This window comes from Antennarius striatus, chromosome 12, assembly GCF_040054535.1.
Source record: "Antennarius striatus isolate MH-2024 chromosome 12, ASM4005453v1, whole genome shotgun sequence".
NCBI lineage: Eukaryota > Metazoa > Chordata > Actinopteri > Lophiiformes > Antennariidae > Antennarius > Antennarius striatus.
In genome coordinates this window covers 11,000,541-11,072,629 of record NC_090787.1, presented here as the reverse complement: position 1 = coordinate 11,072,629, position 72,089 = coordinate 11,000,541, and the positions used below count along the sequence as shown (strand labels likewise).

The 72,089-nt window shown below is 39.6% G+C and overlaps 4 protein-coding genes across 5 annotated transcripts; 1 reads left to right on the top strand and 3 right to left on the bottom strand.

The window, feature by feature from the left end:
* Positions 1-25,818: 25,818 nt before the first annotated feature.
* c12h3orf38 (chromosome 12 C3orf38 homolog) lies at positions 25,819-28,339 on the bottom strand. Its single transcript, XM_068329818.1, has 4 exons — positions 28,192-28,339; positions 27,691-27,866; positions 27,379-27,599; positions 25,819-26,648 (listed from the first exon to the last, which is right to left on the bottom strand). The coding sequence occupies exons 1-4, from the start codon at positions 28,316-28,318 to the stop codon at positions 26,285-26,287; spliced, it is 888 nt and encodes a 295-aa protein (XP_068185919.1). The 5' UTR covers positions 28,319-28,339; the 3' UTR covers positions 25,819-26,284.
* A 590-nt stretch (positions 28,340-28,929) lies between these two features.
* zgc:152951 (uncharacterized protein LOC569013 homolog) lies at positions 28,930-37,863 on the top strand. Its single transcript, XM_068329094.1, has 11 exons — positions 28,930-29,124; positions 31,004-31,243; positions 31,335-31,452; positions 32,362-32,514; positions 32,685-32,879; positions 33,874-33,947; positions 34,128-34,325; positions 34,602-34,739; positions 34,844-34,933; positions 35,246-35,389; positions 35,576-37,863. The coding sequence occupies exons 2-11, from the start codon at positions 31,004-31,006 to the stop codon at positions 35,702-35,704; spliced, it is 1,479 nt and encodes a 492-aa protein (XP_068185195.1). The 5' UTR covers positions 28,930-29,124; the 3' UTR covers positions 35,705-37,863.
* Positions 37,864-37,919: 56 nt separating this feature from the next.
* LOC137604882 (zinc finger protein 654-like) lies at positions 37,920-48,948 on the bottom strand. 2 transcript variants are annotated; one of them, XM_068329092.1, is made up of 12 exons: positions 48,816-48,948; positions 46,415-46,560; positions 45,448-45,529; positions 45,081-45,216; positions 44,235-44,437; positions 43,954-44,090; positions 43,553-43,694; positions 42,944-43,228; positions 41,676-42,857; positions 40,791-41,575; positions 39,359-40,461; positions 37,920-39,272 (listed from the first exon to the last, which is right to left on the bottom strand). In XM_068329092.1, exons 1-12 carry the CDS (start codon positions 48,939-48,941, stop codon positions 39,268-39,270), a joined length of 4,332 nt encoding a protein of 1,443 aa, XP_068185193.1. In that variant the 5' UTR covers positions 48,942-48,948; the 3' UTR covers positions 37,920-39,267. The 2 variants fall into 2 exon arrangements, with proteins under 2 accessions (XP_068185193.1, XP_068185194.1); XM_068329093.1 differs by lacking the exons at positions 45,448-45,529; positions 48,816-48,948 and having other exon boundaries at positions 46,415-46,541.
* Positions 48,949-54,537: 5,589 nt separating this feature from the next.
* On the bottom strand, positions 54,538-55,734 carry htr1fa (5-hydroxytryptamine (serotonin) receptor 1Fa). Its single transcript, XM_068329784.1, has one exon. It carries the CDS (start codon positions 55,732-55,734, stop codon positions 54,538-54,540), a length of 1,197 nt encoding a protein of 398 aa, XP_068185885.1.
* Positions 55,735-72,089: the final 16,355 nt, after the last annotated feature.

The following is a 72,089-nucleotide window of genomic DNA, read 5'->3' as shown; positions in this document are numbered from 1 at the left end:
TGTCCCAGTGTCTCAACTGAAGGGAATCAGACACTATATGTGTGTGTGTATGCGTGCGTGCGTGCGTGCGTGTGTGCGTGTGTGTGTGTGTGATGACTATTTGTATGACAATACTCCTGTGTGACTGTGCAACTGTGTTCCAGTTAGGTGGCATGAGTTAGGCATTTGCATTTGTCAGTGTTCCTGTATATTGGAAGGCAACAGCTTGCGTGATCTGAATGAAGAAAGAGAGCATGACAGAAAATCCCTCAATACCCGGCCTTTAAAAAATGCAGGAGGCCAATGCACGCAGAAGCAAGTAAGGTAAATGTATAAATTATGGACCAAAAAAGTCTGCTTCAAAAAGAGGGAGAGATCCCCCACATGAGGAAGCAAACTTTATTGCATGTGAGGAGTGGCTGCAGCTGCAGAGTTTCTCCACTCCAGCTTGCTAAATAATGAGCTCGCACCATTCTAAGAAATGGACTGTGCCGAGCACTCCTGCTGCAATTTTTGGCAGTGAGCCAGTTTGGTTCACCCACAGGTTTGGCCGGCCAAAGATCAAGTTTCCAAAGCTATTTGTATGATATATTAAGAAATATCTCTTAGCAATTTAGAGGTTTCATATTTAGAATGTTCTGTCCATCAAGGTTTTATATTTTTGACATCCTTGAATTACACTACAGACACAAGATACAGTGTGTGAATGTTTTAGTTAACAGGTCATTTTTATAAATAAAGAAATATTTGTAGTAAAAATGTTTACAAAACAATTTAATACGCAAAAGGATTTTAAAATGCAAAATAAGTTTCATATCAAGCTGCAATTGTTGAGACTGTGATTATTAGTTTTTATAACCAAAGTATAATTCAATATTGCAAAATATATAATATTTCCATAGGTATTAAACAAACAAAATCCATATAATTAAACTGATTTGAAAAAGAGTTTTAAATTAGCTGATGAATGATGTGAGGATTAAAATGAGATCTTTGCATCCTTCCAAAGTAAACAGAACTGTAGACATATTCATTTTATGTTACTAATATTTTTGCATCAACTTTATTTACAATGTTGATTGATGATTCCTTGATTAAATAATACAAGTAAAGGTTATAGCTTGAAATCGTCAGAGTATTACCCCTTCGACCTACTATATTTTCAGTTGTTTTCAATGTCTCAATAAAACAATTATTAAAATTAGAAATAAAATTCAATTAATAAGGACGGTATATAGTTTCTTCCCAAACTGTCTTTAGAGAAAACAATAATTAGAATTCAATGAAGGTTAAGAGAAATACTTTTAAACAATCATATCCAGTCTTCCAGATTTGTAAAATACTGTATAATATTGAAATGCTTATAACCTAAAAGTGAAGAATTTCCAGAAGTGTTTTTAGGTGTATCATCTTGTCAATCATCATATTTTAGTTCACCATAATCACAAATGGAGCTGGAGTTAGAAATAATAAAATTTATCTATGCTATTTGCTATTTATCTTACAATTGAATTATTTGGGGCTATTTTTAAGGCTGTCATTTAACAGCGTTGATGAATCATGTAAGTGTGGAAGACAATTGCTCTGAAAACACCTCACACAAACATATGACCAAGGCTTCATGTCTGACTGCCAGATGATGCAGCAAGTTTCCTTTAAATGCAGTCAGTGACCATGTGTTCTTTTGTGTAAATGTGAAAAAAGTCTATTTTTAGTGTGTGTGTGTGTGTGTGTGTGTGTGTGTGTGTGTGTGTGTGTGTGTGTGTGTGTGTGTGTGTGTGTGTGTGTGTGTGTGTGTGTGTGTGTGTGTGTGTGTCTGTGTGTGAAACACACATGCGCATTAGGTTGGTTTCCTGGAGTCCTCTGTAAACTGCAACAAAGCGTGACTAACAAGTCAGCACACGAGTCAGTCTTTGACCGCCATGACATCGCAGCATCATCACAGGGATTTAGACGTCGCTCATCATCACTCAGTCTTGAAATCTTCACCATGCAGAGCTTGCACAGCACCATACTGTGAGGGTGCATTGAATGCAGCTCAGACATAGCGTTACTCTGTAAAGGGGGTGAGATGCTTCACAAGAACTACTACCACATTAGAAGTAATGAAAAGAGCCAATTGTACACTTAGACGGATGGAAACTGTTCACATCCTGTGTTGAGATTTTGTTCATATTTCAAAGACGTTAATGACATAGAGACAATAGACATGAGTAGTAAGCATAGAAACAAAGACAGTCACATGGGCACCATGGAGTTCCCAGGAGTCAACTTTAGAGAAATGTAGCATACCATCATGCCCAGTACAGATACTGTACTCTGTATTTAGGAAGTAAACATACTTCTTTGTGCGACTCATATCATACTCATATAGCAGCAAAGCTAGACTTCAAATTATAAACCAACAAACCCGTTGTACCATACCCGCTGTATGGAAAAGCGGGTCCACCCTCACCTATTTGTAGGTGCAAGTTGCAAAAAATATTCGTTTCATATGAAAGGCAGTGAATTATTCAAGGATTATTTAATAATGCAAAGAATCGAGGGGCAGTCTCAAAACCATGGCAGTGAAAACTGCTCCGACTGGCTGCCTGGAAGCACTTTCCACGGATACAGAACACGCCATATGTGCTGCTCTGTTTGTTTCTAATTGGCAATCATATCTATACTCTTTTCAGATTCACAACCTTCATCTGCACTTCATTTAGCACACATATAGTGCCTACAATATATCCTATTACTGGGCAAAAAATAGAGGAAATGCAAATTTGCTCATTTGCTTTTCCGATAAGCTGGAAGACCCCTGGATGCATCCGGAGTGGCACATAACTTGCACAGATTGTTTTTTGGTGTGTGTGTGTGTGTGTGTGTGTGTGTGTGTGTGTGTGTATGTGTGTGTGTGTGTGTGTGTGTGTGTGTGTGTGTGTGTGTGTGTGTGTGTGTGTGTGTGTGTGTGTGTGTGTGTGTGTGTGTGTGTGTGTGTGGCTATAGTCCTACTCTATGCAAGCCTTGTGTGTTCGGTGACAGCTGCTTTCTGACGATAGCACTTGTTAACTTGGTATCTGCAGGATTCCCATATTAATACAAACACACACAAACACACACACACACACACACACACACACACACACACACACACACACACACACAAAATGAGAGGTTGAAAAAGAGAGAGAGAGGGACAAGGAGAGTGTGTCCACTTGATTGTTCTGTTAAGGTGAGTCACTTTTTAAGGAGCAGCAGTTGGTTTAGGCATCATCTTTGAACAGACACAGGACAGAGCCAGTCCAAGGAATAACAGACTTGGTGAGAGAGAGAGCAAAAGAGATGGAAACTCAGACAGACAACGCAGGAAAATGAGGGAGAGATTGAGAGAGTGTTTTTGGGTGTATCGTGCTGAGCTGGAGGGCTAGGAATCATTTCACATCCGTCATGGAGGCTGGTTGCAGGGTCAAACTCAGTGCTGTGGCGAATGGCCCTGTTATCACACAGCTTTACATTCGCTGCGCTGCCTTTACTCAAAGGCAGCAAAACAGGGCTGGAAGACAACCAAAAATAGAGACGCCCAATTAGAACTGCTCCCAAAGCTTTGATGGAATTAGCAGTGAAAGAGGGCTTGCATAACCCACCCTCTCAAAAAGTGACAAAATGTTCAGACAGCATATGCAATGCTTGTCCTATTTACTGGAAATGAGTCCTGGGTCAATTTTCTGGTACCAGTGAGAAAAAAAATTATGTAAAGCCTTGAGAAGGTAACTTCCTCTTTCTTGTCTCTTTTTTGTCACTGCAAAGATGTTTTACTTTTAAATTAAATTTGGCCATGTGAAGACATGGTGAATAGCTTGCAGATATGCATCCCATTGTGTCCTCCACATCAGCATCCTGCCTGCCTGCCTCAGGCTATGCAGCCTCACACTGCAGATGGTGGAACCTTACAGTTACTTCATGAGGCTACTTTATATATAGCACAAGTCTCCACAGTACCCAGCACTGATCACTAACACAGCTGTGGAGACCACCAGCATTTTAACTAGATGGCACTTTGCAGAATCAGATTTATAAACACTGAAAATAAATATTCAAAGAGCTTATTTGAAGTATATCAATTTGAGGGATTATGCACCAAAACTATGAAATGATGATATTGGTATTTTCCAGAAATGGTATTCTCGGACTAGATTTGAATGGATATTAATGGGTTTCTGTTGTTATGTTTGTTAAAACTTTATTTGTTATTCTCATACATCTCTCATTTACATCTCTCTCTACATGTTTGACCTGGACTCTATGGAAGGAATATCTGTATGGGACATTCTTAGCTAAAGATAAATGAGACAAATATATAATACAAGAAAGTTAGATATATAATACAAGAAAGTCAGTAATGTTAAAATGCTATTTGAGTTCATAATAGCAGGTTTGAAAAGTTGTTTCATGTCATCTTCATCACATTACAGACTTGAAGTTGTAAGTTAGAAGAGAAGTATTGCATACCAACACATTCACATCTTGTATTCTTTGTCATGAATTATTTAGCTTTAAGTTAAAAATATAAAATGACATAGGCTTTCAGATAATAACTCAGAACACAGAGACACACAGAGAGCGAGACAGAAACACACACACCATTCTATCAGTAACAGGTTGACGGTTGATGACATTACAACACGATCATGAACAGTCAGATATCAGACTATCACGGTTCGGCCGTGCAGTGTTGCTGTGTGGCAGGGAGAGGCCAAGCTGGTGGGTGGAGCCACGGCTCCACACCTGAGACTCATCCACACACCGTGGTGATCATCTCACCTGAACTTGTTCTGAGCTAATGACTCTAAGACTTTTTAAGCCTGGCTCAATGAGAGCTCAGAGCTGGTTCATTGCTCATGTTTAGTTCCTGGTAGTCTGTCCTGATTCTTAGTTTCTTGTCTGTCTGGAAAATTTTTATGTTTGTTAATAAATCATGGAGGGAAGATTTGCTTTTGGTGTCCTGCACTTGGGTCCATATTCCGCCTCACGTTTTGGCCAGTAATTCCAAACTTTTGATGTTGTTTACAGGCTGAACTTGAACATGAGATGCCAAATAAGATCACTTTGAGTGGTTTTAAAAAGTCTTAAAAGGATTAGGAATGGCAGTCCAAAACCAACAACTACTCAGATTAACAAATATGAGTCAGATAGTTACACTGGGTGTCATGTCCCTACATTAAATGGTCTATGATGTATTTGAAGTCGACTTGAGTTCACTATACTGTAAAAGAGTCAACATAAGCAGAGTTCATTTTAGCTCAAGAAAATAGTGCATCCCCAGGATGTGCTTGAACAAAAAATTGATGATGTTTATGCATCCCAAAAGTAATAACAGAATATATGGTCACAGTGGCACTACCCACTTGTCTGATGATTGTGCATCCCTATCAAAAAACGTGTGTCAAAGACACAAGGACGCGAACGCGAACACTGCATAGGAGTGTTAATCCATGGTTGAAACAAGTCCAGATTGATAGTCGTACAAAATACCACAGGGCCACTAGTACCACTAGTTATAGGTTTACAGACTTACATATGCTAACATTTTATTATATATCATATACATAAAGTCAGCTCATGACAGGACTCAGTTATTTTCCCAGTCTGATAACATTGTGTTAGTTATCACAATACATTTCCATAAGTTGTTGCCGTAAGTTCCATATGTGGTGGAGAAAAAGTGAATAGAGGGACTTCCCCCATGCCCTCGCCAAGCAGATAGAAAGAAAAGGATGAAGAAAGCGGTTGCAAAATGAGCTTTGTCCGCCTCCTCCTCTCGCTAAGAATGGAGTCAGATGAGGGTGGAGCGAGCTAAGAGGGGACGGAGAGCCCCATAGAGCGTGCCTAATCAGACAGGACAGTTCCTGCTTATTATAGAACCAAGCACGGATAATAAAATCTGAATCAAACTGCCAGCTGAGAGCCATGAGAGAACCTCCTTCTCTTCAATTTTTAAAGTTATGGAAGCGCTTGACACTGATGGGGATCAAATAACACCAGTTTGCGTGCAAATGCTCACTTAGCGAGCAGCACAACCCAAATCTGTGTGCTGGTACTCTAGTGCCGCTCACCTGCGGCACTAGAGTACCAGCTACTCACACCACAACCCTTGTCACACCACCCAATACCCATTTTCCCCACCACTACCACGCCCAACAGTTCAACGGTCCAACATGACCTAAATTTCATTTTTGGTATTGTTGATACTTTGGATACTTACTTCTTTTGAACAAGACAGTCAGACAAGACTCCTCTGTCAGACTTTAAAGGGTAAAAGAACATTCATTCATTCATCTTCTGAACCGCTTTATCCGCCTTGGTGGGTCACAACCATGTGCGCTCACACTCACACAATATGGACAATTTAGAACGACCAATTAACCTGAAGCACATGTTTTTGGAGGTGGGAGGAAGCCGGAGAATCTGGAGAGAACCCACGCAGACACAGGGAAAACGGGGACTTGAACCCGGAACCCTGTTGCTCTACTGCGATGGCGCTACCCACTTCACCACCGTGCTGCCCTACACAAACCTCTTTATAAATGCATGTTTTATTACTATGGAGCAGTTTATCTTCTCTGTTTGCTGCAGTTCAACATACAACCTCCTAGGACCCTATCTGGGTTTGGTCAGGAATAAAATAGTCTTGGAACATATGATCAATGCAATCAATATACATGTCGTAATTATTCCCTTGAAACTTCTGACATATCCATCTTGATGCTTGATAAACAGAAATATCTGAAAACAAACCAAAGAGATGCCTCACATATATCATTGTTTCAGGTGATTAAACCAAACAAAATAGCTATTTGACATTTTTTCGTTCTTACACCAACAACTCTACAAATTCAGGTCATTAGATATTTAATTATTTCCACCCATCATAGCTGCAATCAAAATAAGATATGCACAATCAATAAGTGAATCAAGATGTGATGTTGAGAAATAAGTAAAACTCACTTGATCTTTAAAATTCTTCCAGTCATCAATCTACAAAAATCGACAAGCGGCGCCAACTGAAACAAGATCAGCACTGAGCCCCTGCCCTCACTTATAATGAGTGTGGGAATAATTATGCACCATCAGTGTTGTGAAATGTTTCCAAGTTGTCTCATGATCTGAATGAGATGTTTAGATCAGTGGTGTTAGGATTTAACCTCGCTAATAGAAAATGAGCAGGAGGTTGATAAAAATAAGCTCACTGATTTGCTCAGGGAGCCTCAATTTGCTTCTTGAGGCAACCTGAAAGGGAAAAGTATCATGCCAAACTCAACAAATATGAAATGGTGTAGTTAAATTAATCATAAAATGAAACATATTCAAATTGTACAGTAGTGGTATTGCAAAAAGATGTATGGACTCCAGATGGTATGAAGAAAGTGAGGCAAATTTGTTCTCTGGAACCGATACACCCTTGCTGATGTGAAGCAGACAGACATGCTCACATATGAGGTTTTGTATTTCAGTTCTATTTCTTGTGCTTTGTTTTGAAGTATCTTCCTCATTGTGCCTCTCTGAATGTAAAGTGGCAGGCAAGTAAAAATTAGGTAAATAAATAACATTGCAATTTAGCAATGCAGACGTTATTCACAGCATGAAACAGCTTCATTCACAAGGTGAGATGTCAGAGATAAGCTAATGAACCTACTTCAGATTTCAGCATAACCATAAAATACAAAAATATTCATAATATTTATTTTTATAGCAAAAATGAGTCACTAATGACCTCATAATATTAATTTTTGTGCACCAATTAGTTCAGGCTCTTTTTTACAACATATTCCAACACCCTACTTTAGATCAGCACTCTACTGGACAGTAGCTGAACCATCTGTGCATGCAGCCCCATCTGTAGTGCAAAATCAGACCCAGACCATATGGTTTGTCATTGTCCTTTTCCCTCCTCTGTGTTCTCTGACTCCATTGCTATGCCACCATTTGGGCAGTTTGGCACATAACCTTTGAGTTTCAAAAATAAACATACAAACAACATACATTTCTGGAAGAGAAATGAACAATGTATAAATAAATCATATAAAAGAGTAGCCCATGTGAGAAGTGATTTGGAGCATTAATTCCCTTGTCATTCATAGCATTGCACGGAACTTTAACAGAATGAGTGTTTAAATCTGAGCTCCTAGGGAGTTTTAATTAAATAAGACATATTCCTTTTAAATTAGGCTAATTGCTTATTTGGATCTTCAGGAAGTATTTCCTCTGCAACAATTACATTTACTAGTTAGGTGATCAGCAGAGAATTTTCAAATCAACTTGGCAAGCAGTTTGTTGTGGCTCTCTAAATTAGATTTGTCATGGGGAGGATGCAAATAGTGATGACTCAAAATATGACGTCATTAACTTTATGATGTCTATGGTCATAATTAATTCAGATTTTATTGCTTTGGTGGAAAGCTATTCTTTTGCCTTGTAAAGGTCAAGATATGATGCATGCCAGCATTCCACCAACTGGTGGAGATTTAATGTCACACCACTTCAGCAGGTTACAAGCTCCCCAATAAGTCTGACCTTTGGAATATGTTGTATCACTTAATTATGAGTCATTAAATCAAAGGCTAGTATATCAAGTCACTGCAGAGTCCATGATTTGTGATTAGTGTTTCCAACGGGTCCCAAAGTAGGAAACCTTAGTTTAAAGTTACAACAAGTGAAACACCAAAACTTTATATGTTGACGAGATGACACCTAAGTAGGTCATGGAATATGAGGATATTTGCACTTTACAATGGACAGACCTTTTTGACTTGTCACAGCTGCCATACTTCATCTTACTTAAGTGTTGATGATTCACATCGCTATATTTCAGTCATCATGTATGTGTTTCCTACTACGGCATGTCAAAATGTCTGCTTTCCATTCATCTCTGTTGAGAAACGACTGAAATTTCCCATTCAAACAACACTGACAGCAGACTATGCACAAAAGTGTGTGCGCGCGACACACACACACACACACACACACACACACACACACACACATACACACACACACACACACACACACACAGAGTAATTTAGCAGCCTGTGATGAGATCTTGCAGGCCGACATGACAGGATAATGACTAGGCTGGCAAGTGTGAACGGTACAAGAAACAGAAATGGGTAATAAAAAAAAAGAAGAATAGGATTTTGGCTCTTTTCAGGGTCTGTTTGTGTTCATGTTTATGCGCAGGCAGACAGAAGATGCTGTTAATTACTGTGATATAGTGAGAAGGATTGTCACGTTGTCCCCCAGGTGGCTATGACAATGGAAGTGATTTACATAAAGGATATGATGGAGGGATGTAGAGAACTCGTCACATAAGATGATTATTGCCTTGAAATGTTGTTTGTGCGTCACTGATTTTAACCTGTCTTTTGAAAAAGTGTCAAATTTCACAGCATGGACTCAAAGTACTTGCATTTTTATTTAAAAATGTAAACTAACCAAACCATGAAACAAAATTAAAATATTCAGGGCCTCAGTGCAACTTCAATATAACTTTTAGTTTGCAGTGTGGTGAAAGATTATAAGGTCTGACTGAAAGTAACCATAATGGAAATTAATACATGTGATTTCTATATTTTTTTTTTTAAATGTAAACGAAAGTAAAATTAAAAAAAAAAAAAAGTGGATTGAGAAAGCCTAGAATGGCAGTAATGTAAAGAGTTACACCAAGCACCAGCAAGCTCAGCACATTATCAAAGAAAGTACAGAAAATTCAAGAATGTACCCCTCCATCTGGACCTTCTCCAACATTTCAGTGGTCCCCTGTTTGGCACAATATACACAATTTCTCTCTGTTTTAATGTAATCCATCAAACACTTTAAACATTCATTCATATTCTTTACCATTTTCTCTGCTTTCGCAGGTCATGGGGTTTGCTGGAGCCTATCCCAGTGTCTCCCTGCATTAGGCAGGAAGACACTTTGTGCATGTTGCCAGCGTATGCCAGTTTAAACATAATTGACAATAAGTCTGAAACCTTCAAAAGAAAATACCCAGACCCTTTTCAAAACTTAACTTTACCTTTAACAAAGTGAGAAAAAAAAATTCTAGCCCATAATGCTTAATCCAGTCTCCTTCACTACCACATGGACAACTCCCCCAGCAAGTTTCAAAGAAATTCATCCAGCACATTGCGTGTACTGCTACTAACAGACCAACAAACAAACACGGGTCACTTCTATGTGTCAGAAGTAATAATAGGACTATGACTAAGGAAACAAAGAAAAGAAGGCAGTCAGACTGCAACATCCCGCGACTTACCTTGACCTACTTTCAGGGTAGGTCAGGGTACCCTGAAAGTAGTACCTGACTAGTGCATAGACTAATGCATATGGAGAAGGCCAGTGTGAGTAAGACCATAGATCAAAGCTAGTGCATAGATAACTCACACTGGCCTCCCTCATCTTTCTAACTTATCTGGTTCCTGAGTGTACAAAAGTTGAAAATTGACCTTGACCTAGCTTTCTCAAGGTCAAGGTCATCAACTCATCATCCCCTTTGCCGCCCAAGTAATGTGTTTTTGTTTCATCTTTCTATCTGCAACGGGTGCAAAGATATTTGGTGGACAAATTAACACGGATGAACACACCAACACTGACAATTACAATACATCACCGCTTTGAAGTGGGATGTACTGTAATAAGAGAAGGTGAGGTATAAAATAAGAGAAGGTGAGGTATGAAGGAGTTGGGTGCACTAACAATAATGCAGGTCTGTTATTTCTTTTCCTTTTAATGAAAGAGGTTGCAAGGAGTCAGAGTGAAAAAGAGGTGGCTACTGTCCAGAACATCTTGAGACAGATGACAAATGATCAGATGGCTAGACGTCTAAACGAGACAAATGACGCAGCAAAAACAAAACTCACACTAATAACTGGAGTATAAGAAGCCACAGATCCTTATCTCCAAACCGCGTCCTGTCCCCTTTAATCACCACAGATGTGAAAACTGTATTATCCGTCTCCTCTGATCTTTTTATCTGATAGAAAAATTAAACTTCCTCCTCTCTATAGGGCACAATTCAAGTCCAGTCAACCGCCACAAATTCCGGACCTTACCGAACCCTTACCCCAGCCCTGATCATATCTTGGACAGATCACACAGTCAATTGCCTGTCATGATAGTTTGAATAAATCCAGCCATAAAAGCAGATGGTTGTAGTGTGTGTCATGGCTAATAAGCAGGAGTGTTTGTATCCGAGTTAGACATTGGTACATACTGTAATCTAAAAGGTGAACAATAAAAACCAAAAAGGCTGTTTCAAGTCCAACAACCACACACAATATATAAAAACACTGCAAGTCATGAAACCTCCACTGTTCAGGGTTTGCCAGAATAAATGAGAAGCATCTGGGGTAAACAGTTAAAAATTTATTACAGATAGGTCACAATAATTCAGGTGACAGGTTGAAAACCTCACATTATGAGACATGTGAGTGAGCATTCCATCAGCTTTAATGTATCAAATAATTCCTGAGGCTATGAGTGTTACCAATCAGCACCTTATTTAAGAGTTTAGGAAATTAGAATGATTTAATTAAACTAGTAAAATCATATATGAATAAATCATGCCAGGTTTTGAGTGGGTACACATGCAGTTAAAGCAACATGACCAAAGGGCTTACCAAAGCCTTAGGAAGTGGTGAAGGATCTTGAAGTCTTCTTCATGAATGATTTTTAAATAGATAATCACCTTCAAATGTGTTCAGAGGTGAAGGCTGGAAAGCTGCTGTTTGCTGAAGACTATGTTTGACCAAAATATCCTTCTCATCATCTTAAAACTGTAAAACCGTTACAGATGAATACAAAGAACAACATAAAATAAACAAGCTCCCCTTAAGAAGACATGAACCTGCTGATCTGCTTGGAGGCCTAAAAGTTTGCTTTATTGAATATTATGTTGCTCATGTTGCCGATAAAATCCTCACTGCTGTGTTACAGGAAATTGATTATCGCCACACAGCCCTCCACCTTTCTCATCCTGTTCAAAAGAGAGATACAAAACGATAACAGAAAGCAGTTAATGAAGCATGAATGATTAAAGAGACCTCCAGGGAGAGGTTGTCAATGCAGAGCAGTACAACTTTTTTTGTTTGTCATCCTCTGTTCACTTTCAACTGAGGGGTGTGAGATAGAGAAAAATGAAAGGGAGGGAGATGTACAAAAGGTGAACTTTAAGGATAGAGCTTTTTTTTTTTTAAAAAACACACGAAAAGCACCAGGTGCTTATCTCACTTCCACCGGGTGCCGGTGGAAATTGGACTACTGTGGGTCGAAGAAGGAGAGGAGGAAAGTGTGTTCATAAGAAGAGAGAGAAGAGCAACGCCAAGAGTATAGGACTGAGAGTAGGGACATTGAATGTTGGAACTATGACAGGAAAAGGTAGAGAGTTGGTTGACATGATGCAGAGGAGGAAGGTAAACATACTGTGTGTCCAGCGCCTAAAGTCTTTGCTGGTGCTACTAACTTCTAAATTTGGGTGCACCAGTGCTACCAAGAAAAAAAGTTAATTTCGAGCCCTGTAGTGTGATGGGAAGATGGAAAGAGTACTTTGAAGAGTTGATGAACGAGGAAAATGAGAGAGAACAAAGACTAGAAGAGGTGACTGTTGTGGACCAGGAAGTAGCAAAGATTAGTCAGGATGAAGTGAGGAGGGCACTGAAGAGGATGAAGAGTGGAAAGGCAGTCGGTTCAACAGGATCTTAGATAGTGAGAAGATGCCCAAGGAATGGAGGAGAAGTGTGCTGGCGCCCATTTTTAAGAACAAGGGAGACGTGCAGAGTTGTGGCAACTACAGAGGAATAAAGCTGATGAGCCATAAAATGAAGTTATGGGATAGAGTAGTTGAAGCTAGACTAAGGGCGGAAGTGAGCATTTGTGAGCAGCAGTATGGTTTCATGCCAAAAAGAGTACCACAGATGCAGTATTTGGAGAAGTTAGAGAGGTGGAGGTTTGTCCTGGAAAGGAGAGGAATGAAGGTTAGCCGCAGTAAGACAGAATACATGTGTGTGAATGAGAGGGACCCAAGTAGAAGAGTGGAGGATTTTAAGTACTTAGGGTCAACAGTCCAGAGCAATGGAGAGTGTGGAAAAGAGGTGAAGAAGCGTGTCCAGGCAGGATGGAACGGGTGGAGAAAATTGTCAGGTGTGATGTGTGATAGAAGAGTTTCAGCTAAAATGAAAGGAAAGGTGTACAAAACTGTGGTGAGACCAGCGATGTTGTTTGGTCTAGAGACAGTGTCACTGAGGAAAAGACAGGAGACAGAGCTGGAGGTAGCAGAGATGAAGATGCTGAGGTTCTCTTTGGGAGTGACCAGGATGGATAGGATCAGGAATGAGTACATCAGAGGGACAACACATGTTAGAGGTTTTGGAGATAAAGTCAGAGAGGCCAGACTGAGATGGTTTGGACATGTCCAGAGGAGAGATAGTGAATATATTGGTAGAAGGATGCTGAGTTTTGAACTGCCAGGCAGGAGGCCTAGAGGAAGAACAAAGAGGAGGTTTGTGGATGTAGTGAAAGAGGACAACAAGGTAGTTGGTGTGAGAGAAGAGGATGCAGAAGACAGGGTTACATGGAGGCAACTGATTCGCTGTGGCGACCCCTGAACAGAAAAGCCGAACAGAAAAGAAGAAGACATGGAAAGCATAAGGAAAAGGATAAAAAAGAAAAGTGTATCCCCTCGTGGAGAGATGAGAGATAAACAGTGACTCAGCTTTACACCTTTCTCCCTGCGACCCTCCATCTCTCCATCCTTCCTTCGATCAGGAAACCTTCAGTAAACAGCGGCAGGATTTACATCAGTGGAGGCAAGCTGCTCATTTTGCAATGCCAAAGCCTTTTCTATTAGAATAGCATGGGAGGCACCCATCACAGAGGAGAATTACATCAGCCTCAGCCGCTGAGGTGAAGCCTTTCTGTCAGCCAGGCTGCGAATGAGTCTCAGAGAGTAAATAATCACTAAGTGCTGCTTATTTTGATCACAGATTGATGCGAAAGGAAGTAAATCTCATCGCTGTGTGTGCGAAAACTAAAAGGCTTTAATGAAAGTGTGAAAGCACTTAATTTAGTTTCTGTCAGCAAATCAGACATTGAGAAAACAATAAATTACAACTAGTTTTGTATGGCCTCTATAGAAATGATTGAAATCAGAAAGAGAGATTTTCATTTCTATCAGGTTTTATAACTCTTCAATGTCTGTGCACCACAAAAAAAAACAACCGTTTGCTGGTTAACGCATCATGAATTAAACCCAGAGCAAATAAAAAGCCTAGAGGAAATCCAATTTTTGTTGTTGATATTATTTGATGCACGCAGGCCGAACACACAAACAATGACAAACAAGAGCTATACACGATGAGCGAGAGCCTGCCACATGGAGTCAGCCCCCCAGTCCTACCCCTGCAGTTGGAAATGCCCTTCTCGTATCATCAGCTGCTACATCTTGAGAGAGTTAGCAATGGTTAAGTCAAATAAACAATAAACAAGTCTTGTATATAAAGTCATAGGAGAACTCTGTCATCTGTGTTTCATATTTGAAGACTGAAGACCGAAGTTCTGTGTTTCAAAGCTTCTCGATTAATGTGCCGAGATAATCTGCTCTAAATATGGTACTTTCAAATCCATGTGACGACAGCTGGTAATCGAATAAGCAACTTCAACTTTTTGAGAACTGCACAGAATAAAACTAATCAGCAACCACCAAACAGTATTCCAATTACCTTAATGAATAACTTTAGAAAAAAGAATTTTGGTCTCTTCTTCCATGTAGCCTCTTACACAGATGTGCCATATTAATATACAATGTTTAAACAGGCTTTGGCATAATGGGGGTCTCCTAAAATAAATACTGTATGTGAACCAGCAGTGCTATATAAAGAATGATCAGAATGTGTTCTTACAGAGCAGATGGTTGCAATTCTGCCAGCGCTAACTAGCACTGAGCGATTATGTGTGATGATAAGTTGATTCTCAGCTGAAAGCCTATCATTAGGACTTTAATTAAAGCAGTAGCCAAGCGGGTGACACTGTCTGCTACAGTTTTCTTTTACCCCAAGAGGGGGGGAGTCACATTCCCTTTCTGTCAGAGCCACGTGGAACACATACTGTATGTGCTACATGAATTTCTTTTCCTCCTCCTTTTGTGTAAGTGTCTTTGTCTACACACACAGACATGGCAGTGTGAGGGCAACCAGGGCTGTCTTGTGTGGTGTGGTGTCTCGACTAAGTGATGCCCTGTGGCATTCAGAAAGGGGCAGCCTTTCACTGTGGGCTGCATCAGGCTGTCACTTATGCTGCAAACTGTTTAGCTCACTTCTGTGTCCAGAACTACAAGTACATAGTGATATTGTTAGAATCTGTAATTTGCAATACAGACATTCAGTAACAAACTGCAGTACACAGATAGTTTCAAAAATGAAAAAAACACTCCTCCGTTCATATGACCCAAGAATAAAATCTGAAAAAATAATAATTCCATCTGTACAAAGGACAAGTGGGCTCTGAGTAACTGGCCTAGTTTTTGGGATGCAGATGGATTAATAAAACATTGCTGGGAATAGATGCTGTGCACCCGGCCTGTTTGGAGAAGCAGAGGAGGACAGAGCCTGTCAACACTTTCAATGTTTTGACACAGGATGTATTGATACAGTAGACCCCCACAGCATACAAGCAGATATAAACGTGTGACAGTAAGCACTTAAAGCTAGTAGTGATTGTTTAGTAGTCCTCAAGTACAGTGTGTAATGATAAATGGTGTCACTGATCAAATGCTGAGTTTACACACCATAATGAAAGACAACATACTAGAAATTGCTTTAGAGAATGCACATCACTGAATTCTGACATTATTGGTGTCTACCTTAATTTCGCACTAGCTCACTGTCTCTTGAAGAGCACTCTGAAAGCCCCAGGCACTGGGCAGCGCATTATTAAAAGAATATACACTTAAATTGAATTTCATCAATAGTACTAAACTGCAGGCGCTGTATAAAATGTCAATCAGCGTCTTTGAGTGGATGGTCATCATCTGCTGCTGAAGTAAGCTGATTTTCTCCTTCACTTTATTAGTGTCTCAGGATTTATAGAGGCATGCAGGACAGTCAACTTCATTTCAGACAAATCAAAAGGGGGAAAAAAAAACCTGAAAAACATGGACTCTTTTCTACAAGAATCATTTTAAAAGGCCTCTGAGTCAGATCGGACATCTTTTCTTTCACAGCGAAATTCACGCCTTTGTGTTTCTTTTTTTTTTGTAAGTGTATTTTGAAATTATACCTATAACACTTTAAAAATGTTAATAATCTCTATCAACATGATGGCATTTTCACTTGTATCTTTTTGTTCCTTTGTGTTTTTTTCTTATGACTAGTATTACACACAAAAAATTTTAAATGGATCTGGTGGATCCAGGAGTGTTATTTCACTGACATTAACAATGTCGGATGGGGCTTTATTAGGCTAATTTAATTATTGGAATGTATTTCATTTAATTAAAACAAAGTCTTGCCGCGGTACACTGGCGTCGTGCCCGGAGTTTCCCCCGCCTCATGCCCTAAGCCAGCTGAGATAGGCTCTAGCTATCTGGATGGATGGATGGATGGATGGATGGATGTTGTGTCTTGGTGGACCTTAAAAACTGTGGTGAATTTGTTGAAATTTTGTGTGAATATTTGTAAAAATTTAAATCATATTCCATGGTGGGGTTTTTTAAATCATGTACTGGAAAATGTATCAACCATTTGAATTAATTTGCATCCCACTGCTTTTGCTTCAGATACTTACATTCATCTTATTTACGGTTGGTGTTCATTCAAAGTTAACAGAAAATAAAGTAAAAGCTAATTATTAAAACAAAAAAAGGAAAGTATAAAGCAGCATCATAAATATATAATCAGAAAAACTGTGGCTTTGGTATTCTTTGCTGTGGTTTATGCAGATCTCTAGAGTCATTCCCAAAGTGTCTGCTTACGCCTTTTACACCACTGGAGAATGTATGCTTGAAAGTTCAGTTACAGTAAGTGATAACATGAAGTTAACCTGATCCTTTATTGAAACAAAGTTTGACTGATGGGTGTCATTTCAGGTAATTTGGGTGGTGTTTAGTTTAATGGAGCAAGCTATCCAAATACCTCGAGCTGTTTCAATTATTGCTTTACAACACGGCAACCACCCAGAGAAAATGAAGATGGATGACCCATCTACGGAAAACATTCCGTGGTCAAAGGTCACCCATCACCTCACATGCAGTGTCTGATTCTCCCAAACCAAAATCCACACATGATGCTGGACTCAACACAAAAACAACCTTGTACAAGCCAATGTAGGAATTTTTTCCTATATTGGCTAGCAGTAATAAATTGAAACAGAAGCAAAACATACAAAGAACAGTTCAAGTTCTACTGTTTGCCCTGAAGTCAAGAGGAAGTTTATTTTTGGAGAGGGGAAGTAAACAAAACAATTCAAATGTTTTATATCCAATTGTTTATATTGCAGTCATTACCATCATCCCCACCATTACCGCTGCTGTTCCAGAAATGAAATCTCATCATCTTGTCAAGTATTATCTGAGCATGACATCACAATCTAGGGAAGGTCAAGGTGACATGTGCAGACGTGCTCCACTCTTGTCATTGACAAACAGAAGTCATTCATAGCAGTAGCAACAAAAAAGTTGTTGCCAAGGTCTTAAAATCGACTCTGACTTTTGAATACAAGTGCTTGTAGCTGCTTTTGTTACGGTTTTAGGAACAAAACTCCCCGTTAAGCTTTATGAAATGATCTTGGTTTGGTTGAAAATAAGTATAGACTGTAGGTTCTGTTATGTGATGTAGGTGACCTCTTACCTCTTAAGAGGTCACCTTGGATTCACCCCTGGGACATGAGCAGGAGTCTCCTGAGTAACAGTCATGTGTCTTCCCTCTCTTGTACTATATAATCTGCTGCTATCACAGTCGCAACAGCCACTTGAAGCTGTTGCCTAACAATGAATGTGAATATGAGTTGTTGCACAGATGACCTATAGTATATGACTGTTCATCTGATTAGGATGGGCTGTACAGTTTCCTTTAATTTGCTAGTGAGGGATATGTTGCTGGAGACTCTGTACAGAAGGCAACTTTACTTACTCTCCTGCCGCCTTTTTGTTTTCTTTATTTGCCTCCTTGTCCCCGTCATTTTCTCTATGACCCTCGCTAAATACAGTACAAACAATTACCGTCTCAAGTCTGATGATATGAAGTCCAGAAATGTCCCACTGAGTATGATTCTGCTCTCCAAATGGCTGTGATATTGCTGTAATTTCCTGGGTTTTTAGCAAAGTGCTTCATATTTACAGTGCACTTTCTTGTCTCGATGAATAAATATATTGTTCATTTCTGTGTGATGTTACTGTTGTGGACTATAATTGCACTTTGCTGTAGCTGTGCTGTGGAGGATGGATGGTGACATTAAAAAGAACAGTTAGTATGGAGTGAGCAGAGTTAGAACATTGTCCAAAGGCACACTTGTCTCTGTGTGGAAAGGCTAGTGCTCCAGACTTCTATACAGGCTCTGTTTTTTATGAACGCTGTCATTCCTGCAAGAAAAGAAGAAACTTATAAAGTATTTCTTAATGGCCAAAGCCTCACATTTTCCATTGTGAGTCCACACACAAAAGATAAAACTAAATAATTCATATGCTACATTCGTACTGGGGTATATCGCTCTATGAAACGGTTGGTTTAGTCTCAAAACCAGCTAAAATTGTGTTGTCAGCACAGTCGGCTTGGACCATAAGTGCTTACGTTTGCTGATATAGGGCCACCCGGCTGAGCTCCTTCTCCCAATCACACGAAACAAACGCTCTCTCGTGTGTCAGTTCATCATCACAAATATCCCTCTATCGCAGGAATGTGACACGCATCATGGGTTGTTTGAGTTATGGCCCATCTTTTGAATCCAGAGTTCCGTGTATCCCGTTTTCCGGCAATGGATCTTCACCAGGAAAAATAAAAGCAAAATGGAGAGAGTTTTGCTGACACGTCAGCAGCGGGTTACCACGCTGCCAACTGGCAGCTATGACGATGATGACATATTGACAGAATCTCTGCAGGGACACTCTCAGCTCTATCGCATTGCTGAACTTTGGGCAGGAGATTCCTGCATTGGGGTTTCACTGGGGGAAATCTAGATGAGGTTGATGACACCTATGGGCCTCTTGCATGAGGATGGATGAGGACAATTGGCTGTCAGAAGTGAGGAGGCCAATCTGGCTATGTCAGAAATTCACATGGGAGAGAAAGGATACTCAATGCCTGGTCTCACTACGTAAATGTAGCCTTCCTCACAAGCATTCCTCATCTTACTCCGTTCCAAAGGCTGGGATTGAGGGAGTTTTTGTTTTTGAGTTGCTTTAGTTTTATGTATTTGGAAAAGATATCTTTTTTTTCCGCTATCGATTGCTGCTTATGTGGAAAAAAGTGCTTCTTCTCTGAACTCTAGCATCTTAAGCAGATCTCACTGGGTTTTTTTAGTAGAGGTAGGTGCAAGAAGAAGTGCCAAGAGAGCCACTTTAGATGATTGGGAAGAACATATAATAGCCCCATGTGAGACAGTCATAGATTTCACTGTCTTTCTCTGTCTGTCTTTGTTCTTGAAGGCCTTTAGGGCATCAGTCTGACATCCCACTAAAAAAAAACCTACACACAATAGGCGCAGGCAATCCACAGGCCAGTCCATAGGGTGCTCTATCAATCAATATGACCTTCTGTGAGAGCACTGTTTTTTTTCCCCCTTCGTCTTTGCCTTCAGCCTCCAGCATCTTCAGCAGACTGCACAATCCACTGGGTAATGTAGGCCTTTAGCACCCACAGAACTGAGGCAGTCTGTGTTCATTATCTGCTGTCCTTTAAACAATGGCAGTGGGTTAACAGATGATCAGAGGTTCTCTGACAAGTCTACAGTGACCAGCATAGGAGTAGAAAATATTTACAACTCACTACCATGACGTTGAATTGTTGAGTCACTCCTCGGTGAACCATTAAAACTGGCTTGAGAAAATCTCAGGAAGAGGGTGAAGGAACAAATGAATTTAATAAACGACTACAACCAGCCTGGGAATTCAAGTCCGGAATGTTTTCATTTTGTCCGACCCAGGAATGGTTCGCTAATTGGGTTACATGGGCTCAGTGAGGAAGTTGTCAAGCTTCAGGGGTTTTTATTTGTGCCTGGTTGTCAAATCACAATCCGGCGCAGTCAACCTCTGGGTGATGCCCCCATGAGGCCCTTTAAGGTACAGCTGTCTAATGAGTCAGTCCAGAAGCCCTGCATTCCCAGACAGTCTCAGGGTCTGAGGCGAGAGGGTGACAGAAGTCAAGAGGCCACACAGCTTGATAATATTGGAGGTTTTACGGCTCCTCAGGTCAGCTTTGCAGTTAATGGGGAGAAGTAGCAGCCAAATTTGGTACATCACTGTCTTCTTCAAAAGAACACTATAACAAGTGCTGATTGTGGGTTTTGCACTTTGTGGACATCGGAAATACACACCTGTCTGACAGTTTGAAAATGCATTTCCATTCTGTTTTATTACATTAATAGTAAATATTCACATGAATATATTTAATACCACTCCACAAGTCAATGTACTCAAGATTTTCTGAGTGGAATTTTCTCCATGTCTGTGGGTTCCCTATGGGTTGTCTCAGTTTCTCCCACCAAAAACATGCAATACGGGTGAAGTGGTGAGTCTAAATTGACCGTAGGTGTGAATGTGAGTGTGAATTGTTGTTTTTCTTTTCATGTAACCCCATGATGATCTTGGTGAGTTGTGTAGGGTGCACTTTGCATCCTGTCCAAATTCAACTGGGGTGTAGTCTCCAGCCCCCCTCCACCCCCTAAACCTCAGGCTCTACACAGGATGAACAGCTGCACAGAATGACTGAATAAACATATGGTTTATGATGGAATTAGTTTTATATTAGCTCATTCAGGGACTCATTGGTACATTACAGTGGTCAGATTTTTCTGAGCATTTCTGATCAAACTCTGTCATACTGCTATAATTACAAGGCCGTCACACTGGCCCAGATGTTGGAATTTTACCAGATGTGGTCCACCTGCTGGGAGGAATATTCTGAGCAGCACATCAAAACTTGCTTCTCATCCCTGTTTTACATTGAAAGACTAGTAGAAGAAGAGACAAGATATAGCTCCCAGTTGATAATGACACAAACAGCCAAACACTGAGGACATGGAGAACGAGTTTGCCATAAGAACAAGATATGAAATTCATGAGCTTGGTAAATAAGCAATGTGTATACTTATTTTGGTAATTCATTCAAAAATAAAACATAAATGTAAACTTAACTAACATTGGTTATTCTATATGTGCATTTTCTGATATTAAATCATAATAACTATATAATATGGGTGTGCCTAAATAGGAAAAAACACAGCAAGACAAAGTAGGTGTTTTAAGATGCTGACTGGTTCACATTAAACAGGAAATACAAGGTTGTGTCCAAACAAATATATGTTCATGCTTGTTGATGCATGCATGTGTGTGTGTGTGTGTGTGTGTGTGTGTGTGTGTGTGTGTGTGTGTGTGTGTGTGTGTGTGTGTGTGTGTGTGTGTGTGTGTGTGTGTGTGTGTGTGTGTGTGTGTGTGTGTGTGTGTGTGTCTAAAAGCAGCTATGGTGGTGGTGGCCTCCAAGGGAATTGAAATTAATGACTGTAATCAGAAGCAAACAGTGATCCAGGCAAGGGCAATTAATACAAGCAAGGCGAGCAGAGCCGCCGGCTTTGCTCGGGCAAGCATGGCTGGAACCTAAGAGATGAAGGATTAAGATGCAACCACAGACAAACCCCGCAGCTCTTTCACACAGAGCAGATGTCCACAGAGGAGAGGAGCTGCGATCAGCACGCATCCATCCACCAACCGGCCACTCTGTCAGCACAGTCCAACACAAGCTCACAACCTTTTTGGCAGCATTCTGATAATGGAGTGGTCTCTATGATTGTTTGTTTGTTTTTCAAAGTACCAAGGGAAGGCCTTCACTGTGGTCCCTGTGCTGCACACATGTGGATCTGGTGCAAAGCTGCACAGCAGAACATCTAAGTGTGAGGGACAAAGGAACATTAAGAGATAAAAGGAAGAAAAAAAAGGGGAAGGAAATGTGTACAGTGCATCTGAATGTTAAGGACATGTTATTCTGATTGAAACATCCTTGGCTACATACATTCCTTTAAGCAAACATATTTGCTTTGGTATAAATCACCGCATTGGATCCAGCTGCCTTCAGAAACCACTCCACTTGATGTTTTCTTTAATTGACACTAAACGAGAGCGTCACTGCCCAGAATCTTTTCACTCAGCCCTCAGTCTTTCTAGTTGTCTTGAATGGCCCTGATTCCCCCCGGCAGTCTTGCATTTCCACTGTTTACGTGAGATAATGGTTGCATGTGTAAGGATACACCGGCAAGCCAAAATAAGACGCTGATATGAGCTCTGACGAATGCCTCACTGGTCCAAACTCATTTGGGGTGAAATGGGAAAAACGATGCAAGTTCAGACATCAGAGGCTGTAATGGAGAGACGTGAAATAGAGGCAAATTGTGATGCATGCACAAAATAAAGAGCTCAAGCGCATACTCAGACATGGTTTAAAGGTCATGGAAAGTCAAAGCAAACATTAAGGCAAAGCTGGTTTTATAAATACCACAATGGCATTCTCCTTTTGTGTAATGCCTTTAAAATGTAAATGTTATTTTGCTTGCTTATTGAATCGAAGTCCAGGAAATTTCCACAACTTTTTGTGGCAAGAAATGAACAAATTCTTTTTTCTCATTTGTCACCATAATAAATAATTGGGGATGCCCAAAACATAATATGAGGATACTTATCATTTTAATTATTATTATATGGCAGTGCAAAAAAAATATTTCGAACTTTGTAAAAGGAAACAGACTGTCACCTGCATAACACAAAAAGAAAATTAAATCATCTCAGCAAAAGACAGAGTGTAAGGTTGAAGAATTGTGGATTGTGGGTTTAACACCAATGCCACCGGCGACCCCATTACCCCCGCCCCCTGCACGAGTTATGTGGTTGTTTCTGTTCAGTTTTAGTGAGCACCGGTTTATGAAACACTGCTAGGTTGGAGGGCAAGTCCAACAAAACGACAGAGCAACTCTGTCAAACTTGATTGAATTCTCCTCTAATATGTTTTGTCAGCAAGAGAAATATCATTGCCTATTGATTGATTCTCTGGCCATTACATAAATCCTGTCCTTTATTGTCCACAGAGTGCAGATTGCGGAGAGTATTGTGTTAACGCCATCTCTGACACCTTCATGGGTACTGATAAATTACTGACACTTCAATAACTTGTGAAATACGTGCTGCTGTGTCTATGAGAGGCAACAGTTTAACGTGTCTCTCTTTTAGAACCCCATTACTGTAATGGAGGACAATTCAAACTCGAAAAATTTACAGTTTGTCTCATGGCTGTGGCCAGATAGAAATTGCCCGGTAACATCAGCTCACTCATATTGCTCCTAGGAATTGATGAGTTTCCTCATGTAATAGTGTTAAAAGGATTTTACCCACTCTTCTCTTGGCCAGGGATCAAAATCTGTTCTCTCTCTGATGTAGCTTGTCTGCCCTCTTCTGGCCTCTTGTTGTCACAAGGTCATTTCATATTGAACCATTACTAACTGACAAGAAATATGTGTATTGTTTTTAGGACAGATATGTGTAAACACAAATCATGTCGTTATGGGGGTAAATATAGCCACCACTACAAGCTTGAAAACTCTGTTTGACCCAAGGCCCCACTTTCTGAATGACTGCTAAAGATGTAAAGATGCAAAAATTACAAATAACTGTACCATGAGGTGTTTAATAATCTATCTTTGATAAATAATGAGGCTTTTTCTAAGAGCGAACCTAATATTCAATCAGTCAAAATCAATGTGTGGAAACAATTATAGACAATTACAGTAAGACACCATTGTTCCCACCCTTGAGCTATTTCAAAGAGCCATGCATCTAGGTTTTAGCATGTTCCTTTATGAGAAACATACTTCCCTTTTAGAGGAGGGTGAAGAAAAAAACAAAAACTCAAGAGTGAAAACCATCACCAGACGCCACTGCAGCGTATTTTTTTAAACGTGCGTCAGAGCTGTGCATGTGGCCAAACCGCTTATTAAAATGCAGAGAAGCCAAGTGCCATAAAGACAGAAGGCAAACAGCTTGTTATTATTCTTTCTGAGAGGTGAACAGGCTAAGATCAATGACTGCAGTGGTTTCCTCACACCACAACTATGGCCTAGTAAAGCACAAACGGCCATGTGGCTCCGACCCATTCAGTCACAGATATTAACTATTTCAGGCCCCTTTGAAAACAGCTGCCAAGAATAATTTCCCACATGTACAATTTCCAAACAAAACCACAATGATACTAGCATAATCTGTGCCCCACCAAACCCAGTACAGCCTAACTATGGCGACAGAGTAGAATCAATGGAAAATAGTCAATTTGGAACTTTGGAAACATAATGTAGAATCATTTGATACTTTGGTCCAATTATTGGGGCATCTTGAATTGCATATCAGTATATAAAAAAGTTGTATTTTTCAGCTAAAAATATCAGCATGAAAATCTGTATTTCTGCTGAAGGAGTCAAGCACTCGCTTTTATTTTTTTTCTAGTCTGCTGGGATATAATGATCTTCACTTACTCTTACTCATCATTATGACCTAATGATCATGTGATATTTGTCCTCTAATACGAATGAAGTGGAAACTTAGCTGTGTCCAGAGTGGCTACACTGATACATCTGTATTGGACGTTATTTTGGCTCGTAAAATCAAGAAATGTCATGTATGCAATAGGTTTTCCTTCCGACCAAAAAGGGATTTTTTTTTAAAATCTTTAAATGTCTTGAAATCTGGAGGCATAATTCCAGGACGGCGTGAAGACAAACAGCAGTGATATCATCAAAAACAGTTCAAATTAATAAATTCTACTTTGGCCTTAATAACTGTCTCCATACATTTTGGGAGTCATTTGAAGGCTAGTGTTGTATTCCTAAAGAAGGCACATCTCTATCCTCTGCTAGAATATGAATGAAAGTCACAAAACAATTTTAAAAAAAACATGTTTTTGTTGAAAATCCCAAATAAAGAAATTGATGAACTCCAGAAAACAGCTTAGATTATGTACAATAGAAAAAATGAACTTAGCAATACTTACCATTTGCAATTGTACATGTCCTTTGGCCTTTGGTGCAGCGTCAGTTAATGTGAGACTCGCTCTGAGCCACGGAACAACACAGGATCTGGATTTAATTCAAAATAATCGTTGTTCTGTTCTGGTTGAGGCAGATTAAGACTTAAATCCACCATGCACATTGTGTACCAAATTTCAGATAAACAGAACACACAGAAAATAAACACAAATAAGCTGCATTTTTCCCTACAACTGTGTGTGATGCTATGAAAATACATAAAATAATTGTGATCGAGACATGCTGCTTATTCTACAAAACTGTTGGGAATCAATGTAATCACAGAATAAAAGTATCTGTCAACTTATTTTACGCACAACAGTAACCCAACAGCATAAAATATTCAGCAAAATGCAATCAGCAATGAGGCAACACAAATCTTTGCATGTCATCACTCCCTTTGGTATGTCTGACAAGCTAACAATCAAATGTATCTCCGTGCATTGAGTTTAGGGAATTCAGATTATTTAAAAATTAAGTTTATTTACAGGAAAACACACACACACACACACACACACACACACACACACACACACACACACACAGTAGTGACTGATGCTACTGTTTAGCACATGCCCAAACCACTGTATAATCTTTGTATTTTATGATACATACTTACAAAAGCATATCCATATCAATAATGATGCTTAGTCGCACAAGAAACAGGAGGCGTAAGAAAAACATGCTTTCCGAGAACTTAAAGTATATATGAAACATGATATTCCAACACATACATGTATATTTGCATTTACTGGAGAGAAAATCAGGGAATCTTTTGCCCTGTTTTTTATGTTACATCAATCATCATCTGATGTTCAATTTATGTGACATTGTTTTACTTCTCAATGTAATGTGAAATATTGCTGTTACACTTCAGTTGGTTTTTGTGTCAGAAAGATGCCTGATTTAATCCCTGGAAATAAACAGATTGTGTTTGGGCAAGTTAGATGAGGGAGAAGATGCTCAGATCAATGTTCTGGAAAAACTATGTAAAAGAAAGTCATCAACTGCAGAGCAGCTGCAAGTCAGTTGAGTTGTAACTCAAGGCAGGTGCTACCACCTCTGTTCCACTCAGAGCATCCTGCCCTCTAATCTTCAGATTGACAAACTTGATCTTCCAGTTGTTGTCCTGTAACGGGGAGCTGATGAGACCAAAGATCTGTTCAAAAATGCCAAGACAGGATCCATCTCTGTGAATAGTCCCAGCTACAGCCACCAGTAGCAGGCCATGGGGGGAAACAAGGACTTTCAGACCATGCGATTCCAGGTTAGGACTGAAGAAGAGTCTTTCTTCACTGGCCATTGCCAGGAGACGGAGATTAACCATTTCAGCTCCTTCGAACTCCTCAATCTGTTCGCTACCAGTTCTGAGAAAGACAAACACATTTCCATCATCACATTTAAGAATTTGGGTAATTTTCCCTACTTAACTATTGTAAAAGGTGGGCTAACTTCAACCATCCATCCTTATGTGACAGTTTATACTGACTTAAATACTGTACTATAAATGTTGTCTGTTTTTTTTTCATTGTACTGTTCCTGAGGGCAATGCATTGCACAGATGGATGGCCTTGTACTTTTTTTTTATTGATCCCATGAGTCCTGGATTATTTTAAGGTGTAGGTGAGGGCAAACATTGTGTATTTAAACGTGTTGGTGAAGAAATACAAAACTAGCATCAATCTACAATACTTTTATTTACTGCAACTGTGGTTAGCCAAAGCCGGGCCTTTTTAAGACAATTCAAATTATTCAAGCCGTTTGTAAAACCCTTTTTTGTTAGCGTTATTCAAGTGTCATTAAATATAAACACAAAAACAGCTGCAGAATAAATCATCCCGAAGGTCATAAAAATGAATTTTTGTCGTTTGAAGAAGGCTCAAACAGCAGTCTCACCTCCCGATAAGAGTCATCTTATATGCATGGAATATGATTGTGGTAAGACAGATAATGTGGAAATGTCGATATGAGTAAATTTTCATAATTAATCTCTGGACTAAAGCAACATATTTCCCCATTATTGCAGTGAAAAATGAGAAGCTAATACAGCAGACAGAACCAGTATCTTAATTTCAGTAATATTAATGGCAGACTCACCTGGTGAGGAGGCGCAGCCTTACATTTGGCCAGAAATGCTGTGGTCCCCAGTTCTCAGGCTGCTGGCCTAGTGAGAGGTTCTGACTATTTAACAGCTGGAAGAACCACCGGCAGAACTGCTGGCCGAGAGCCTGTGCATCAACGCCCACCTCTGCCTTTACATTCGTAGAATCCGGTCTGGTGTCATCTGTCTCTGGTTGAACTTTAACATCAACCACAGCCTAGAAAAAAACATAAAGACTTACTAGTTCTTTATTCCCAGCTCCTGGCTATCGCCACGTTAACGTACAGAGCTGGAATTCTTGTACCTACCTTCCTAGATGACCATAGCTCCAAGGCCTTTTTAACCAGCTGATGTTTTTCGCTGGTAGGAGACATCACCACACCCTCTTTTGCCAAGTACTTGAAAATCAGGTCGCGGTGAACTTTTTTCCTTTTTAGGAGTTCCTCGGCATTTTTTGTGAAGACCAGAATTGTATCCTTTGCTTCTACATACACAGAAACGTATGTTGATAAAACAAGTTGAGTATTTTGTTATCATGATCATGATCATGATATTCTTTCGATAAAAGTTGTTTTTAAAAAAACAACAACTGTAGAAAACAGTACAATTCATCTTGGTTCTCCTGCTTTCAATGCCTTTCATGTTTCAGAATTAACTCGTACAGCTTCTCTTTGTCTTTTTTGTTCAAATAATAGGAGAACATTTAAAGCATTCGATACCTGATTAATTTGGCTCTGATATACGAGACAGTATAATGTAACCAGGACATAATATGCTAACTTCTAATGTAATACAGATTGGAGGCATACCTGTAATATCTTCCACAACTATCATCTTATTCGTCACGGTATCGCAAAGTGACCGTAAATCGACTTCAGGCAATAAATTTAGAATGTTTGCACATCCAACCCTCTCTACATTTGACAGGCCCGACATCCTCAAACACCCAAAACAAGTCCACCATTTGTGTTCTACTACGAAATCGTCCGTAGTGGAACAAGTAACAGTCTAATGTTCCGTTCTCAGTCAAGATGCCTTCGATGTTATAGGAATTGTCGAAATTATTGAAAGCGTGAGAGGATATCCGACAACTCAATTCCATGTCTTTATCTTCTTGCTGTTTCTTTTGGTGATTTAATTTATAAGAAACTTTGTATTTCCCCTTTAAGATAAATATATCAAATAATTTTATATACTTTTTATTGACAGTCAACGCCAATGTTTGCAATAACTATTACGTTCGATTTCCAACTATTTTATTTGAAAAATAAATTAATTTCAAGCATTATATTAAAAAAATTACATAATATTCACTAAAATTGCAAATTTGCTCAAGCGCGACAGTCAAAAACTGTCTTTATTGCAATACGTTAATAAAAACATAAATACTAAAACAGTGAAAAACAGCTTGGGACTTTCATACATTCTGTAAAAATACATAATTTGATTTTTAATGGTAAATAATATTTAATAATTAGTAAAGCAAAAAAAAAAGAGATACAGTATTTAGTTTACGAGGGGTCTTGAAGGTATCGGAAGGCAAGGTTGCTAACATGGCCTAGCTTCCGCGTTGCTGAGGATCTGTTAGTTCAGCAGGGTCCTTTACCTGTAAGGAAGTAGTCTCACCTAGCAGGTGTATTAACTAAAATGTTGTAATTTCAGGACTAAAGGAAACAGCCGTGCTATTTAGGTTTCACACGGACCAAAATAAGGCTGTACCCAGAAAGGTATACTGCTGAAAGGTAACGTACTGTTGTTATCTTCGGCTAATCCATCCATTGCTTGTTTACAGTACTGTATTCTATTATTGATCGTTTATAGTTGACACTTTCCAACATTAAGGCGTTACTCCTATAAATATGATGCACTTTATTTAAACCGTTAAAGAAGCTTTTCTGAAAACCTTACAGAGCATCTAATCTTTCGTTCCTTCCTGGAACGATACTAGAATGATGCGTTCCCTCAGGAATATCGATAAAATATTGACGAACGTGTTCGCCAAAAGTTGGGTCTGAAGTAGGAACTGGTAAATGCTATCCCAACAGGAGACTGACATGTCTTCAAAACAAGGAACTGTTTAGTAATAACCTGAGAGGATGTTGCTAAATAAAGAGAGATCTCCACACAATAGGGTTAAAAAAAATCACTTATCTATTCTAAGAGTAGACTTTGGAACTCCGCGACAATCATTTACTGTGTCAGTGTTTCTGTTCATGATCAGAAACTCTGCTTGTAAATGTAAATCACGGCGCGCTCCTTTTTACACATCAACAAAATTACATAAATATGAGCACATAATCATGATTTCTTTTAATATTGTCCAAAAGTATTTAGAGGATTGTCTCCTACACATTTGAAGATGAACATGTGAAAACACTGATCATTCATTTCAGGCCAAAAGAGTTACTCAGCATGCATAATGCTAAATAGGGACTTCAGATTGTAATTAGGGCTGTCACTTTAACGCGTTAATTAGATGAATTCATTACACTGTAAATTAACGCGCTATAAAAAATTAACGCAATTAGAGTGGCAAGTCAATGTGCAAGCATTTTAAATTTGGCCCATTGAGGGACCCGTAGGCTGCAGTGTCACGTCACTTCGTACCTGTGCCACTAGTCAAAAGCAGGGTGACTGACAACAGAGATGGACGCGACACAGGGGAGCGAGGCAAGCCTACTCGGACCTTTGGGCGGGAAGTTTATTTATAAAAAGAACAAAGACGGGACTATAAACAAAAACGCAATGATTCTGCTTTGCCAATCTGCGCTGTAGACGCCTCCATCAGTCTGCCCCAGAGCAGCTGTGGCTACACACGTAGCTTACCATCACCAAGTATGAATGAGGAGTGAATGAATAATGAATCCGATGTAAAGCGCTATATAATCTAATCCATTATTTTTTTTTTGTTGATGATGATAATGATGATGATGATGATGATTATTATTATTTGTACCTTTTGTAAAAGAGAATTTTCATATCACCGAAGCAGCTCCAGCCCAACGTATCATTTAACTGAAAAACATGTCAAGGACACAGAGTTGAATGTTATCTTATCCTTTTAAAGGAAAAGCCTGTTGGCATCTTGCTGCTGATGTTGCCTTATTTAGAGGCATGTTATACTATTCATTTTGAATTGCTGTATTGACTCAGCTTTAGCATTCATTTTGATTGAGAGTCTGCTTATGTGTCTATTTGAGACTCAGCCTTATTTTATTTCTGAAATGTATTTTATTTAACTGTATTTGTATTGTATTTTTGAGAAATGCACCTGGCCTAATTGGTTTGCTGATGTGCTTGGCCTTTTTTCTTTTTAATTTTATTTATAAAGCACACTTAACCTATAAAAATGTGGATTTCAAATCTTCTCTTCTTGGTGCACTCTATTGATTAGTCATGCACTACAATTTTGTAATGTCCTCAAATTCAAATTCTTTATTTGGGGGCCTTTAGCAGGTATGAGATTAAAATGTGATTAATTAGATTAATTAATTACAAATCCTGTAATTACATTAATTTTTTAATCGCCTGACAGCACTAATTGTAATGTTATATTGGATAAATCTCATGCAGTCATCTCTTGATTTCTTTTACTCTCATACCTGCCTATCATCGCTGCAGATGGAGAAGTTGGAGAGCGATTCCTTGGGTCGGGTGACAGTATATTCCATTCAGGGCTGTCCTCATTGTATGCAGGCCAAGGCCACCCTTGGGAGTTTGGGTGTACCAGTATGTGAGGTCGATGTGGGAAAACATCCAGAGCTAAGACCCAAGGTGAAAGAGTTGACAGGACGCAGCACAGTCCCTCAAATTTTCTTCAATAATGTACACATTGGGGGCAACGATGACCTACAGAAGCTGGTGAGGAGTGCACACAGGATGAAAAAAGAGATCCTGATTGCATTTTCTTTATTCAAGTGTATGTATTGACTGTTTTTTTTCTTTTCTTCAGGCTCCTGAGGAGCTTAACAGGTTGGTGAACATGGTCAAAGAAGAACCTCTTCCAGTAGATGCTCCACCTCTTCCAGAGGAGAACCAAGCAGAGGTTGCAGGCAGAGAGACAGATGGAGGTGAGAGATTTATTGTTCTGACAAAAAAAAGTACATTTGTATCTTTTTTTTTTATCAGAGTTGCCATCAAATAAAGAAGACTCTTTTTAGCCCTCCGTAATATGTTAACTTGCCTTTTAAGTACAGCTGATATTGTACCGAGCGCCGTCTTTGCTGTGAATTACGTGGTTAATGTTAAAGTATATATTTCAAATTCAACTTTGTTGACATTGGTGTTGTCAGCTCATAAATTGGTTGTTGAAACGTGAAATGAACCACATTGGGAAAGTTCCTTAACATGAGAAAACGTCTGAAGAATATAAAGCATATAAAGCTACTTTGGACATGGTGATATTTTCAGCATCATTCTGTCTAACACTATTGGATTATATGTATATGTGACTGTTAAGAAATTAAGTCATATTATTTAAACATTTATTTCATGGTTTTTCCCCCTTATCATTCTTGAGTATCACTCTTAAAATGCTGCACCTCCAATTCCAGAAAAGATGCACCCATCTGTAGATATAAATGGGAAAAAAAGGTGGAATAATTTACATCAAACCATGTTTATAACAAACATTTAATAAAGTTCTCTTACCAAAGGCAGCAATGATATTTCAACAGTTGATTCATCAAGTGGGGAACCTTTTTGAATTGCATATCATTTCACGGACACCCTTTTCATCAGCTGTAACTTGTTGGCTCATGGGAAAAAAAATATTTACAAATCTAAATTATGTTGCTTTGGTAAGACATGAGTTATAAATTGTGATGTATATAACCAAAATACATCAAATATTTAATTGGTAGTGTGTCTATAAAATAGAATTTTTAAAAATGATTATATGATTACATATATGTGGGTATGAACATGTGTATTTTTGTATGTTTGTGCATGTGTGTCTTGGCGCGTTCCTGACCTCACAGAGTTTATGTGTGAGAGAGATGAGTTGGCGGACCTGGTAGAGGACCTCAAACATGCCAGCGTGATTGGCAGTCGTAGGAGGGGATTTGTAGTGTACAAAAAGAGCTTTTCAGGTGATCAGCTGGTTGACTGGCTGCAGACAGAGAAGGGGATGGGTAAGTAAGGCTGCAGACCTGCAGTAAAACAGGCTTCTAAGTCCTAAATTTCATATTGAGTTTTTAAAAAACCAATCTGGAAAGTTATTAAATTATCTGTGTCCAGATTCATTAAAAGTAAATTCAAAGCCAGATCTTCTAACTTTTGACTGTGGCCATATTTATGTCAGGTAGAATTGTGGCCTGTAATACTGGCCAAGCATTGTTGCAGAAGAAGTACATGGTCAGGGTGCATGGCTCGGGACAGCAGGACGACACTTTTGGAAAAGGTAAAGAAACCCTGGAGGCTCTTTACAGGCTGCTGCAGGATGACCCAAATTCTGCCCTCAACACAGGCCAAACTGCAGTCTGCACTCCCATCAAGGGTATGTAATGGACCTGGCTCTGGGGCAGAACCACATTGTACCACAGGCTTACACTGACTGCTGCTCTAACACCTCTCCTGTCTATGGTGCTGTCTTGGGTTCCTTGTGCAGAGTTGTGTGTTCTGTCAGTGAGCCTTGTGGCGATGAGAACTGAAGTAAGGATTAATGATATATCTCATAATTCCCTCTCAAAAAGTATCATTCCCCCAGTGACTTTTAACTCTTAAGTGCTGGCTATGATGTAGCACAGGGATGCAAGTCTACTCTTGACCAGGAGACAATTGTAGGAATACACTGTATAACACATAGAGTAGTAAATTGACCCCCAGTAATTCTGTTATAATGTTTGTCAGAGAGGACCTGAAGAAAATTCAGTGTTGAAATATATATCATAGAAGTCCTCTTTGAAAAACGTGCTCTACTTTTCAGTGGGTTTGTCTTCTTTTGATGGATTAATATTGTGAGTTCTTTGCTCTGTGATGGTGGAACTTGCTTGGCTCCTATTTCGTACCTCAAGAGGGTAACTAACAAGCTAATCCTTGTGTTACAACACAGAGGAATATAATCCCTGCTTCTCTACTTGTACTCTGCTTTGCTTTTTTCTTTTTTTTTCTCATTTGGAGTTTATCTACACTGCTTTTTTCCCTTCTCCCAGTTAGTGTTTGCTTATCTCACTTGTGCAATATCAAGGTGAACATGGTGTTATGCTGTCTGTTCATTGTTTTTGTTTTTCTCTCCATGGATTTATTTCAGAGCTGCTTAAAATGTTTACACTTCATGGTTCTGTTATAGTAGCCAGTAACATCTGATAACCACTGATAGTATTTTAAAGACAGGCTATGAAGTGTGTTGCTTTTACATTGCAGCAAAGCATGGACTGTGACAATAAAATACCCTGTTGCATTCACATATTCGTTTTTTACATCTTACAGAAAAATGCTCTTGAATGTACCTAACATTACCATCTTTCTCTCTCTCTTCCTTTGAAACTCAGCTGCTGAGCTCTCTTTGCTTTTACGGGAGATGATTCTGAAATTGTTCTCCGAGCATCTCTCTGCTGATGGCAAGGTAATGTCCGTATTACCCCGTGACTCCTGATGAGTACATTTGTTTGCTTTAAGCATTACATTACAGTACCTTAGCATGGCTAATCCAGAACAGGCATACATGAGTGACTCTGTAGTAACACTCCCTCTATGTATTTGAAGAGAAGTTTATGATCTGTATGTGTTGTACCTGCTCCCACAGTCTGTGGACTACAAAGGCATGTCTGTGAACCCAGCCTTCGAGCGCTACTGTGAGCTGGCCGTTCAGCTGCAGAGAGTGGAGCTGCTGTCACTGGGTCGGGAGGAGAAGCTGGCCTTCTTCATTAACATCTACAATGCCTTGGTCATCCATGGAAACCTCCGACTGGGGTTCCCCACTAACATGTGGCAAAGATACACAGTAAGATGTGGAACATATAGCTGTACATTAAGGAAACCTTCATATTTCAAGTCCTTTGCCCGTTTTCCCTGTGGAGTTTCCTCAACAGTGAAACTCAACTGTGTTGGCGTCACATTATGTCACATTGCTTCAGGAGGTGTAGAGGTGGTAAACATTAGTGGTCATTATCTGATTATCAATTTCAAGAATGATTATGTTTTAATCCAGTGTACACACACTCTAAAGGGAATACATATTACATGAAAACATTTTTTTTCCCTCTCCTGTTTTTTTCAGTTTTTCAACAATGTCAGCTACCTGATTGGAGGAGAAGTGTTCACATTACAAGACATTGAGAACGGTGTTCTGAGAGGGAACAGAAAAGGTCTAGCACAGCTTCTGAGGCCTTTTTCCAAAACAGACCCACGGCTGCAAGTATGCAGACATGCATAATCACTGAACATACAGAAAATTTTCTATGTGAAATACTGTACAGTAGGTCGTTTATATTGAATGTCATTTACCATCATGTCCATTAGGTGGCACTTCCTGACGCTGAGCCCCTCATTCACTTTGCATTGAACTGTGGGGCAAAGGGTTGCCCACCAATTAAAACATACACTCCACAGGTAAGCAAATAAACATTAAATGTTTATCTCCGATAGTATCAGTTTTAGCGTCTCAGCTCTGTAATGGTCTTAATTTCCTCCTTTTTTAAATTCCCGAATTCACTGAAGTTATTTACAATAAATGATATTCATACAGCTATAATGAACAAACAAAAAAGAAGGTAATTGTTATGTGTGACTTGAAAATTAATTACATGACTTACAAACTGCTCAACTATGACAGCAGAACTAATTATTAATGGGAAAGCGGGGCATTAACTGCTCCACATGCCTGATAAATACTGATCAACTAAATCAATTCTGATCCATCAGGACATTGACAGCCAGCTCCGCACAGCAGCAGAGGCCTTCCTGGAGAACGATGATGGCTGCATGGTGGATTCTGGGAAAAGAGAAGTACGACTCAGTCAGATATTCAAGTGGTATAAGACTGACTTTGGAGACACGGATGAAAAGGTAGTTTGAGCTTTCAAATGCTTTATGTGATTACAGAGTCACAGAACTTTATGCTTCAGGCTTGTTTGACATCCATGTACATGTTTCAGTTTCAGTCATGTGTTTCTAAAACACACAAAATGAAGTGGTTGTATTGATATTAACCAGTGAGTCCAACTATGAGTCACTGTATGTTTCATCTTGTAGGTGCTGAAGTGGGTGTTGGAGCACATGGGTGACTCTCCAAAGAAGACGAGCTTGCAGGGCATCCTTTCTGCTGGGAAGACCAAAGTCAGCTTCCTCCCGTACGACTGGGGCACAAACAGCGCCCACTGATCATACACACACACAACCAGCTGTGTGTACTCAACCCTCTTTGAAGCTGTCCACTTTATAGTGAGCTGAACATGCTTTAAAACTCTTGCTTACTACATGCAGTCCACAGCGCAAATGTTTTATACAAAGCAAACTGTAAACACAGATGGTGAAAACTGGCACAGCACCATAAGATCATTCTTCCCTTTTAGGCTTATCGTAGCTTTACGGTCTTATTGAAAGACCCTACGCCCATTGTTCGTAATTCATTTAAAGCATGTGAGTTGTATAATCAGATTTTGTAAGTTTTAAGTAACAAGAAAAAATTCCTCACAGAAAATGCGGCAGCATGTTTAATAGGAAGTGTGTTATGCTTGTTAAATGCATTATTGACACTTCATTTGTTATTGTCCAATGTAAAAAAAACAACAACCTTGGTATTACCATCATACTGTCTGGGTTTTTTTCAGAATACTATTTCAGAGAGAGCAGACCACTGTTATATTTTATAATGATCTATTAGTCCTACAGTAGTTTTTTCCAACTATATATGTGGAACTCAGGAGTCATAGCTGATTATCATGTCCTCTGTCCAATGCAGCTCTCAGGCTATTTATATAGCGCTTTTAATCCGAACAAATGGAGATGATTACTTGGCTTATCTTGACAATCTTTACAAGCCATATCAAAAGCTGTTGAGCTACAAGCCCACTTATTCATCTTTAGCAGATTCTGACTCTGTCATTTCAGTGCCATTTTTAACCTGCAGATGGTAACAATTTCATGTTACAAAGCACAGTAATAACCACTGCAGTTTTGAGACTGTGAAATGCAAATGGGATGAGTGTTGTACTACAGTGGATATTAATAAACACACAACTTCATGTGTGGCTATGAAACACCAGATGCTGAGACTTTGAGGAATTCATAATTCTATTTTGTTAACAGCTCCAACGCAGAATCTTTTCATTGGACAGAGAACATGTGGTCAGGTATCTTCCAGTGGATTGACAGTTTGGGCTGGGACTGTATCAATCCTCCTTTGTGGACTGCATCCTTTAGCAAGATCCATTATCTGTTCATTTCTAACTTAAAGACATATCTCTGCTGCCTTCCTTCATGTGAATCCAAACAATCCAGGTCTTCCATTTTTAACTAACTTTCAACTGCTGTATTTTTACCAAGCTGCTTTGATTTAGGATGCACTTTAACACTTTGCATGTTTAGCGGCAACTTTGAATGCTAATGAGGCAAATTTGTACTTCATAAAAACTTTCATTGCTGGGCAGATGTTTACTTAGGAAATGTTTTATGTACAGTATATGGACAATTTATGCCAAGGTGTGGATTTTCAGTCTCATTTCTCTCATTGGAGTAATTAAAGTCAAAACGTTTTTTCTGCTTATGAAAACAGTACTGTAATGCATCTGTTCTTTCCCCCCAAAGTTGAAATTCACTTTCATTGGTCTTCCTTTCAACTTAGCCTTAAAATGTTTCATGTACTTATGTGACATCATTGTCTATTGTCTATCTTTTTAGGTGACACTCTGTTTACAGAATTCTAGCATTTTATTATTTCAAGTCAAAGAAAATGAAGAGGAAGCAATATTATTTAGAATGAATGCAGTGTGTTGCATGTCATGTGTATTCTTAGAATTTCAGATCATTCTGCACAGCCTTTATTCCTCTGCAAAGACCTTTTCATGCAAGTTACTTCCGTTTATTTGCTTTAGCGTAAAGTAGCACCAAAGCATATGGTTAGCATGTTCTAAAACAGGAATGCTTTTTCAGCATGAGATACCGAAAACTGTCGCTTCTGGAATGCTGCTTTGGAATCTTAATCACAATTAGATGGACTCCCATTATAACCCAAAGCATGAGTGAAAACCGGTTTGGTGAAGTCATTAAACTGTCAGCTAAAATGTACTTTTTCATCAATCATTCAGTGGCAAATGGTACTGTTCACTCGAGTCCACTTGTGTGTGGAAGTAAAACAAACCAGATGAGTTTATTTATGGTCTGTCCTTTTTATCAGGAAAATATGATGCAAAAATTTTTTTAATCCAGCAAATATAATATATTCCTTCTATTTTCCTCTTTCATGTTGTTAATAATGAAGCAATATGTTCATAAATATGCAATGGCAAACTAAAAAAATAAAATCTGTCCATCTGCTGTCATTTTGTATTCCCTCATTTCATGCAACAATTTACAACTGAAGCAGACAAAGCTAAAGTGAAAAACATGCATCAGACATTTCACAAAACAATAACATGAAACTTAAATTTGATTACTCAAACAGATTTAATCACTTTATGAAAAATAGATGAACCATTACTTTTACAAATCCATTCTATTAACATTTTTACATATAAATAAGCAGGCTTAAGTGCACAGGCCTATAAAAGCATTACATTAAAAAGCTAATTAAAACAGATCCACCTTCTAAGAAGTATATACAGCAAACAATATCAAATATCTTACAAGACGAAGGACACTGTGATGGAGTTAAGCACCGAAAAACCTAAGATTCAAAGGAACTGGTTCTGTATCACTGATTCTAATGTTAACGTACAGATTAATACTGTCATTAAATCTTGGCACTGATATAATAATGAATAACTGAATAATGAATAAACCTGTTCTTGTAACAATCCGACTCATTTTCATACTGTGATTAGAAGATTAGTGTATAAAGGCAACCCAGATCCTGCTACCTTCAGAACAGCAGTGCAGCCAGTGTGGTGATAAGGAGAAGAGCCTCTTACCTACTTAGACGTAATACATCTTTTGTCCAGAACTGACCATCAATCCCCTTTAAAATAATGTTAAATCTCATCAGGATTCTCCAGGTAAAATAAATGTTAAATTGAAAAAAAAACAAACCCCACAATAACAACAGGAGAATGGATTAGCGGTATACATAAATGGATGACTGAAACCTTGTGCCAAATGTTCAATAGATATTTCAGTGCAATCATATTTAACAAAACCTGGGAATCTCTGTAATTTGTTTTCCTTCACACTCCAGTTTGGATGTCTAACTGTATACATATGTTATTATCCAAATATTTCCTATCAAAGGCATACATTTGTTGGGTTACAATTATTATCACAATACTTAAAAAAAAGACTTTTCATCTGACTGGTGAAAGCTTTAGTTTGAGTTCTCATAATGTAGACAGGTCAATGTGAAACATACAAAAATAAATACAATCTATAACCATTTATAACAATCCTGACATGATTCTGATGGGGAAGCAGTTCTCAATGCCTTAAACTATTTCCTGAACAATATGTTCACTTTATCCCATAGACAAAATTATTTCATATAACCAGTGTTGTTTGAAAAGTTACAAATATACATTATAAGAACAGTATGTTTTTTACTTGAAAAAGTACATGATGGAGTTTTAATAGTCGAAATTATTGCTTCAAATGTTAAATTAATTAAGAAACAAAAAGTTTCTTACAAGCTTATTTCCAAGAGTTAAATAACAAATGTAACAGAGTGCTAAGAAAGGGTTCCAGTGTTCTTTTCCCTGTCCTGAGCCAGCCCATCTTCACTTCACCTCACTTCACAACTAACCTAAAAGAGATAAAGAGAGATTATCTTAAAGTTCAGTATGGATAGAAATGGTAGAATGTAGTGCTCTAGTGAATTAAACCACTTACTTTCATCGTCAGAATCGAAGCCGAACAGTGCAGAGCAGGTGTTAAGGGTTTGGTGTTTCTGCAGTTCTTCTGAGCTGCTAAAGGAGGAAAGACATTTGTCACAGCGAAACCTAATCTTGTGCTCAGGGGCTTCAGTTTTCGCCTGTTTCTCCTTTTCTGTCACTGCCTCCTTTCTTTTATAGTTCCAGTAAACACTTTTCTTTGGCACAACCTCTTCTACAGATCGTCTCTTGCGCATCGACAGCACAGACTCGTCCAGGTAGGTGGAGGGAGGCGGCCGGATGAAGGGCGCTTTGACAAAAGTTGCATAGGAGGGATCCTCGGGTTGGAAGGTTTTGTGCTCCGTGATGTGCGGCTCTCCCAGTTTCTGCTGAACTCCCTCAGACAACGTAGATAAATCCTCCACTTCCCGGACATTCAAAGGGTCCAACACAGGCACCTTTTTTTTACGATTCTTACTTGAAGTGGCGGCATCAGAACTAGTTTGGGATATGGAATTCCATCCCTCTAATATTTGGCTTTTTGTGTCATTCTCATGTCCATTGATGATGGCTTTGCTATTGTCTGTTTTTTCTGAACAATGATCAGCTTTAGATTGGTCTTGGATATTCGTTTCACAAGGTTGCACACCAGTTTTAATTTCAAATGACTCCTCAAGACGAGTGGCCTCATCGTGATTATTTGTTTCACAAGGCTGGTCTTTAGATCTGGTTACATTAGTAGCTTCAATATGAACAGCAACACCCTCTCTCTGGTCCTTTTTGTTGTTCAGCCATATCTCCTCAACCTTCAGCTTCTTCTTCCAAGGAGCTTCAGTAGTTTGCTTATTCTGTCGGCTGGCTCTCACCTCTAGCTCGTCTCTTTGAGGTGCTGGGATGTAGTGTCTCCATTCGTGGTCATAAAGACCTTGAAGGTTAGAGAATAGCTTCTCACAGTCTGTGAACGGACACTGAGGTCTGAAGGGATGGTGGCCATTGACATGGTCTTTCAACTCCTGCTGCGTCATAAAGCGTTGGTTACACTCCAGATTGTAGCAGAAGTGCTGGAGAGGAGTGTCGTGGAGTCTCATGTGGTCCATGTAATGCTGGAGAAACTGCATCTGCCTGTTGGAGGAAAGCAGTCAGCGTAACGTGCATGTCGTCAAAACTTCATTTATAGCATCAAAACTTTAGCATGACAGAATAATAATGAATTAATAAATTATTAAAATATTTGTTGAACATAAATAAACTAGTGATTTTAATGCAATCAGATTATGCTTCCTGTTTAATGAATTCTTATTTATTTCATGAAAAACATTAGCATTTAAGAGAGGAAGCTGCAGTTTTAAACTCTTCTGATGTGTCATCATCATGCGAATGTCATCACTTATCAAGATATTCATTTTACACTCTACATAAGGAAGCTTGTGCGGCAAAGATATACATCTTACCTCCCACATAGAGTACACTTGCGTTTGGCCCAAACAAAAGTCTTCTCCAGCACCTTATCTTCTTTCACATGGCATTTGATGGCGTGTTTTGTTAGGGTGGTGCTGATCTTCAGGAACACTCTATCGCAGGACTCAGATGGGCACAGGTGATACGTTGAGTCCACACCGTGGCCATTTTCTGCTGCTGGAGTCTCAGTTTCCTCATCTCCCTTGTTCTTACCCACTATGGAGTCTCTTACTATCACCAGGCCATCTTTAATGACTACTTGCTCATCTTTGAAGTTTAGCTCCTTGAATATATTCATTTCAGGGTTCTTGTACTTGCTGTGAAAAACAGAAGTCTTTTTGATGAGAGTTCGGAGGTTCCTAATGATTCGATTTTCTCTCTCGAGGTTTGGCACTTTCTTTTTCCTCTGGGGTCTCTGATTTCTTTTCTCACTGGAAATTGAAGTTAGATTCTCATCCTGAGGCTTGCTCTTATTTTCCCCATTATCTGCGTTTCCATTAGCAGCTTGCAAATCCACAGTGTTCAGCTCCTCATCAGGGGGTTTCCGCTTGCCCATTTCATCAATGTGGTCCAGAATGTGCTTTTTAGCAAAAGGAAGCTCTTTAAAATATGTTCCACAGAGTATACATCTGAGTTTCCCACATTTCAAATGTGAGAGAGCGTGCCTCATAACATTCAAGCCTTTGTAGTCTTTGCGACACAACTTGCAGTGGTGCATCAGGTGAGCGTATTGTTGAGTACGGAGTGCCCGGTCTTTCCACGTTCTTTTGCCCGTTACCTGAAGAATGGACAGCGAACCGTTAAAATTAGAACATGCATCTGGTCATTTTTGGCGTGACAAACTTCCAAGTGAGGGTAACTACAGACAAACAACTGACCTCTATGTTTTCCACTTCTGTTTCCATGGGAGGTTCTTGTTCTCCGTCACTATTGCGCACATCTGAAGCCGTGGAGTCAGACTGCTGCACTGTCTCATCGTCAGGCAGTTTGCGTCTAAGACAGTAACAGTGAAACTGTTCTACCGGACAACCAAAGAAGTCTATAAGTGGACCATCGAAATCAGGGTCACCCCCGACAGCCAGAGTCGGCTCAGCAGGAGGACCTTCACAAAGCTGAGATTCCTCTTGGGTATGTGCAAAAACAATCCCACCACAAATCACATCAATATGTTCTTTTTCTCTCTCATGAACCTCTAGATTTTCCCTTTCATCCTTAAACTCATTTTCCAAGTGAGGCATATCAGTGTTTTGTTCCCCTCTGTCAGTAATCACATGTGCAAGTTGGCCCTCTACCCGTTGATACACTTGTTTAAGTTCATTCTCCAGGTGAGGCATATCTGCTTTTTTGTCATCCGTATCATTTAAGTCCTCCTCCAAAAGGAGAATTTCATTATCAGGGTAGGACAGTTCCAGTTTGACCAACGGCTTCCGTCCCCGTTTCAACCCATTGACTTTTACCTTCATCTCTTTAACAGCTGGAAGTTGCTCCAGCCTTGGAAGACCCTGCAACCATCTTTTCTTCATACCTTTCCTTTTCAAAATTTGGCTCTTAACACATCTAGACAAATATTCTCTCTTGCGGTTGAGAGGGAGTTTTCCTGAAACGGAGTTCTCCATGTTAGCGTGATTACGTCTTAATGAATACACGGGCTTATTCCCTAAAGAAGAGGATGTCAGATTAAATTTGAAGTCAGGATCATCACCCATGTCTGTCTCATCATCAGACTTGGTTTGCTTTTTCCTTCGTAACCGTCTTTTCCATCTTCTTCTCTTCAAAAAACCATCGTTTGATTGGGAGACACACTTCTCTGTCTGTGCATCAGGAAGGTTTTGGTTTACAAATGCAGCTTCAGTACTGCAGAAATCGAAGCCTTGAGTGCATGGCTCATTTAAACAGTTATTTAATAACAGCTCTTCACTCTCTTCCTTTTCCTCTTCATCTTTCATCTCAATGAGAACAGCAGCCTTCATGACCTTGTCAGTCATCAGCTCCAAGCATCGAGTCCTGAGGGTGAGGAGGTTCCAAAACTCCGGATCAAAGCACACGCGCTCCTTGAGCATCTTGAAGATGAACATGTGCAAAAATTGTTAGGCACAAATCAAAAAAAATAAAATAAAACCATAAAATACATTCTTCTCATACCAACCTGAAGAATATGGAAGCGAACGCTGGTCCGGACAGGGCTGTTGTGCGGATGCGGTTCCTGGTCAGGGTGCATGTACAGCAAGCAGACGGTCCGGTAAGCATCCAGACTGCGCTCCTGACAGAAGACCATCAGGGCACAGGCGCGACAGATCTCCAGGTCATGGGGCAGCAGGAAGGCGATGGTCTTGCAGACCAGAGAGCGGGTCACAGTGTCAGCCTGTATGTCACACAGCTGCAGGGCCCTGGCACAGAGCTCCATACAGACGTGGACTCCCTCAGACCCCAACTGTGCAAAAACAAGCACACTAGTCATTAAAACTTGGTGAAATGGTGAATAGGAGAATCTAGTTTTTTGTACATCTTGGCATCGTGTGCATTTCATTTGCATAAAATTCACATGTCTGACATATTAGAGTCTCATTTGGGATAAATAGCTTAACAGTGTAGACGATATGTTGATCCACAACAGGCACTACAATTATAAACTGAGTTTCAGCACTATGCAGAAGCAGCACAGACGTAAAGAAGATGAAGTAAGGATCAAACGATGTTCAGAACATTTAGTTGATTACTGTTTACCCCTACAGACAAGAAAAGATGTTTTCTGTACCTCCGTAGTGACCAGCTTGATGAAGGGGAAAATGGCTCTGACGTTTGTGGCAGATGAAGCCAACTGTAAACACTCAGCCAAGAAGCCTTCACTTGAGGGATGGGCCCTGAGATGCAATCTGCTCCAGATGAAAACAAGGTCCCTGCAGTGGGCAACAGACGATGAGTCAAAGACTACGAGCGCAATTATACTGTTTTTGATTAAGGAAACAACTGTTCTTGTTGCCCTGTTTGTAAACATATGGAGAATTAGATTAAAAGAAACAGCATCCTGTCAACACCTCCTCTTCCTATAAATGTCATCAAACACATAGAAACACTGAAAGTAACATCAACTGTGAACAAAGGAGAATAGACCACTGTTGCACTAGAGTGACATACATGTTTGGGGGTCAGGCTTACCAAATATAGTACATGTCTCCATTATGTAGCTGCTGAGTGAGGAAAGCTTTACACAGTGACAGCAGAAGCTCATCTTTTTCAACACTTTCTGTGTTGCAGATGATCTCCACTGCATTACGGCCATCTATCTCCGCCATCTGAGGGAGAATACATGAAGCAGCACACACACACACACACAAAATTAAAAATACATTAAAAAAAATAGTAAATTAAAACGCATCACAATTAATGAGAGAGAGCAAGAAAATAAGAATAATCTGTTTTAACTTTTTGTCTCTTACCTCTTTGTGAAGGTGTTCATGTAGGGAAGCTTTGTAAAGGCAGGTCAGGTAGGCCTGATGGAAGTACAAATGTTTTCCAGCCTCACAATTCTCCAGGCAACATTTAGCCAGAGCCTTTGCTTCTTGCATTCGTTCACAAGCTTGCAGATAGCGAACTCGGAGCTCAAAGAACACAGGCAACTCTGATCTTAGGTAGTCCTCAACTGCATGAGAAGGAATGAAATGTTAGTGTTTATCTTCTTCTTCTTCTCCTTTTGGCTTTTCCCTTCAGGGGTCGCCAGTGAATCAGTTGACTCCATCTAACCCTGTCTTCTGTATCCTCTTCTCTCACACCAACTATCTTGTTGTCCTCTTTCACTACATCCATAAACCTCTTCTTTGGTCTTCCTCTAGGCCTCCTGCCTGGCAGTTCAAAGCTCAGCATCCTTTTACCAATATATTCACTATCTCTCCTCTGGACATGTCCAAACCACCTCAGTCTGGCCTCTCTGACTTTATCTCCAAAACCTCTAACATGTGCTGTCCCTCTGATGTACTCATTCCTGATCCTATCCTTCCTGGTCATTCCCAAAGAGAACCTCAGCATCTTCATCTCTGCTACCTCCAGCTCTGCCTCCTGTCTTTTCTTCAGTGACACTGTCTCTAGACCAAACATCATCGCTGGTCTCACCACAGTTTTGTATCCTTTCCTTTTAGCTGAAACTCTTCTATCGCACATCACACCTGACACTTTTCTCCACCCGTTCCAACCTGCCTGTACACGCTTCTTCACCTTTTGTTCAGAGCAGTGTTCACTGTGTCTGTCTGCCCTGCCTGCTGTTAAATGCGGTCATTAATATGCGGTACCCTGTTTCGCTGGCAGGTCTGACTCTTTCAGGATTCCTTGCAGCACTAGATTCTCCCATGGGCCTCCAGTTTTGATGATCTGCTTCACATGCTGAAGGTAGCTGTTCCTGTGTCGCAAGAGCTGTGAGTGGCACTCCTGGGAAGGTGGAAAAAACAGGTTAATTCATTGGTTCATTGGAAAAACTGACCAATGACTCTTACGTGTTGGTTTACAATGGCTAATTAAATGCAATCAAGAATGCATCCTTTCCATCTTGGATAAGACTGTTTACAATCACAGTGAACTAATATCAGGTACAGCATATAGGTATGTTGTGTCCATAAAAGAAGTAAGGATTGAGAGAGTGGGTCATTAGTTCTTTGTTACCTGAAAGGAATCAAGGATGTCTTTTAAAGGTTTTTCAACAAATTCTTCTTTGCTAAAAAACAACATCAGCTCAAAGAAGCTCCTGAAAGACAATGACAATAGAATTAGTTTGCCAAAAACATCTTGCTCGTCATGAAAGTCAATTTGAACCGAGCTGATAAATCTCAGTTTTATTTCATACATGGGATACTATCATACCACATGTATTTATATAAAAAAATAAATAAGCAGAAGAGGTAACATTATGGTATAGCAGCAAGACACTGTAGCTAGGAATGTCTGTACCACCACTCACTCTAACAACAAAGAGACTGTAACGTCAGTGTGTCATGTATTTTAGTATTGGACTGAATGTGACTTACTAATCCTGGGCTTGCACTAGCCGATCGCCACTACGCCATAGGCAAAGTACATTCCAGAGTGGCTACAAGGTTTTTAGCCTGTGTAGCCACAGTGGCGTTCTTATTTTTAGGTAAAAAATGATAAAACTTACAACTTTTTTGGACTTGCGAAAATCCCCGAGCGATAACATAAGAAAACAAACTTTTTCTCTCGCTCTCGCTCTTTTTTCTCTCGCTCTTTCCAACACTCCTCGACACGGCGCGCTGCCGTGTCGAGGAGTGGCTTAGTCATACTACCTCCTAGTGCAAGCCCGGTAATCTGAACATTGACTTACTCTCACCAGTGCTCCTAAGTACTCCTAAGTACTTTGGCCGAAAGAAAATATATTCTACAAGGTTCAATCAACCAAGCTGTTATTTACATAAGTTTACTAATCTATTCAAATGATAACTTATGCTGACTACCATTAAAGTAACAACAATAAAATAAATACACAGAGAATCACATTTGGTTTGTAAGGCTACACAGTGGTTCTAAACTTAAACTGATGTGTTATACTTTCTGGTATCATTTACTGAAAGAGTTAGAAGTATTGATCATCATTTCAAAGCAATGTACTACTCACAAGGCCAGACTGCTGAGGACATAGTGAACGTGTTGACAGTCATCAGGGAAGGCAACGGTTGCTTTCGTGAAGCTGCAGAGTGCAGTCCACAGCACCTTCAGCTGAGGGAGAGGAACTTGCCAGTGACCCGTGTACTCCTCAACCAACTGCACAAGATGAACACAGATGCAGAAATCAACAAGGCAGTCAGAGACAGCGACATCCAGTGACACCCCTGAATTCAAAATTTTAACCTGACCTATACATTTTTGTGCCTCTGGCTTCTTGAAAATGTTGCTTTTTGTTTTGTGATTATATCTCATCAGGTTTCATAGATGTGTACCTGAAAAGGTATAAATGTGAAATTTTGAACCAGACCTAGTTTTTCAAGGTCAAGGTTGTGATCAAATTTTCATCCCCTTGCCTTCCTGTATATAATGCCTTTTGTTTTGTCTTTCCATCTTATCCGGTTCCTGAGATAAATGTACAAAAGTTGAAAGTTGACATTGACCTAGTTTTCTCAGGGTCAAGGTCATCATCTCCTTTTCATCCCCTTTGCCGCCTGAGCAATGTGCTTTTTGTTTCACCTTTCTATCTGCAATGGTTCTGAAGATATTTGGTGGACTAACGGACGGACACACAAACACCGACAGTTACAATACATCACCGCTTTGAAGCGGGATGTATTAAGTTGTGACTGGGTCACGTTAACCACTGTGTTGCATCACCTTTTATCAACAATCTGTAAGTGTTTGGGGACTGTGGAATGTTAAACTATCCATCCCTGATTTAGCTGAAATCCTAACAGGAATTTAGTTTCTCAATAGTTCAGGGTCTCCTCTATTGCATTTTACATCTTATAATTCCCCAAACATTTTTGATGTCTGACAAATTGAGACAATTTAATACGAAGCAAGATGTTGTAATGCATGCAGAATGTGGTTTAGCATTGCTTTGCTAAAATAAGAAAGGCCTTCCTTGATAAAACATTGTCTACTTGGTGGCATATATTGCTTCAAAACCTGTTTGTATCAATCACAATTGTGCAGGCCACTCATATCATGTATACTAAGACAGCCCTGTGCCATCATGAACAATGGCTTTGGAACTGTGAACTGGTAACAAGCCAGCTGGTCCATCTCCTCTTTCACGGCATCCATGATTTCCAAAAATAATTTAATATTGCCTTGTCAGACCACAGAGCAATTTTTCACTTTGTCTAAGTCCTTCTTAAAAGAGTTTGATCCAAATAAAAGCATCAGCTTTTCTGGAATTGGTGTATATATGGGTTTCTCTTTGTAAAGTAGTTTCAACAGTCATATGTGAATGAAGTGACAAACTGCATTCACAGACAATTGCTTATGTGATGTCACTACAGTCTGTTCATAATGCAGTGCTGTCTGAGGGCCCAGATATTATGGCCATCCAAATGAGTTTTCAGCCTGTTTTTTCACAGAGATTTCTTTGATTTATCTCAGTGGTTTCACAATATTGTGTCTGGACCATGAAATCTCTGACATCTTTTTAAACGGACACATTTTACACTGACAAGCATTCTTCTTAAACTGTAGCACCAATGCTAGCATAGTCTTGAGGTGAAGCCCTCATCTTTCCTCAGACTCCCTGGAATGCTCTTCATAACCGATCACGTTACTAAACTGCTGCCACTAAACCTAACTAATTTTCAGATAATCTAACACGTTAGAGTCAAGAATGTGTCCACAGTCCCAACTTTTATGTATTTATATACATACATATACACACACATCTACCCATCCGTCTATATGTCTGGTTAAGTTAGCTGTAGCTAACAGCAGTGGTAACGAGGACTTCTGAAAAAGTATGAAACACTCGGTACAGACAGTAAGAAGAAATCATAATTTAATCATCTCAGCACGTTGGTATCGGAGTGATTAAAGGCTTATTACCACACTTGTGTGGTAAAGTCAGTTCACCCACAAGCGTTCTGAAATATCTTCACTACTCATCAATGATGGCAACCAAGTCACTTACTTAGTGTTAAACCTTACTGAATTTTCCTATGGTGTACTTTGATGTCGATATTAGAGAATGAACTACATAGTGTTTGTGGTTTCATAATACAAATTATTGATGGGTTTACGAATCACAGCCCTTGAGAAGACCGATGTCATCATTATACAGTACCTGTTAGCTTAGCGTAACTCTAGCTGTGAAGCTAAACAAAAACTAAAAACACGACCGCAGGTGGGTGCCCAATGTAGCCCCATTTGATGGTTTATAACAGTTCAATTTGTGGTCCCGGCGAGCTATGTCACCACGTTATACACAGTACATAAATAAAGCTACTTTGAATATGAAAGCTAACGTTAGCTACCAATGCTAGTTGTGTTAGCAATAGACACACACCGACAGTACAGAGCATTTAAATAGTTTAACGTACCTCACAAAACTCGGAGCAATAGCTTTTGCTCCTCAGAGATGACTCGTTGCTGCAATGTCTTTCACACAGTGCGTCCAGGGCTAAATCAAGCCCGTCTGTATCCAAATCACTTTCGCTGTCCGCCATACTGACTGCCGTATCCAGCGCATAGTCAGTTGCCAGATCTGTTTGTTTCATCCCTCTCCTGGTGTTGATATGTCCTGCAAGACAATTTTTAGGACCTGGCAACCAGTTTACACAGGTACTAATAAAGTTTTTTTTTAAATTAACTATTCACAACAAACCTCAACTCCCGTTCCCCCGAGCCCTCCTCCTCCCCCCATCCCACCCCCTACTCTACCTCCCTCAAGCCCACCTTCACCTATCCTAGCTCCCCCCTCTCCTCCCTCCCCCACCCTCTCACTTGCAAGCCCTCCTCTTTGTCAGAGACCCCCTCCCTCCACCCCCTGCTCCCACCACCATCATCGCCTCCTCCCATCTTGACGGTGGACCAGGTGAGAGGAGAACTGAGGAAGTTTCGGCCCCGAAAAGCAGCAGGACCAGAGTGAGCCCCCATCTACTCAAGGCCTGTGCCGCTGAACTTGGGGAGCTGCTACAACGTGTCTTCAACCTGAGCCTGCATCTCAGGAAGGTGCCCACCCTCTGGAAGACGTCGTGCATTGTTCCAGTTCCTAAAAAGAACCGGCCCAGCGAGCTGAACGACTTCCGACCAGTGGCGCTCACATTGCACCTGATGAAGACTCTGGAGCGGCTCTTCCTCAATCTCCTCAGGCCTCAGGTACAACATGCTGAGGACTCTACAGTTTGCATTCCGGGCAAAGATCGGCGTGGGGGACGCCATCCTCCACATACTACACCGAGTCCACTCGCATCTGGACAAGGAAAGCGGCACTGAGAGGATCCTTTTTCTGGATTTTTCAAGTGCTTTCAACACCATCCAGCCCTGTATACTGCAGGACAAACTCCTACAAATGCGAGTGGACCCCAGCCTGGTTGCTTGGATCCATGACTACCTCACCAACAGACCACAGTTCGTCAGGCTAAAGGATGCCACGTCTGATACTGTGATCAGCTGCATCGGGGCTCCACAGGGGACTGTCTTGTCTCCAATCCTCTTCACCCTGTACACGGCGGACTTCTGCTATAACTCAGAACTGTGCCACATCCAGAAGTTCGCAGATGACGCAGCCATCGTGGGTTGTATCAGGGACAATGTGGAGGAGAATTATAGTATAAAAGGACTTTGTTGACTGGTGTCACAGCAACAGTCTGCAACTCAACACCTTCAAAACTACAGAGCTGGTCATTGACTTCAGGAGGAGCAGACCCCTACCTAGACTAGTTCTGCTGTCACACAGCACCTCCACATAGAGGCTGAGGTCCTCCTTCATGCCCCTTGCCATCAGGGGATACAACGACTCTCTCAGGAGGAGTGAGGGGGAGGTGGCGAGGTCAGCACACGGTTAAATGGATTTGGATTTAATTTAATTTAATTTTATACTGTTTATATTTACATTTTTTTTAGTATATGTACTGTTAATGCTACATGTGTCTGTTAGTGTAGTGTATGTCTTGTGGTACGTGCTGTTTTGTTTTTGTTTTTTCCTGGTGTTTGGCTGAGCGATGGATATGTGCAATTTCCTCCAGGATTATTAAAGTATCTATCTATCTATCAGTTCTGATAGGAACGGAAACGGTGGAGGTTGTGCAGACCTATAAATATCTTGGGCTGTGGCTGGACAACAAGCTGGACTAGACAAGCAACACGAGGCAGCTGTACATAGAGCACAGGGCAGGAAGTACTTTCTAAGGAGGCTGAGGGCATTCAATATCTGCAGAAAGCTCCTGTGGATGTTCTATCAGTCTGTGGTCGCCAGCGTCCTGCCGTACGCTGTGGTGTGTTGGGGAGGGAGCGTGACTAAGGCGGATCTCTCCAGACTGGAGAAGCTTATCAGGCAGGCCAGCTCAGTGGTCGGTATGAAGCTGGACCCTCTGGCAACGGTGGCAGAGAAGAGAACTTTGGACAAACTGCTGGACATCATGGACAATGTCAGCCACCCTCTGCACACCAACAACCAGAGAAGCAGCCAGAGGCTGCGCCTCCCAACATGCAGGACCAACAGACTGAAGAACTCCTTCATCCCCCGATCCATTAAACTGCTCAACACCTCTCTGAGGGAGATGAAGAAGAAGAAAGTCCACACGAGAGCTGAGGGATGACACAAATAATACAGCAAAAACAATGCAAACACTATAGACATTTCACTATACCCATGCCTAACTAGACCTGTTTATTTATGCCTTTTTATTCCTATGCCTATCTATGCCTTTCTATTTGTATATTGGTGAGTTATTTATTACTCTTTCTATTTGGTGTTGGAACTACTTTCTATGTGCTGGTGCTTTCTGTGTGCTTTTTCTGTGTACTCACTGTGATGTGTGTAGTGCAGAGAAATTAAATTCCCTGACAGAACCTCCTTAAAGGATCAATAAAGTTATACTCTACTCTCTACTCTTTGTTGTCATGTGTCAAAAGGGTAAACTCAGTGTGTGTGGGTGTGTTTGTGTGTGTGTGTGTGTGTGTGTGTGTGCGTGCGTGTGTGTGTGTGTGTGTGTGTGTGTGTGCGTGCGTGCGTGCGTGCGCGCATGCGTGCATGCGCGCATGCGTGCGTGTACTTTGTGTGTGCACTTTGCTTTCATATGCCACTGTAAAATTCAAATTTCTCAGACTGGTATAAATAAATTTAATATCTTTAAATAACAAAATTTACAGAATATAATAAGACCCTATCTTTCTGGAGAAAGTCTGGAATATTTTTGTTTCATGGTGAAACAAATAATCAACCATAATGACCACTTTTACATTGGTTATACAGTTATTATTAATAATAATAACAACCACTTAATATGCCTCTTAAATTGGTGTGATTTGAGTAACAGTATAAGATGTGAGGTCCCTGTACTCAGCGTCCATGTACCTTGAAGTTGCTTGCAGCGTGTGAGGAAAGATTTATTTACCCCTGAGAATATTAGCAATTCTTCTAGGCCCAGCAGCCACAGGCATTCCGTTTTCAATATGCTGACAGAGAAAGAGAAAAGAATTTGCCTCATTTGCGCCTGATGCCTGTGTTGACAGTCCATGGGGAGTACAGGTATACATACACATATCTGCAGTTTTGTTTGTATGCTTAATTAAGGAGACAGATTTCATAACAGATGTCTGCTTAGTGGGTTTGTGAAGGCACTTCACAAGGAGCATACATTGACATAGACTCTATGCTATTATAGTTTTGTTTTTCAAAATCTATAAACTTTTTAAAAAAAAACATTTTAGTTTTGGACATAATGAGCGGTGCAGGGGCAAAACACTTGCAAGCCACTGCTGTGACCCATGCCATTCCTGGTAATGGTTAACTCTCTGATATAGTCATTGTTTGTTCCAAGGAAAATGGCTGTGGCAGAAATCATAAATGGGATGCAGTTTTATCCACATTGCTTGTGGCAGCCTTTAGTTGTGTGGTTTTGCCGCACGACATGATGAATGAATGGCTCATACTTTTACCATAACAATTTGTCTTAAGGGAAGCTCCTGACTGGCAGGTGAAAAACTAGCAGGTTGAAACATTACATTTATCTAAGGAAGCTAAGGAAGCACTTAGCTGTCTGCTCACGTCCACAAAGAAATATCTTTCCCATGACAAATAACCTATGAGATAGCAAAGGCTTGCACATCATTGAATACTTCTTTAAATTTTACTACCTTTATTTGTCTGATTTATGAGACCAATAAAAAACACTATATTCTCCGATTTGTGAGGTTTTTCTTTTTTGTTGTTGCTAAGAGTGATATAATTATATTACAACCAAATGGAAAGTATTGTATATTAGCCACAAGGGGGCACAATCACATCACACTATCATGTGTCTTCAACTGTGCATTAAAAATGATGTTTCAATTAAGTCATCTCATCATTTACACGTCATTTCTGTTATTCTTCATACCATTCCCTCTATAAACATAGGGAATATACTGTATTCTTATCAATCAACAAATCTTTGCTCAGGAATGTATTTTTAAAGCAGAAAAGAACAGGGGAACAGCAATCATATGTAGACCGTTTATTATTGATTATTGAGACAGTGAGAGACAAAAAGGAAACAGTATACAAATACTGCTCATACTGTAAGAGATGTACTGTATGTATGTATGTATGTATGTATGTATGTATGTATGTATGTATGTATGTATGTATGTATGTATGTATGTATGTATGTATGTATGTATGTATGTATGTATGTATGTATGTATGTGTATGACATAACTTGTATTATCTCTCTGGCATACGTACACCCTCACACTTGACTCATCCACAATATTTCCATCAACATGTGCCTTCTCGGAGGCAGTTAAGAAATAGTAGCTCTATTCTTAGTACTTGAGTGGGATTAATGTAATGAGAATTTCTCCACCAGCGGTTCTCACATTCATTACAACCTAATGGCAATGGTGTGGGAGTAAATGGGATGGGGTGTTTAAAGTCTCCAGGAGAGAGAGAGAGAGAGAGAGAGAGAGAGAGAGAGAGAGAGAGAGAGAGAGAGAGAGAGAGAGAGAGAGAGAGAGAGAGAGAGAGAGAGAGATAGAGGGAGAGAGAGAGAGAGGGAGAGGGGGAGAGAGAGAGAGAGAGAGAGAGAGAGAGAGAGGAAGAGAGAGACACAAAAGTAAATAAATAAATAAACAAATAAATAAAAGTCAAAAAGGGTTGAACGGAACATAAAAGGTTGTGCAAAATCATAATTTTAAGTGGCAGTGTTGGCAGAACCTGTAACCCTAATATCATTAACTTTCTCCAGAGGTTAATTGTTTTGTACTGAAAGTTTAAACAAGATCCATTTTACATTGGTCCCTATTTTTTGAAATCTGAATGTGTTAGAAGTGATATGATTTGGTCCTTGATGGCATTACATCTTCACAATGAAGGTGCTGTTTACCATTAATTATAAATATTCAAAATGTGATATGATAACTTTGTTGAAATTTATGAAAGATTTCCGATTGTTAAAGGAATCAAGCCAGTATCAGCAGCTGAAATGAAGCTCATGTTATTTCATACTTGATGGAATATTTTGCTTGGCTGAATAAATACCTTATTCAACAACCATTTGTATTGACAGTCATTACAGTCAAATATGTGTCATGACATGTATTGGTTGAAGAGAGTCACAACATGGCATAATGTGGTATGTTATACATTCCAATCAGCAGGTTGGACGATAAAGCAGGGAGGTTATTTCGTGGTACAGACATTATGGTCAGCTATTTCAAGACTTTTAAGTGGGGCTGATCACTATTACACAGAACTCAGAAAGGTCAAAGATGGGTCATTTTCTTGAAAAAACAACATGTCAGTGTCCCCTCAAACACGCCAATTAACATCAAGGAGATCTCAGGCTGTTCTATAAATAGCAGGACTTGGATGGGTTTCAATATGGAACTTTGCTACAAAGCTCATTTCTGAGCTGTAGCCATTTAGGTTGTTGGAGTGTCTGGTGAAGTGTCTGAAAATGGATGTCAATCCTTTTCCTCTTGAGATTATTCTCTCTGAGGAACATTGAGTCAGCAGTCATTTAGTGTTCTCTCAAAAGCCTTCAGTTTGCCCCCTCTTGGTACACGTGTATAGAATGTGTGCTAGTATATGGGCATGATAATGCTTAATTGCAAACATCAGAGGTAATGACTGCACCTAACAATTCTTTGGAAAGCTTTTTTGAAGTCTTCATTAAAGATGGTGTAGATGAGCGGGTTGATCAGCGAGTTGAGGTACCCCAACCATGTCAGAAAGTCACTCATCTCCACCGAAATACTACAAGAGCTGCACGTGTTGACGATGACCTCCTTGACAAAAAATGGCAACCAACAGATCACAAAGGCGCCTATTATCAACCCCAGCGTGGATGCCGCTTTGCGCTCCCGTGAGCCCGAGATGCGTGGTCCTTGGTAAAACTGGCTCCGACGTGACTCACTGCGTGACTCATGCCTGCGTGACCTGCACTGGAAAGCCTTTACCGACACACGCGCCCGTTCACGTGGCGTTTCCTCAGTGGAGGGTTCAGAAGTAGATTTTTCGGGTGGGCTAACGGGTTCCGGACTTCGAGGTCCCTCGTCGATTTCGCCATCTCCCGTAGGGTAGGTTGAAGGAATCATGCTCCCGTTGGTCATACATGAGTAACGGCTAGCCCGACTGGCTTCCCTGCGCATGTAGAGGGTTTGAGCAGCCCGATAGATTTTATAGTAGAGGATGAGGATGAGCAGCAGGGGTATGTAAAACGCTCCAAGGGTGGAGTACAATGTGAAAGCCATGTGATGGTGGATGATCATGCACTGGTCTTCTTGATCTGCATCTTTGTTGTAGTGTCGCCACAGTAGAGGAGGGAGTGAGATGAGGATGGATAAGAGCCACACCACCGCCACCATCGCCCCAGCTCGGGCCCCCGTGCGTTTACGGGAGTACTCCACGGCGTCGGTAATGGCCCTATAGCGGTCGATGGCAATCGTAGCAAGGTGCAAGATGGAGCACGTACAACAAGTGAGATCCACACTCAACCAGATGGTACACACGACTTCACCCATAACCCAGGTCTCTTTTTGGATGTACATGATACTGAAAGGCATCACCAGCACAGCCACAAGCAGATCGGTCACCGCCAGTGAGCAGATGAGGTAGTTGGCTGGGTGGTGTAGCTTGCGGGTGACCGCGATAGCTGTGATCACCAAGCAGTTGAAGAACGTCGTCAGGATGGCCACAATGGAGAGGGTCACTGTGAGCAGGATCTTACTGGGAGGGAGTTTAGTTGTCTCCAGTGAGTCATTACCACTGCTACTGGTGGCGAACACCCCTTCAGTGCAATTAGGGAAATCCATTCTGAAAGAGAAGTGTATCAGACATGAAGAGAGCTGAGGGAAATTGTATTTTTCCAAAATGTCTTTTCAGATGAAGACAACCAATTAAGGTTAACATTATTTTTTATAACTATTTTTTTTATTTGTTTTATTAAATTGGTGAGAAAACATGATCCTTGTCCCCAAAAATTCACTTGTGCAAGAAATTTGCACATTTCCAGTGATTGTGCCGTCATCCATAAAACATGTGGATGGTTGGAAGCAGATAAAAAGAAAGGTTTTCATTTGAATGGTGCTTTTAAATATAATTAATTTACAGGACTATGTTCAAGGTCTTGCCCACACAGGTATCAGAAAAATTGGAGAAATGTAGACAGAATGTTAAAAAAAAACCCAGAAAAAAACCCAAAAGGTAGGAACCCTACCTGTCTAAGCTCAACTGTGATGCATCCGGTAGGCTCAGTGTGCAGCAGACTGTTTGCTTCGACCTGTCCTCCCTGCCAGCTTTGCCATCACATCACCTCTGTCACTTATCAACACCTGGGGAAGAGAAAGGCAACTGAACAAAAGAGAAAATATATAAAAGAGTGTGAAGGAGAGATAGAGACAGAGAGGGAGAGCAGAGAGAGTAGAGTGAGATTAAAGAATGAAGACTTACTTTAAACCAATAGAGCACAGTCAAGGACAGAACACTGACACAGCAGTAAAAATCATTGCTAATGAAAAGACAGATTTTCATAAGCAAAAGTTTTCATTCCTGAACATAGTGTACTGATGTGGTTATTAATGTGATTATCCTGAGCTAGTTAAATGCTTAAATGCTGTTTCATAGGATTTTCTGACTGTGAGATTAACATATCATTGCCATCACCATTTTTAATAATTATTATATTGACACTGAACTAATGTAGCATCAGACAGAATATTATGTATTAGTCCCTTCAAACAAAAAAAATAGTATTGTTTGTATGGGGACTGTAAGGATACTGGGCAGGTTTTAATTTACCAGCATCCCCTATGATCAAAGTAAAACGTGCAGGTACGACTGTCATTGCAGCTCTCCTTCACTCTCCGCATTGCTCAGTATCCTGAAGACATGAGTGGGAACTGTTGCTATAGAAACACAAGAAGTACAGTACTTTTACTTAATGTGGTGATGGAGCAGGAGCAGCCAAACTGACTGTCGGGTCTCCACTGAAATCGTTCGATTACCAGTCTGTTTTGGGACTAGGGAGGTGGGTCAGCAGGGCGCTAGGGTTAGATGACAACTGAATTAGATAAGAGGTTTCAGTTCATCTGACTGTAATGGATGGAAAAATGCCTGCTGGTAAAATTCACTGAGAAAACAGTCTGTCTTGCCAAAAGCATTTAGACACTATACAGACAAAAGTGGCAACTAGTTGGCTTTTACGGAGGCTTTAGCATTACAACAGATACAAATTAAGTGGAATTACAACATAATTCTATTTAAAAATATCAATGTAACTTTTATATCATGTAGGTCATCTTCGGTAGCAATAGATATATGATGAGTAGTCTACACTACTTCATTCAACGTGTGGACATTGGCCATAAATTGTACAGTCAGTCACCTCTGTTTTTATAGTGTAGGATGTTTATGAAGATGCTGCGTTTTAATTCCATAGGAATCAAGACAATTTTTATGTTTTGTTTCTTTAATAAAAATTATGTTTACTTTGTATCTTACAGGCAATTTGTCTAGATTAATTCTCTCCATAAAGACCAGCTTCTGACCAATTAGAAAAAAAGTTTTAAAATTGATTTTCCTTCCTAAAGTGTAATTCTTCCAAATATGTTGAAAAAAGTCTTTGTAGACTCATACATGCTCAGTTCATTATACTACTTGGCTGTAAAGGTAAATTCCAATACAAAAGCTTTCACACCTAGTCCAGAACAAATTGCTTTGCCTCTGTGAAATGAAATGGAGAGTTTCTCTATAACTGTGATTTGAGACTTTAGAGACAATAAAATTACTTTCCCCTGTGTTACGATGCAATTATACACTCCATCCCATTTACCATTGAATGTATTTGGAAGGAAATCCAACAGTACTTAATATGCAGATTACTTTTTGCAGATAGATAGATGATAATTACTGTTGTATTTCAGTTGTTCTCTGTCACTGCGCAGATCCACTCTCAGCTGTGTGTCTGAAAATAGTTACTTTTTCAGTGTTTCAGTGTACAAATGCTTATTTGGATTTACGGATGGGAGCACAGTGGGGTGTGATTTTCTCCCTGCATGTGGACAGAGTGCGTTAACAGCGGTCATTATGTGCAACAAAGAAATAATCCCCTTTTGTCTTGAAATGTCCTAAAATACAGGCTTTCTCTTCAAGGCCATCTGAGGATAAGCTTCAGTAAGCCTCACTGAATCTGCTCTCCGCTTATTCAGAACACAACCCAGCACCCTTGCATGAATTCAGCAATTAGAGAGAAGAATTTCATTCAATGACTGATAACCATATTGTTTCAAAATTATACAAAGTTTCAAGTTTTTCATGGTGCTGTCTTATTATCTTTTTCAGTAATTACCTACCCATTATGGAGAGTGTGGTAACAGATGAGCATCAGCACACTCTGATACTATTCAGTCAGTTTTAATAAGCTCCATGATCAGCAATATTTGTAGATTTATTTGGCAGATAATTTTTATGTTTGCATGATGATGCTGTTACTCAACAGATTCATGATGGACAAAAACATAAGGAGGCTTTCAAAAAAAAAAGCATGTTAAACTAGAAAAAAAATCTCTACCGTTCAGAGATATAAATACAGAGATTACCTAACGCCAGTCTTAGGCTCTTACTCACTACTCAAGCACATGCAAATGTGAAAGCACCCTTGGACCGACTCATCTCTACCATCTCCACACAGCGTCTTCACTCACACTTTCCTCCGTCTCCCTCCTCTTTAAAGAACCGTGAAGCTGCATCTGTCACACGCAGAATAATCTCAGAAACACAAACCATTTGGCCCCAGCAAGGACACCAAGCTGCCAAGTGTTGTTGTGAAGGAGGAAAAGTTGTGAAATGTTGATAGTGTGACTGACAGTTCTGGAAAGATGCTAAATTTATGACAAACTATAACACCATAAGAAGATAGAGCAACTCTCATTCGCTTGATAATCTATCTGTTTATCTACAGTATTATCATCTGCTATATTTATCTCATCTGGTGAAGGAAGCACGTTGGACAGAGGGCTCCTGTAATATCTGGAAATGTTCATTTTCTCCAAGAGAAAAAGAGTCATGAATACATAGTTTTTATCCTACCATTCTAAGTCAGAAAATCAACCACTATTTAAATATAATCACACTAAAGGGACAAAATAAACTGTATTTCTACGGACTCTAATGGGATGATTTAATAAGCCACCGGCTGCAATTATAGTCCTCCTTATCTGCACTGAACATTTCCTTAACATTCAGGTGTTTTTCTCCATTCTATCCTTTTTAGTTTGCAATGACAAATTAAAGAGGACAACACTAACAAGAAAAAACAGCGCTATCAAGGACCAATTTACAGAAAAACTGACAACTACTTGAAAATATATACAATATACCTGGTGTAATTCCTAAGGTGTTTTCATTTTTTACTGACTGATGCTTACAGCCCTGCATTTTACAAAGTAGACACATCATTCCCATTACACCGAGTGGGCTAAAGCACTGTCAGGTCCACTTTGCTGCAGTCACTATTTTCGTTCATTGACCTGTGTCCTCGTTTCAAGCTTGACTGGATCACATCATGCATGCCACAGCTGGGGTTTCACTGCACAAGCGGACACAACCAGTTAGCCCCCACTACCTGCTTCATGCAGATAGAAGTATTAGCCGCTAAGATGCCCCCTTAAGGTTTGAAATTATGGAACTAGTGCTAGCACTGCACAAACTACGATGGCAAAGGTAGAGTAGATTTATTTATTGGTGTGTGTTCATGTTATTCTTTACAAACATTCTGAAAATAAGAGAACTACATACAGGTGCAGTTGAAAGGCCTAATATTTGGTTACTCAAGTGAATAAAAAGTAATTTAAACTATAGATAACATGTTATACTGGAGTCTATCCTAGTTGACTATGAGCAACAGGCGGGGTACGCCCTGGAAGTGTCGCCAGCTCTTCTCAGGGCCACTCAGAAAGACAGACACCCGTTCACGCTCACGGAAAATTTTGGAGTGAACAATTCACCTAAGCTGCATGTTTTTGGAGGTGGATGGAAGCCAGAGAACCCAGACAGAACCCACGCAGACATGGGGAGAACATACAACTCTGCACAGAAAGATCCCAGGTGGAATTGAAATTAATTGAATTAAATTGTTTCTACTTCAAAGAAAAGCTGATCATCATATTTCAGTTTTTATTCTGGAAGAAGTTAATAAGAATGTTAAAAATCATGCTTGTTCATGCAGAACATAAAGTTATATTGAAAGTGAGTAGAAAGTGTCAACCTTTCATCTCTGTGAAAACTGCTATCATGTCAGACACTTCACATACATCAGAATCATGCATTATTCTGTTAGAAATAACAGAGTACACTCAAAAATGTGTCTCACAATGTAAAGTAAGATGGAAAAAATGACTGCATCAGCTTTTTCTTCCAGATCTACAATTTTAACGGGTATATATTCTGGGTGTAGACCCATCCTCCCACCAAGTGTCATGGAAATCTTTTTAGCAGTTTTTACGTAGTTCCGCTGACAAACCAACCAACAATGAAATGGATAAAGTAGAGTTTAACTTAGCCAAGTATTAATTATCAGTATAATGCACTGACCAAGATCTATGATCCTACGTGTAAGCATCTGTAAGTCTGACAGAAATCTCTTGAAGCTCTGGTGCAGCTGTTGTATATGTGTCCTCAACCTCAGACGTGACTGATTTTTTAAAGTGAAAGCTCCCTGGAATTCAAAGCAGAGATGAACTTCAATTTTCACTTTTATGCAGAGGTTGATCCACTTATATTAGCTGAGCCTCAGCATAAAAGATTACGCTAAATTAGCTTGAAATGACTAGTTATTACATGCAACCGTACAAGGTAATCACATTACATTACATTACATGATCACTATGAATAACCTCATCTGGACAGTCTGTGATATGTGATAATGCAGTGTGTGTACAGCACCTGTAATCTTGAACAAAAGGTTTGCTGGTGTTAGATCATGTATGAAAATGGAAGGAATGAAGATAAATAGACAATTTATAGAGCATATTGGGTGTTTTAAATGAGAAGTTGTGAGACATATTATTTTGAGCTCATGTCATAAAAGACATGAAGTTGTTCAAGGTCCCATATAATGCTTTTTTTAATTCATGTCATTCAGCTGCCAGATGTCCAAACTACACTGAATTTGAAATGTCTTGCCTGAAACTGATCCAGGGTGCTCAATATCTTTGAATATGGATCAAATAACTTCCGGTCCAGAGGCTTCATTTAAACGGGGCTGACCTCTGAACTCCCTCTGTCAACATCCGCCACACACCAAGGACTTGTTTACATGCGCCATGTGAATGCGCATGCACTACCGTCCACTCGCATTTACCGTAGTCTGGAACTTTTTAAACTTTCAGTAACTTCGTAACGTATTTTGCCATTTTTGTCAGGGTTTTGCATTGCTATCAGATGGGTAAGTTTTAGTGGAGTAGTGCAGCAGTAAAAAAGGAAGAAAATAAACACAAAAATGATTAAACGTCAAAGAGGAAACGTTTTGGTGTCTACAGTCAAATAATCATCTGCCTAACAGTTCTGAACAACATGAATGTCTTCTCATGGTTTGCATGACTTCCTGTGATGCTATGTAAAAAGGTACCAGTTTCCAGGTCGACTACTACGTGTAGCATTCACATCCAAATGCTTTAGCAATCACTTTTAAGTAACTGCAGCTCATACTTTTGGGTGATTTTGTAAGTCGGTAGAAACACTGCAGCATGTGGTACTGCAAATAGATGATGTGAGAAAAAACACTCATTCTCTGTAATTATAGGAACCAGCTTTTATCTAGTGAGCAGTGAATTTAAAAAATTGTCAAACCCCTGCATATATTTGGATCCACATCAACAAGTAATGCAACTCAAACAATAAATGCCAAAATAAGTCCGTGCTGAGTTAAAATTTAAAGAGCTTATTAATATTCATGGGCATGTCACCGACAACTTCACTCAGATTTTTATGGAGCCATTCCATTTCGACTGATTGAGTCCCTTTGAAGGCTGCGTGGCTGCTGCTATGTTTGATTTACACTCTTAATTTGAGGTGTACCAAAGCACAATGTCATTAAACATGCTGATTCAGTGCTCATCTTGATTAAAGCAATTAATAATAAAAATACCGTCCGTTTTGGTAGAAGGCAATACATACAATCAATCACCAACCAATATATGTATATTAAACTTATCACCTAATGCAATTGTCCTATATTCTCCATATTACATCATTTGTGAGATGGTGACTGTGTGGGGAGGCACTGCATGTAAAACTGCCTCTCTACATCACTGACCTTCCTGACAACACAACTGCCCAGTTCCACAAATAATCTCAGTGTCCTCATCAGAATCAACACAGTTACTTTGGGAAACAGTTGTGCACAGATGGAATTCAATCTACCCATGGTGCAAAGTATAATGCCAATTAATGGTGATGTATTGAAGCTATTTCGCAGTCGATTTTGTCAGCACAAAGAGACAAACAAAAAAACAAAAGAAAGAGAAATGCATTTTTTTACTCAATAAATACATACTTACAAACAATTATTTACAGTCATCACTTATGACCCACTAGGACCTGGGGGTTGTGTCTGACTTTTTTTTTTTGTTTATTACTATTTTTGTGGTCTTCAGAACAGTTTTGAAGTTTAACCTTTGAGCAGTGGTGTGTAGCCTCCAGCCATTAACAGAATGAGACCCTGGCTTTATAAAAACATGGTAATCAGGTTACATCAATGTAATGAAGAGCTGTAGGTCTGTATGAATTGTGATATTTTACCATATACCATGTAGCATATATCACCACATCTACAGTATTTGATGTCATTTATCAAATTTAAACCCATTAATGCATCCTGTCGCATAATTTTAATTTATTGTTATAGTGGCATGATTGTTCTTACACTGCTACTCTTATACAGAATGGGTGCATTTAGCAGTACTGTATTTAAAAGACAGTTCATTCAAGAATGAACAAAAAAAAATCCAGATATTAAATATGGCCATGACAGGAGATAATATATTCATGTGGGAGTAGCAGAAACATTAATACTATTAAGAGGCTATTATCCCTCACAAAATTAGGGATAAAGCGCCCCTTGACATAGAGGATGTATTTAACTATTTAAGACAGTGGGTGTGTAAAGGTATTGGGGTCACTAATAATGCTGTGGGAGTGAAACGGTATCATCTTCATGAATTAAAAATGCTCCTGGAGAAGGAGCCAGATTAGAAACCCCTGAATAAAATATTAACAGCCAAACATTGTAGAAGTGCAAATTATTTGTCTGTCTCTCTAAATGATATGGTCCCTATAGCCTCCCAAACAATAATAGAGACTATGGCCATTGATACACAGCATACTCACATATCACCAGCTAATAAATTTGTTTTTAGATAATGTCCAGGTAAAATATGTGTACATGATCAAAGTCTGTAACCATTCTGTAATCTGGTTTTACAGGAGAACACAACAACAGGAGGGACTGTGTGAAAAAACTTTATTTAGTTGCACTACATTAATTCCACATAGAGTACGTTTAGATATAAATGTCGTTTGAGATTAAAAGTAAAGCCTGAACCATGAAATAATTGCCAGAAATATTTTTTAAAGGGTGAAAGGTGGCTAAGTAGAAATCCATCCTTATTTTTCAACCCCTCTCCATTCCCATGTAAAGGAGAGTCCACAGGGTTAAAGAATGGCTAACATGCAAGTGTAGTCTGTATCAAACGTTTATCCCCTGCTGACTTTATCTAAAATAACCATAGGCTAACTGAGCTGTGAATCAGCTGTTGAATCCATGGTGCTGTCCTTGGTGCTGAAACATCAGACATTGATTTGACTCCCATTTTTTTTGCCTTGGTTTTAGGATATTCTTTAAACTCTAAATAAGAATACACAATCCTCTGCTATACTGAAGCCTACATACACCACACTCTCACCATCAAGATCAAATATGTAGTGAGAGTAAGAGTTAGAATATCCTGGATACACACTATCAAAATACATAAACATCTAAGACATCTTTCCCTCTGGTCTTGTGTGTAATCCCAGAACACCAACACACTTTTATCTACATTTTTTCAAGGGAAACATGGATAAATATCTGAACATTTTGTGTTTCTATTCTATCTGTTAACATTTTAGCTTTTCTACAAGCAGGAGGGTCTGGCTCTTTTGGCTGTTTGTAGTTCTTGTTTGTATTGTACAGACTCTGATACTCAAGAAGTCTGGCTGTGGAGGATAAAAGTACTTTTCCTTGTCTGAATAATGAATCTGTACACACACACACACACACACACACACACACACACACACACACACACACACACACACACACACACACACACACACACACACACACACACACACACACACACACACAAACACAGTTTACCCTAATTTTAGCATTACTAGAAACACAAATCTAATTTAATTAACGCCTCAAGCATAGTTCCTCAAATCAGCATAAACTACTATCCCACGATGCCCACATATTTCCACGACTGTTTTTCTGTAATGAGGTTGACTTTGTGTAAGTGGTAAGTGGACTGGATGAAAACAGTGATGCAAATGACTGATAGAAAAAACAAACACTTTTCCATGGAGATGCAATGTTAAGCATTGAACGTACAAAGAGAAGGTGAATTTCATAAGATTGTTGTTTCGCTGTGAACTGTGACATCTCCGATGTACGGTCAACCTTGTATGCATCAACAGGCGATATTAAAGGTGTACATTTCAGAGTAAATTTCCTTTCAGTTGTTTGGTGTAGATCAAGGTTATACTGAGAGAGGGCACAACCTCATTCTGGGAAGACACATTTTAATTAAAGGGATGCAGGAAAATGTACAACTGCAAGATAAATCCAGGCAATAAAATAAGAAAATAAGCACTTTCTTGGCACACAGTCTGTATATGATTGTTCTTGGTAGGTCTATGTGCGTGAGAGAAATATTAAAAAGACTGTGATGAGAAGGGATGTTGCTTTGTAACATGTATTAGTAACATGTTCATGGAAAAGAAACGATAAAACCCTCTATAAATGGCAAATTAAATTACCGAATTTTCTTTTCATTTGCTGCTGACTCACACTGCATGCTCTCCACTGCTGGAGACAGATGGGTGATTAAAACCTGCAAGGTGAGAGAAAACGCTTTGAGTGAAGCAGCCTGCAGCATGAGAACTGAAAAATCCTCGAGAACAACATTAAAATAGCTGCAGGGGTTGAATACACAAGAAAACACCGAATGAAATATGTTTTTGTGTGTTGGGAGTACCACCGCTTATATATTTTTTTTTCCAACATGTATTGCAATCAGGAGTAAACCCTGTAGACATGTGTTTGCTCAAATCGCTGCCGGCAGCTGATAATTTACTCTGAAATCATTCCAAACATACATTTAACACCGCATTCCTACAGAGAGACTAAATTATTATAATACAGTACGCTTGTGAGGAATGGTTTTCAAATGTTAAGTAGGGTCAACTGGAAATTGTATTTAAACCAAGTTTAAGTTAGAGTCATGTTTATTTCTGCTAGATTCAACAAACAAATCCACATCCCAGCCATGAATGTGAATAAATGGTCTTTAGTCAGTCAGATTACAGTAATATGGATGGATGCTATGTAAACCCCAGAGTCTGCGGACAACAATTGTATGTGTGCCCAGCCTCTAAATCCCCATGTGGCTATTTACACACGCTGTAAATACCTAGCTTTTGCTCTCAGGGAGAAAAGTAATCTTCAGTCTCCTGTGCAAAAGTGCAAATTCTGACCAAATCATCCCCCACATCTTCACCCATAAACCTCAACCAGTTGTCAATCAAGCAGTTGTGCAGACCGTTGGGTCACTTATCCGAAAGCAGAGCTCCATTAATGGAACCTTCCTGTAAACCCAATACTGGCCAATTCAGTCAATTGATTTTAAGCTCATGACTTGTTCCTTCATTTAATGCTGTTATTTGTAATCAATGTTTTCTATCATTTCAACTGAACACCTAATCAAACACGGGGTTCACAAGGGACTAAAAAGGGATAATAAACTAGATTGTTGTGTAGTTTATCACCAGATGTGTAAAATCACTTGTAGAAGGGTGTGTAGATTTCATTGCTTTTGCATTCATTGCATTTCATTGCATTCAATGTGTTTACATATGAAGTCACTGCTCCATTGAAGTAAAAAATGTACAAGCAATCAAATCAATTTGGCATACTGTAATCTGTATCTCTATACACACACACACACACACACACACATCCTGAAACACATGCAATAACAATTGGAGGTAGAAAGAAATTGATGAGGTGTACACTATAAGTCCATAAAGTGTGCTGTCAACAACAAGTAAACACACTCAAGCAAGCATTATCCTAGCTGCATCTGCAATCCTCCCACACACACACACACACACACACACACACACACACACACACACACACACACACACACACACACACACACACACACACACACACACACACACACACACACACACACACACACACACACACACAAAGTTAACAGCTTTGAAAGTAATTGGAATGAGTCCTTGAGGTCACTGCAAATTCTCACAGGATGAGTAATGTACAAGTGCTTCAAAATCAAATACATTTTTCAGCACTTCTACATATGTAAAACAGATGAAGCCCAAACTGTTTTGCAGCATTAGATCAAGCAGCACTTGTTTATCAAGAATTCAGATTGATTCTACAGATTCACCCTTAATGGTCAATGAGGAACACCTGTATTTGCACAAATACTGAGTAGGTCCTCAGCTGAAACTAAAATGAAATGTAACTACAAGCAGAGAGAGTTACTAATTGGAAGTAATTCCCTATCCAAATTGAAGAGAGCCACTGAGAACGGCTTCTATGGAAATTTGTATTCAGAACTGTTGCCCTTTCAATTTGAGAGCACTAAACTCCCTCTTGGAGTGCATCACTTATAGCAGCTACCCTTCAAGGCTGGACTTTCTGAAATGCACCCCTGAGTCCTGTTTGGATCCCAAATTCACCTAGCAATAACCTAACATATTAGCTCAGATATTTGACAAGCAGTAAGGATAAAATGTTTGGCTCAGTGTTTTGATGTTTGTGGAATTGGTGCTGATGGCACACACAAAGAAGAAACGACTTGCCTTTCAATCTGCCTTTGAAAACATCAGCCAAAGATTTCTGAAGGAAAGAAATGACCACAGAAGGTTTTTTTGTTGACAGAGACTGGGAATTTAACCATCAGCGTTTATAAAGTCCTTTGTTTGGATCTTATTTAATAGCTATTTTTACACAACAGCATGTGTTGTAGGCAGAGGGAGAGACGTACATTGGCCTGCAGTTAATTCACCTCTAACAAGATTATTTTTCCCCATAGCAAGTCAGCCTTAAAGGGACAATTAACTCAAAAAATAGAAATGTACATTTTCCTCTAATCTGTATTGGTATGCAAGATTATATATTGCATATATTTCTGAGATGTAGATAAATTGTAGATATACAATGGAACTAGACATCATTGTGTCTGGCACTCAAATTTTCTTCTTATGACCTTGTTGGAAGTAGTTTCATGTTAGAACTGTTTTCTTTGTAGTACCACGCAATATCACCACGCAGAAAAGAACTTTATTTTACTCATGGAAAACAGACTCGTGCTTGTGATGGGACAGGAAGGACATAATGTTTCCCTCCTCAACTGAGCAGTAGTCTTGACTACCTTAGTTTGCTTAGTTAGCCCAGATAGCTCGCCTCTATGTTGGAAGACAAAAACTTTATTTTCCTCTGTGAAAAAGAAAGAACATAGTTTGTAACAAGTTTCTAACTTGTTCACAGCAAGATGCATGGGTTCTTTCAAGAAACAGCTCAGGATTTTTAGAGAGAGAAATTTCCTTTCAATCCATTTAGAACTGGTTATGTGTCACAGGGTTAGAGCCAATCACAACTGACTATGGGGAGAGGTGGGGAACACCCAGGAGAGGTTTGCAGAGAGATTGACAACTATTCCAGATCACATGCCTGAGTAACCTAGAGTCATCAATTCACTTCCACTGTTTTTGGAATTTGGGAAGAAGCCACAGCAAAAGCCCCTTTAGAATGGCAGGACAGGCAAATTTTCCACAAAAAGGGTCTAACCTCAAGATTCAAACCGGAACCTTCATGTTGTGAAGACATAGTGCAGCAATATACTGTTATGCATTCTGACATTGATTTTGAGTTTATCAAGCATATGTGACAGCGCAAAAATGCTATCGAATGTTATTACAGTGGTACTTCTACTTACGAAATTAATTGGTTCTGGGAGAAATTACGTAAGTAGAAAATTATGTAAGTAGAGATGCGTTTTCCAGGCAAATGCCCTGATCCATTCCAAGCCCCCAAAAATTCAGACATAAATGTTTTATGAAAAATAAAAATGCATCAAAACATGTAACAAATACATGTTACGATTAGATTATTACATAATAAATGAGAGTTGTGCATAATGTAAAAAACAAAGAATAGAGTAAAGAATAATAAAGATGGTCATTTACCTTTTAACTGCCGTCCCCATTGTTTTTTGGCCTCTGGTTCATGCACTCTTGCCCCACCATGCCGAACAACAGAGTGAATTCCAGTCCTCCTTTTGAACTCCTCCAACCACCCACGCAATGCCTTAAACTCCTTAAACTTCCTTTTGTTTTAATAACGTGGCGATTGTAGATGTATTACGGCCATATTCTTTGGCGAGATCAACCAAACGCATCCCTTTTTCATACTTTTCTATTATCTCCATTTCTATTATCTCTTGCTTAGTTTGTATGGACAAAAAACTCTTTTCTTCGTCTTTTCTTTTCCTCTTTTCTCTGTCACTTTCTTGCTGTCTACAGCAAATACTCAAAAAGTTAATATATTTACGTAAAAGTATCAGAATACCTCACTGGTCGAGGGCCGAATGACAAGGACCCTGCATAAACACAGAGGTCCCTCTTAGCCAATGGAATGCCAGGAAGATACTACGTAATAGCCAATGGCAGAGCAGCTATGAGAATGGTGCATTCAGGAACCTGTGGGAGCTGCGAGTAACAGCCGATACTGTATTTTTACCTTACGTAAGTCGAAATTACTTCCGTAACTACAGCCAATATTTTCCTGCTGAGAAATTTCGTAAGTAGAAAATTTCGTAAGTAGAGACATTCGTAAGCAGAGGTACCACTGTATGTATTGCTGTGGCTAATATCTCCAAAACAACACAACAGGTAACAGTCAACATATTTGTTTTTCATGTGAGGTGTATCTGTATGTGTTCCGATAGCTATTTGATGACAAAGTGAGTCTGATCACATAGAGGAATGCTCTGTTGATATACAGAGGGACCGCTTCTCCAAAAAGAGTGATAGCAGTTTTAACACATTTCAGCCAGTGACAGTTAGTTAGCCATGATACAAGCAGAAGAAGGGGGGGGGGGGGCTACAAAGTGAATGAAGAACAAAGTCAGCTGTAGCCAGAACAAAGCAATGAATCAGAGCAGTAACATGTTTTTGGATGATTTCAGGGTCAGATTAACACCTCCACACAGCCCTGCAGCAAGGTGCAATGGTGCAGAATTTGGTGTAAACGGATCCATATTGATTCCTTTCTGTGTGTGTGTGTGTGTGTGTTGTTGTTGTTTTTTTTGTTCTCCCCACATCTGCATGGGTTCTCTCGGGATTCTGCCTTCCACCTCCAAAAACATGCAGCTTATGTGAATGTCTGTGCCCCGCCTCTCGCCCATAGAAACCTGGTATAGGCACCAGCATACCTGTGACCTGTGAGGCTGAAGACAAGATGATTATGGTTGTCCTGTCTTTAAAAAAATGGAAATGTAAATCTTTCAGATACCAACAACAGATCAAAACACCCCAAAAGTACGTTCCTCTTGACAGCATTGACTAACAACAAATGCTGGCCTCCAATGTGACGTTGTTGACTGACAAAGTCTGACTTTACATGCCAATAAGGAGAGCCAGAAGACAACTTCAGTTCCCAAACAGAGGGCCTGTAAAACTATTTTCAGGTCAGTGTGCATGACAAAGCTCGCAGGGCATATCTAATGCTGCACATCACAGAATGCATCTTGATAAAACAGGCTTCAGGTGAGCAAGAATATATGTCACGCAGAATGGTCAGCGTTAAGGACAAAATATGACTAAAGTATCTTTGTCATAAAACTGTCTAAACTTTTTGCATTAACTTTATTGTAATAAGACAAAGTTTAATGACTTGGTGCATTTCTTTACCCATACTTATTATTACCAATTGACAAAACATTCGGCAGACTTACATGGTAAAGGTAGAAACACTCTAAATGTATTTGTTTTCCAAAAGAGACGTGTAACAAGAAAAGGTCTAAATCACTTTTGTCAACCAAAACTTTCCTCTGACCTCCAGCTCTTAAAAGGGTTAGATAAGACTGTTGAATGCATGATCAGACAAGTTTAAACCACATTTAACTGTACAAACAGGTACAGAAAGGATAGATGGCTGGCTGAATAGAAATAACCACACTCGTTTATGTAGCCCACGTTCAAGACAAACCTCACTAAGGTTGTGAGAGAAATAAAGAGAAATAATATGTTGCACATTCTATCCAGTTCTGTTATGAAATGTAATGGACATTGTAGCCTCTAGACCCCGCCAGTGGCTTTTGAGGCTTTTAGTCTTGTTCCATTACCAGTCAATTTACTATAAGGGGTGATGTGGGGGGGACCATCTCTCAGACAGCGAGCCCTTCATTAGATTTTGCCAGTTGATGGATGTTCCTTTCATATCAACTTCAACCCTGAAAGGTCATTCAGAGTTAAGCAGTAGTTAACCTTTACAAACTCTTCCACAGTATATTCCAGGAGCAAACGCATCGGTGCTCCTTCAATCTGTATATTACTCTGTTGTCCTGACGCAGCACACAATCCCCGTGGTAGTGGTGGGATGTTTGCTCTTTCTTGTCATGTTTGGAAGAGCTCCCAAATGTCGTCAAAAACCCGCCATGAACAATGAGAGCAATGTAGTATTTGCATACTTTTGGCAGCTGATTTCGGAATGAGAATCTCTAATTCGAATTCTCATCCGTCATGGACTACTGACAATTAATTAACATTCGATTTCTGGTTGCTGTGGGCCTTTTTATGTAGCTGAGAAGCATTTATCCAGTTAACTCCTACAGTAGACAGCGCTAGCCGGCACATGAGGGAAAAGGAGAGCTTTCATTTTCTGACAGGAGTAGGTGAGATGTATCCAGTGGGATTTTGATCCAAAGTTCTTGCCTCAGCTGATCTGTCACTGTAAAGATTTCTTGTCAGAGATGTCTGTCTGAGTGCTATTATAATTACAATTTTAATGAAAAAGGTACTCATCTCATCAATCAAATTATAGGACCTAAGTGCCTCACAAACTTCATTTCTCCTGAAAATTATGTCAGATGGTTAAAAAAAATTTTTAATTGACTGACACATGAGAATTATTGACAACAAACATTCTCCCTCAATCTTTCAGTCTAGAACAGAATGCCCTTCAGTCTGAGGTGGCTGCAATGTTTAATGTTCTGTAACGCAAATAACATTAGTAAAAGCTAAACCAGCACTTACACACAAATATGAGATATGTCTTGAAGGTTCTTAAATAAATCTACTGTAGCTATCCTAAGTTTCTACTAAAAGAGACAGATATCACTGCACTAACAAAAATACTAAGAAATGGTATTATTAATACAATTAAATTAAAATTAGACAAGTAACAAGAGAATGTTGGGGCGACTGTATGTATAAACAAACAAAAAAAAACCAACCCTGACATTATATTCAGACCCAAATGCCTGTCAGTGCCAAACATCATGACAACAACTAAGAGCTCAAACATGAATGAAGTCCCTAACAAAGGTGTAACATTCAGAAGGTAAATGATAATGATCACTGCAATTAATAATAATAATTTAAAAAAACAACCAAAAACCATGCGTACAATGTCTAGCTCTAAGTAGCCCAAATTCCAAAAGTAAAGATGAACAAAACAACATGTTCACAAGGTAGTTTTGTCCCACATGTTCATTAATGTTTTGAAGTTAATGTTTCAATACTAAATATAATGGATAATGGTAATCTAAAAGGTCTAGGTCTAGAAACACTAAATACTTTAATACTT

Excerpts from the sequence above, each read along its gene's own strand:
- c12h3orf38 (XM_068329818.1), bottom strand. The coding sequence starts at position 28,318 with ATGTCGGGCCTGTCAAATGTAGAGAGGGTTGGATGTGCAAACATTCTA. Across the intron at positions 27,867-28,191 it reads AGTTGTGGAAGATATTACAG|AAGCAAAGGATACAATTCTG; the intron begins GTATGCCTCCAA and ends CTGTGTATGTAG. Across the intron at positions 26,649-27,378 it reads AGGCTGCGCCTCCTCACCAG|AACTGGTAGCGAACAGATTG; the intron begins GTGAGTCTGCCA and ends TGTCTTTCTCAG.
- zgc:152951 (XM_068329094.1), top strand. The coding sequence starts at position 31,004 with ATGGAGAAGTTGGAGAGCGATTCCTTGGGTCGGGTGACAGTATATTCC. Across the intron at positions 31,453-32,361 it reads AGGCAGAGAGACAGATGGAG|AGTTTATGTGTGAGAGAGAT; the intron begins GTGAGAGATTTA and ends CTGACCTCACAG. Across the intron at positions 32,880-33,873 it reads AGTCTGCACTCCCATCAAGG|CTGCTGAGCTCTCTTTGCTT; the intron begins GTATGTAATGGA and ends TTTGAAACTCAG.
- LOC137604882 (XM_068329092.1), bottom strand. The coding sequence starts at position 48,941 with ATGGCGGACAGCGAAAGTGATTTGGATACAGACGGGCTTGATTTAGCC. Across the intron at positions 43,695-43,953 it reads GGAGACATGTACTATATTTG|GGACCTTGTTTTCATCTGGA; the intron begins GTAAGCCTGACC and ends TGCCCACTGCAG. Across the intron at positions 41,576-41,675 it reads CAGAAGTGGAAAACATAGAG|GTAACGGGCAAAAGAACGTG; the intron begins GTCAGTTGTTTG and ends TCCATTCTTCAG.
- htr1fa (XM_068329784.1), bottom strand. The coding sequence starts at position 55,734 with ATGGATTTCCCTAATTGCACTGAAGGGGTGTTCGCCACCAGTAGCAGT.